Consider the following 72,089-nt stretch of genomic DNA (forward strand, 5'->3'; position numbering starts at 1 on the left):
GCTATTCCCTCAAATGGGGGATTGCCATTCTGCCCAAAAGGGGAACAAGATTCCAATTCTGCACAACCAGATGTCTGAAATCATTTTGATTCCGATTCCGGACGCCTATTCCTGCAAATCAAACGGGGCCTTAATCTATTACACTTCGTACGAATTTCCATTTTGCGTTTTATTCCGAATAAAAAATATATATGTTTCGAAAAAAAAAATCAAAACAACAATATCATCAGGGTATGTCCTTGTATAATTGGGCATGGTGAGTATACATGTAGAGATTTTGGGTTCTGATTGCATCCATGGCTTCAAATTTCTTTTTTCCCCCTGTCAAGAAAGTGGAGATTGAAGGAGTTCCAAGGTCTCAGATGGATTCTAAAGCCGGCCAATTCTCATGGGATGGAATTTGAATATCTTCATCTTCACGTGTAGTAGTTTGAAGCTTTTTATTTATTTATTTATTTATTTATTTTGAGTTGATTTTGGTGAATGCATTTGTACGGCAGTGCACAACTGTATAGAATTAATACCGTTTAATAAGAAGGCAAAAAGTGATTGTACATTTGTACTGATATGAATGCAATTTTGTTCAAATAAGAGTACACGAATATCAAGGCAGGAACCTACTTAATTTCACATTAACCAACTTTGAGGATAAAGCTTGCTTTTTATTTTGAATGCAAAAACGGTCGAACAGGGAAATTTACTTGCATTTTCAATAGAAAAACATATTCTTACCAAATGCATGTAAAACTAAACAAGAATGCAAACACAGTACAACTTAAAATTCATTGGAGCTTAAATACATAGAATTCAGTGCGGCAAAAAGAAAGGAAAGGAAAGGTAGAGAAACCAGGTAAATGATTGTTAAAAGCCATGTCATAATGATCATAATGCGGGCGCCATCTTATTGGCAATTGTGAATGATGATCCTCTTAGGCTGTGTTTGGTTTGAAGGAAAAAAAGTAGAAAAAAGAAAGGTAAGGAAACCCACACAAGGTTTGTAAAGGTTTTCTTACTTTTCCCTTCCTTTCCCTACTTTTTCCTTTAAACCAAATATAGCCTTAAGGATACATTTCAATAAATCCCCTCCCCTAGGGGAGGGAGAGGGTTAAACAGATTTTGTTCTACCAAGTCGGCATTGAAAGATATGTCTACATTTCTTTACTCAACATTACAGTCAGCACTAAAAACTAAATTCAATTGGCGAGCCTTGTCCCAACCATATGGGATCGGCTAAAAAATAATCTTGCCATCTAACGCACTAAATAAAGCAATGATAAATAAAAATGTGAACCCTAATGGACTGAAATTATATAACTTGTAAGTAGAAACTGGACTTTTATGTAAGCGTAGATATACAGATGCAATTACAGTTACAAAAAAATTTATCATAATAATCAGTGCATTTCAACTTCTAAGTTTGTTATCTCCAAAATCAAGTAAAAAATAAGGCAATAAAGCCTTCAGTCTACAGTGAAATGGCAACAGGGATGTGTGATGGCAATAAAGCCTTTAGTCTACAGTGAAGAAATTGACCGTCAAAAATTCATTTACCCCGGAATAGGAAGCATCATGGGTAGGGTGAATGGCAACCTTTGGTAATGGAATGAACCATACTTGGGTTCATGTCTGCCAACTTACCACCAAAACTCTCCTGCTTGAAATGCACTGCAATACAGGAGTTCAGGGCTAGACATTGGATATTTTAAGCACCATAGAGTTATTATCAGTGTCACTATCAAGAGGTTGTGATGGGCCTAGTCTGGTTTGAACACATGCAAGAGCAGTCTAGCTCAGACAAGGCTCTATGCACAAGGCGTTTGTCACGATTGATCATCAATCTGATCATAGGAAGCTTCAAAGAGACTTGGTGCCAGATCTCGTTCACTGTTCCATTTGGATCCTCATATTCAAAATACCGTTTCACCTGAATCATGTAATACAACCTCAGCACAATGACTTTAGCCAACTGTTCAGGGAATAACATCCTAAATCAAGAAATAAAATGTAGACTTCAATTTTAAGAAACTTCACTCATCTGAAATCAATTTTCTTCATTGTCTAATTTACAACCGAACCCTATTCAGCACCCAATTGCTGAATATTATAGGAGCTTCTCCTTTCCCTCTTACAGAAGTTTGGTATCAGAACGTGGGGAAAGATGCCTAATGGCAACATTTCTTAGGTAAACAATAAACTTAAGAACCTAACTTAACCAATGAATACCGAGAGATCAACTTGAGGCCCAAGTTCATTCAGTATAACCAAGGGTATTTTTCTTTAGGGATAAAAATTGACAATTTTTAAACCTTTTATAAGTAATATACAAGCTACTCAACAATATAATAGTAAAAATACCCATTAAAGCCTGCAATTTTGGGGTCAAAATTCATTATTAAAGCCCTTTAAAACCAGTGAAAGTTGGACTATCTCAATGCTATATTGATAACAATGAACATGCAATGCAGTCACTTCCTCTTTATAGTAGATCTAATAAAATTCAAATAAGCCGCAACACCATCCTGCTAAAATTTAAAATCCTAATGCATCAGTTTAAGGAATTAAAAAATCCAAGGGCTTTAACAAAGCTCCATTCCAGTTCAAGCATATTCCCCATTGGAGTTGCCACTGGCAGGGTTTAGAGTCCCATCCATCCTTTTTGGGAATTTGAGGCGATGGGGCCACCAGGAATCATAATCCTGAACTCATTTTAATTTTGGTGTTTCCTAATATGTCCAATGGAGGTCTGAACCAGTACTGGGTAAGCTTTGAATTGAGAAAGGGGAAGGGATTAGGCATCATCCCCTTTATCAAACCCAATTAGGGCCTGAAATGGGCATGTTTATAGAAGGCACTGGAGTTGGTTGATTGTCTCATCCTTTTAAGTTATTTATTCTAATGTTTGTGGTCCACATCTGAGGGAGAGCCTTGGCGCTATGGTTGGGTTGCTCCATTGCTACCTGAAACAACCTCTCTGTCTGTGCAGGGGTAAGACAGCGTACATGTCCCTCCCCAGACCTCCCATTGGCGGGAGCCTCATGCACTGGGCTGCCCTTTGTGGTCCATATCTAGTTGTGCCTTTATTTAGTATTTAGATACTTTGTTGATGATTATTCTGGAATGACTTGATTATATTTAATGCAAAAAATACTGAATTATTTCCTTTCTTTAGATCCTTTTTGTTGTTGAAATCAAAACTTAGTTTGCTTTAATATATTTGGATTTCAATCTGCTAATGCAAAAGATCTTTATTTTCATTTATTGCGTTCTTTGATGAGCATGGTTTAAGACATCAAACTTCTTTATAAAAACCATCACCTTTTTCAAGTGGCTAGGGCCCTTCATATTTAGATGCAGTCCCTAAATCCTATTGGAATGATGCTGCCCTTACTGCATGCTATCTCAGACAAAATTTTGCCTCGTATTCTGGGTGATGAGACTCTTCATTATATTGTTTTTCCTTATATCTCATTATTCCCTCTTCTACCACATGTTTTGGATGCAACTGCTTTGCTCACATATTTAATCAAATTTGGATAAACTTAATCTGAGGGTTGTAAAGTGTTTCTTTCTGGGATACTCAAAGAATCTAAAAAGGTCAGTGTTATATCCTACTCTGTCATCATTTTACTAGTCCAGATGTCTCCTTTACTATTCCACCCCTACTTTTCTAGTACAACTCCATCTTTTCTACTTGATCTACACCCACCGGCTCTCCCAATCCTTTTTTTTTATCAGAAACGATAACTTTCATTAGAGATAAATTAACCTGAAATACAGAATTCAACCCTTATTAGAAAAGGTTGATCCAATAAACATCAAACATTACAGCACTGCCCAAAAAAGACTCTCCCTTGCAGTCCCTTGTTTTGCTAGGGCGTCAGCAAAACCATTTGCTGATCTCCTTACCCACTTGAACCAAACACCCACCTCCCTTGTTATGCTAAGAATTTCCCTTATCAGCTGTCTATATTGCCAAATTCCCAGCTGCCCTGATTGCATCCACCCAATTACCAACTTGGAGTCTCCCTCTATCTCAATCTGCTGTAGCCCCAACTGTTTGGCCATTTTTACACCTTGATGTAGTGCCAAGATTTCCGCTCTTAAGGAATCTCCAACTCCTATTGGCCCTGAAAACAAAGCCATTATCTTGCCTTCATTATCTCTGAAAACACCTCCTATACCAGATGGGCCTGGATTACCTATAGAGCTTCCATCAAAGTTCAGTTTCACCCTTTGTTGTGCCGGTGCGGACCAAACTTCCTGTATCATAGCTTTGGAAGTAGTAGTAGATGCCACAATACCCCAACTTTTATAAATATCTTCAACTGAGAAATCCTTGAAAAGATCACAGGATTTCAACCAATGGATAACCTTAGTAGTTATTCCTTCCACAACCTCTTCCTTGGATCTACATCTGCCTTTAAAGATCCTATTGTTTCTTTCCTCCCACACTGACCACAATACAACAGCTCTAGTGGCTCTCCACATAATCCTTCCACGAACCGTTGGTTGCCTTTAAAAAGTTGGATCAAAGAGGTTCACCACGCTTGAGGAGGGAGTCCACCTGTAGTCAAAGAGAGAAGAGAACCAAAACCAAATAAAGAACACAAAGGGACATGAGATTAGTAAATGTGAAATTGTCTCACCAGAACCCAAACAAAGGCAACAAACATGGGGGGAGAGGCACATATTTGGCCTCTTTTCTGCAATAAATCCAAGGTGTTGATTTTTTGGAGTACCACTTCCCAACAGAAGGCCTGAATTTTAGGGGGTGCAGGGCTACCCCACACCTCCTTTGAAGGAAAGTTCCCTACAAGGTTAGAGGTCTGAAGCAAAATGTTATAGAAAGAAGAGCAATTGAAAAAACCAGAAGGGGAAGGTTTCCAAATTCTGCTATCTCTACAGGACTGATCAAGAAAGACTTCCCCTAACTGAGTGATCAAATCATCAACCATCCCCATTTCAGAATCCCTTAGACCTCTTCTCAAGCCCAAATTCCAGGAGTTATCAACAAACACTGAAGAGATCACTTTTCTTTTGTTTTCAGACAAGGAGTAAATAGAAGGAAATCTATCTCTAAGGGAGTTTTCACCAACCCAAACATCTTCCCAAAACAAGACTTTATTTCCAGCGCAGACATCATATTTGAAATAAGGAAGCATAAGAGGCAAAATACCTTGAATAGCTTTCCAAGGAGAACACTAAGAAGCCCCAGGGTTGAGTCATGCATCCCAACCGTTATCTGCCAATCCATGAATACTAACAATCACTCTAGACCAAAGTCTGTCTTGTTCCATCGGTAGTCTCCAAATCCATTTCCCCAGCAAAGCCATGTTTCTTAATCTTATATTTCCTAACCCAAGGCCTCCATTATCCCTACTCCTAGAAACCACCTCCCACTTCACTAAGTGATCCTTCTTAGTATCCCCTGGTTCCCACAAGATATCCCTCATTATCTTCTCTAACTGGTTAGCTACTTTCATTGGTACTCTAAAGGTAGATAGGAAATAAACTGGCAGGTTGGCTAAGGTTGACTTGATTAAGGTTATCCTACCCCCTAAAGAGATGTAATTCCTCTTCAAATTTGCTAACCTCTTGGAGAATCTTTCAATTACAGGGTACCAAAAACTCTCAACCATTGGGTTCCCTCCCAGTGGTAGCCCCAAATATTATAAAGGCCAGCCCCCCACTTCACACCCCAAAATCCTAGCTAGGGAATCCACCTCCTCTCCGCCTAGATTGAGCCCTGCCACACAACTTTTTCCCCAATTCACTTTAAGATTGGACTTCCTTTCAAATTGAAGCACTAGACTCTTTAAGTTTCGTAATTCCCCTTCCTCCCCGTCACAAAAAGATGATTTCATCTGCAAATTGTAAGTGTGTGACCACCACCTCCTCCCTACCAATCCTCCAACCTCTTATCAAATTATTAGCATCGGCCCTCAAAATCATGGCACTCAACACATCAGCTACTAGGGTAAAGAGGAATGGGGACAATGGATCTCCTTGCCTAATACCCCTCTTTGCAGGAAAGAAACCCCTAGCTACACCATTCACCAATATTGAGAAATGACATGAAGAAATGCATCCCTTTACCCAACTACACCATCTCTCCCCAAACCCTCTCCGCTTGAGAACCTCTAGTAAAAAATCCCAGTCCACCATGTCATATGCCTTTTCAAGATCCAATTTGCAGACCAACCCCTTTTCCTTTCTCCTCCTCTTCACCCAACACATTCATTGGCAATAAGTATTTGATCTACAATTTGTCTTCCTTCTACAAAGGCCCCTTGATACGGTGAGATTAGAGATGGGAGGATCTTTTTTAATCTTAGCGCTAGGACCTTAGAGATGATCTTATACATGCTTCCCACCAGGCTTATAGGTCTGAAATCCTTTGGTTGGAGAGTGTCCTTCTTCTCAGGAACCAAGGCAATAAAAGTTGCATTTGCTCCCGAGTTAAATTTGCCTCTCATAGAACTCTTCAAAAACCTCCAACAAATCCTCTCTAATTATCTCCCAACAATCTTGATAAAAGGCCATCAAAAAACCATCAGGCTCAGGAGCTTTAGCTCGATCCATGGAGAAGATTGCATTTCTCACTTCTTGGGCCTCAAATCTTTTTTCCAAAGATTCCAATAAGACACTATCTTCCACCATCCCAATCCTTGATGGTCCATTTTTGACTTATGCTCTCCAAATCATTTGAAGACTCCCTATGCCCAAGTTGCTGACTATTGCAGTTACAAATGACATTCCAGAGGATGTTTTAGATGAGAAGATAATATCTACTTCTATAGGAGGATATCAAAAATTCCTTGTCAAGTGGAACGGCAAGCCTATAACAGAAATAGGGGTTCAGCCCTTATGTTTTTTAAAATTTCTTTTCTTTCTTCTTTTTTTTTTTTTCTCATGAATATGTTGGAATATGTTGATTTTCTATACTTTAACATGAAGTTTATACTTTTCTCATGAAAATTATGGATAATTGTTAAAGAAATATGACTATAGAACCTAGGGAACTACCCTAGGTGCCCGCCTAGTCGACTAGGCAATAGGGCGCCCCCTTGTCGCCTAGCCTCACCTTGGCGCCTTGAAAACTATGTGCCAAACTGGCGGTTCGATTTGAGTGCTATTAGGATTCTTATGAGTCTAGAGTCTATAAATATGTATGAACGTTTTACACAAAGATCAATGAAATTTATTGACTTTTCTTGATCTTATGCTAATTATGGTGAGTGATTTCCATACCCTAGAGTGATTTTAGGTACCCTATGAGTGATTCTAGGTATTCTATTTCTTCTTTCTCTCTCTATTTTTTTCCCATTCCTTCAAGAAGCCTTTACAGTCACTGACAGCCACAAACTTTTAATCAAGGGAAGATCATTCAACGTTCTCAAAGGATTGGTAAGTTGAGCTCACCCTACATCACAAGATCAAGCACTAAAGCTGAGTTCTGAGTTATGGCTTGTGAAGGTTAGGGATTGGGAATGTGGACAAGAAGAATATGGTGTTTGGAAAATGGCTGTGGAGGCTGCCATTGGAAAAGGATAAATGGTGGCATAAGGTGGTGGTGAGCATTCATAGGTCCATTGGCTGAATGAAAAATGGATAGAACTTTGGCCTCTCAACTAGAGCTACTCTTGCCTCTTCGTGGAAATCTATTCTTGGCATACCCCTCCCTGTGTTCTCTAACTTTTTAAGTTATGATGATTATTCTGATAATAAAGTTAAATTCTGCAAAGATTTGCGGGTAGGGGAGTCATCTTTGAAGGATCTTTTCCCTTCTTTGTTCTCTTTGTCATCTCTAAAAGGTAAGCTTATTGTTGATTTTAATTGTGCCTTCAAATTCACCAAATGTTGGATTGGAATCTGGGCTTGAGAAGGAACCTTTTTTTTTTAACTGTAATCTATTTCATTAATAGAGGCTCACCATCCTCGACATTAACCTTATGATTTTGCTCAATGGGAGTATTAACAGGCTTAGCTCCTAGTTTTCCTGTCTCTTCCAAGAGATCAAGAACATACTTCCTCTGGGAAATAAAAATGCCATACTTGGACCTTGCCACTTCTATCCCAAGGAAATACTTCAACTCGCCCAGGTCCTTTACTTCAAATTCTTGATTTAGTAGTTGCTTAAGAGAGTTAATCTCATCAATATCACTTCCTGTCACCACAGTGTCATCCACATACACAGCTAGGAGAGTCAAAGAATATTATTTCTTCTTAAAGAATAGAGTGTGGTCAGATTTGGATCGAACATAGCCAAATCTTTCCAAAGCAAGTCTGAATCTATCAAACCATGCCCTTGAAGATTGTTTTAGACCATACAAAGCTTTCTTCAACTTGCAAACTTTCTTACCAGCCTCTGCACCATAGAAACCAGGAGATAACTCCATATACACCTCCTCCTGCAAGTCACCATTTAGAAATGCATTCTTGACATCCATCTGAAACAGAGACCAAGAGAAGTTAGTAGCAAAAGATAGTAAAACCCTGATGGTATTCATTTTTGCAACTGGTGCAAAGGTCTCCAAGTAGTCAATACCATAAGTTTGAGTATATCCCTTAGCTACCAATCTAGCTTTATACCTTTCAACTGTACCATCAACATTATACTTTACTATGAATATCCACCTACACCCAACAGGCTTCTTCTCTCTTGTTTGATCAACCAGTTCCCAAGTATCATTCTTTATAAGGGCATCCATCTCAGCCTTCATTGCATCCTTCCACTCAAGGACAATAAGGGCCTCTTTGAACTGTTCTAGGAATGGGAATGACATCAATGGAGGCTAAAAATGACTTGTATGCTAATGAAATGTGATCATAAGAAAGGAAATGAGAGATACAATGGGCAGAAGATGAGGTACACTGACGTTTCCCCTTACGTACTGCAATCAGAAGATCAAGGTCATTTGATGATGGCAGAGGTACAGTAGTGGAAGAGGGGATGTCATCAGTAGTAGGAATGGGTATGGCATCAGTAGGAGAAGGAGGTAAGGAGGAAGCAATACCTGAATCTGGTGCTGCAGAAGAGATAGGAACTGGCTTGGACTGATCATTACTAGAATCAACTTGCCGCCACCATCTTCTGTGAAACACCCTCAATTCTTTACACTTTTGACAACTCCCTTCAATACATTCCTCACCACTTGTAGGAATGGGCAAAGGAACATCTCGAGAAAACACACCCTTCTCACCACTCTCTCCCTGAGGTAAAACCCTAGGGTAATAAGGAACATCTTCAAAGAAGGTGACATCCATGGATACAAATCTGGTTCTCAAAACTAAGTCATAGCAACAATAGCCCTTTTGATTTTGAGCATACCCCTAGGAAAATACATTTGGCAGCCTTAGGATCAAATTTTGAATGAATAGGCCCAAGGATTTGGACAAAACAAGTGCAACCAAAGGTTTTTGGAAGAACAGAGAACTGCTCCTTATCAGGATACAACAAGTTAAAAGGAGCTTTCATGTCCAAGACCCGTGAAGGAATCCTGTTAATTAGATAAACAACAATAAGAATGGCATCCCCCCAGAAACGAATAGGAACAATAGTATTCAGCATGATACTTCTTGCAACTTTAAGGATGTGTCTGTTTTTTCTCTTAGCTACACCATTCTACTGTGGTGTATGAGGACAAGTGCTCTGATGAATCACTCCATGTTCAAGGAGATAAGAGGATAGGGGTTTTGCAAAATATTCTTTGGCATTATCAGATCTGAGATTTTTTATTTTAACCCCAAAATGAGTTAGGATCATTTGATGAAAAATGCGGGTCAAAGTAGGAACCTCATCCCGAGAGCGCATGAGGTACACCCATGAAAACCGAGAGTCGTCATCAACAAACAATAGAAAGTATTTGTACCCACCCATAGCAGGAATATGATAAGGCCCCCAAACATCGGTATGCACAATTTCAAAAAGAGCAGAACTTCTTTTACTACTTTGTGAATAAGTTGATCTACAATGCTTTGCCAACTCACAACACTCACACTTTTAGACTGGACACTTGGATTGACTCAAACAAATTAGGAAAAAGACTCCTTAAAGACCCAAAAGAAAGATGACCCAATCGATTATGCCAAAGCATAATCTGACTCACAGATTGTGACACAAAAGACTTCCCACCTTCTTTCCTCTTCCCAGGTGGATGTTCAAGCAAGTAGATCCCATTCGTCTCACGGCCAGTCCCAATCACCTTCCTTGTAGCCAGATCCTGGAAAACACAATGATCCGGGAAAAAGGTTACTAAACAGTTCAGGTGTTTAGTGATACTACTGACAGAAAGCATATTAGTGCTTAGTTTAGGAACATGCAGAACTGAGGATAAGGAAATAGCATCAAAGACATTGATGTCTCCCTTGCCTGAAAGAGGGATAAGAGAGCTATCTGCAATAGACACTTTGTCTCTGCCAGAGGACAAGCAATAGGTGTGAAATAATGAAGATAAACTAGTCATATGATCAGATGCACCTGAATCAATAATCCAAAAATGGCTAGTGTTACCTGGGGTTAGACCTGTTCATGGGTCAGGCCGGGTCGGGCTTGGGCCAGGCTTTCACTCTGTATTAACAGATTTTTCTAAGGCTCGAGCTCGAGCCCGACCCTCATAAAAAGTTTGAAGCCCAGGCTTGGGCCCGAGCCCGAAATTTAGCCCATGCTGTTAGCCTATTACTACTACTGAAGCGGCTGAGTAGAGAGAGAGAGAGAGTGAGAGAAATTATAAAGAAAAAAATAAAAAATGTATATATTAAATTATAAATATATATATATATATATATCAATAAATATTATATTATTTATATAATATATAAAATGCATATTATGTATTTTATAAAATATATAATGCTGAGTCAGGCCGGGCCGGGCTCAGGCCGAGCTTTTTTGACAAATCCCGAGCCCGGCCCGAAGCACAGTCGGGCTTACTGTATTAGGCCCGAGGTTAGGCCCTCGGGCCTAATTACATGACCAAGCCCGACCGAGGTGCGGGCCGGTCCAGGCCGGGCCATCGGGCTACCCGGCCCATGAACAAGTCTACCTGGGGTAGAGGGATGATAAGTAGAGGCCCTAGTACCTGATTGGGCAAAAGTAGAGGTGGAAGTAGTATGAGACTATCCAGAGCCACCAACTTCACTCTCCAACTAAGATAATGCAGCCCTAACAACAGCCAATACATCAAGAGAACTGGATCTAGTGTTGGGAGCGGAAGGAGCTCCTGTTGTCACAACTGTGGATGAAGCTCCAATGGTTATAGCTACATTAGCATTTCCCTTCTTGTTCCTAAGTCTTTCTGGGATTAGCTGAGGATGAAACTTCCAACAAGTGTCCTTAGTATGTTTTGGCTTCTTACAGCAATCACAAAACACATCTCTCTTTCCATCCTTCTTTACCTCCCTCTCCTTATCACCTCTAGTCTTTGGTTTTATAGCTGCTAAAGCCGATTCCACAGATGGGATCTGCAACATAACTTTCCTTCTACTCTCCTCACTGTGTACCAGAGAGTAGGCTTGAGATAAAGAGTCACAGTCTCTAGTGAGAAGATGTTGTCTTACAATGTCATAGTCAGAGTTCAGCCCTGCTAGGAATTCAACACTATTTTTCTCATCCAATTTTCTGTATGTAGCAGCATCCTTTTGGCTCTCCCATTCAATAGTCTCAAGATGATCAATCTCATACCACAATGATTTCAAGGTGGAGAAATAGACTGACACAGGTTTCTCCCCCTGTTTAAGGTTCTTCACCTCCATTTTCAGTTCATAGGTTCTAGCACTATTAAGGGGCTGAGAATAGGTTTCCTTCATATTGTCTCAAATCTCCTTAGCTGTCTTTTTTTTTTTTTATGGATATCTCCTTAGCTGTCTTTGCCCAAAGATAGTTTCTACTGATATGAGACTGCATGGAATTGCATAACCAACTCATAACCATATAGTTTTCTTGAACCCATTTAGCAAGAGAAGGGTCCTCCTGTGCTGGTTTCTATCACATATCCTAGTTTTCCCCTCCCTCCAATGGCCATCATAGCTGATTGGGCCCACTCCAAATAGTTTGATCCATCAAACTTGATTGTAGTAATCTGAAATGAACTGTTACCAGTAGAGTTTACAACTCCAACAAGTCCATCTCCATTTGGTTTGTTCTCATTTCCAGCCATTTCCATGCTGAAGTGGTCCAAAAATGAACACTGAATGAGGGATACAACACTGCCCAAACTCCTCTTCTAAGCAGAAATTCCAGGTACTAACCAAACAGTACCCAAAAAAAGCAAAGAACAGTCCGTACTGGTGAAGAGACCTTTTTACAAACACAAAGTGGGCAGTAGAAGAGACCACACTGTCAAAAATAAAAACAGCCCAAAGAACAGTCCGTACAGGTGCCCAAAAACAGTTCAAGGGAAACAATAACCAGCAGTACTGATTCCAGAGGTATTTCAGCCACTTGACAGTCCAGAAAAATATTAAACCAACCCAGAAATTTCTAGTCTAAACCAGACTAAAAGAACAGCCGAAGAGCTGTACTATTTTCAAAGAAACTTTGGACACTTCAACAGTCCAGAACAGTAAAAGCAACCCAGAAACTACTGGGCACAACTTTCAATCTCTGATTTAAGCTCTAAATCAGAAACCAACCTGTTTTCTCCAATTCTTCCTGGTCACTGGACCACTCTCCAAGAGATTTGAATCTTGGGCACCTTCTACGATCTCCAATGACCTCCAAGAACCAGGCGACTCAATCTGAAACTTCCAGCCCTAGCACAGCTCTCATGTAGTCGGCTGGTCAACACCTACATGAGAGCTCAAGGCAGGTTCAGGCCTGCTTTGATACCAAGTTGTCTGAAACAAGAAGATTCAGACCTGTCTAGTAAAGAAAAATAAATCAGAAAATGAAGACAAGAAAGGGAAGAGAAGAGAAGAGGATGAGAAAAGAGGAGAAGAGAAGAAGAGGAAGAGAGAATAGAAGAGAAAGTGAAGGTTCGGCTAGCTTGTTCTGCCACCCCAAATGATGTTTAAAATATAAGGTTTTCACATTAAGTGTACAATGACAGGCCCCTGTCACTAGAAACAACAGAAAAAAAGATTCTAACAGTCTTCTAACAGCACTATAGACAAGAAAACATATGAGCAGGTGGGGACCACAAGCTGGCCAACCATTTTCGATACACTTTGTTTCCTCTTATCTCTTATCTCTTAAAGTGCAATCATACAACTTTTTGTTTTCCAATGATACCACCAAAAAAACAAACAAAAACTCTCACATATGGGGTCAAAATGGATATTTGATAATTTACAGAATTCAGAATTCAGAACAACATTCTCTGCATTCAGAAAGAAAAGTTCACCAATATCAATATACCTCTTAATGTAATTATTGTACTTTCAGATGTCAGACTTCAGAGCAAACGAACAGGCCCTATGTAAGTTTAACATTTCAAGAGTACCTATTACATAAATGCCCTCATTCAATACTTCTATCCACTTTTTCAAATCTTTCAAGGAAAGAGGAGACCAAAAACTCAGAATCCCCAAATTTACTAGATAGATGGGGGTTTCACACTAAGAACTAGCTAATGGGACCCACCATCCATATGGTAACTCCTAAAGCATTCAAGATGAGTTTTTTTTCTTTAATCTAGGACCCACACCAATGGAATGTCTTGAAAGAGTTTGTGCTTGATTTTTTTCTTGTTTTAGGAAACTAAATCAGATATATTTGTAGTTCTTTTTATGAATAAATATAAAGAAATATATTTGTAGTTAAACATATAACTTTCTAATTTGAATCAAAAAATAACAAAACTTTGGAGATAGAGTTCATGTCTAAAGGAGAAGCCCTATACATGTATTTTTAATTTTAAGAAAATTAAAATGTTTAGCCCTTTTTCCAACTGGAAGACCTACTCACGTGTTTAAAGGAGAAGCCCTCCTGTTTTAGTAGTCTGCATCAGAGTTCATGTCCACTCTATATAGAACTAGTGTATGAGAATATGGTCCAAAAAGTTTTACAGGGAGAAAGAGGAGAAGATCCAGTAGTACATACCTCTTTAAGCTCCCGTTGATATTCCACGATCTTTTCTGTACTAATTGCCCTCAGCATTTTAGTTAAATATCCAGGCTTAACAGCTGAAATCGAGTCTACAAATATAGCAATTTTTCTGTAGTCTATAACATCCTCAAAAGGTAACTCAATATAGTCACTGACTATTACTGGAACACACAAGCTCACTATAGCATCAAAGAGTCTACAAGCCGATGGTGTATCACCAGCAGGGTGCAAACAGAATTTGGACGAATGCATCCCTTGTGTTGCCATGCGTCGACTCTCTCTAGATTGTGTGCCATGTTTTATTATGACATCTTCTTGACTTTCGAGTACTTGGAAAAGCTGGTCACGAATTTTTCCTCCCTAAAATAAAGTACTGGTCTGTAAGTACATTGTGTGTGACAAGTTCACAGATAATATATCTTTTATAGTAAAAATCAAAATTCTTTAGAGATAAAAGAGTATACAAGGCATAGGTGAGCAATGCAACCCAAGCAGAGAAACCAAAAGGGCAATGAGTGGAAGCAAAAACAAACCACACCCTGCCAACTCCTAATTCTTGACAAGGCCCATGCTATATACATATATATAAACAAGTCCACAAATATCATAAGCATAGAGACAGAAATCACTTCCTTGTCACCAGCAACACCAAGAAAAAACAAGAGTCTGGATGTGCTACCCATAAGACACGACAGCTGCACATCAGTAACATCTCAGTTGTCATTGATGGGGAGATGTTCCTGAAGTGGAGCTGTAGTGTATTGAGGGTGTGTGGGTAGCAACCTTGTGGGTGGCAGATCTGACCTCAAGGGAGTACAAGAATGATTATGGATTAAAGAAGCATTCAAAAACTTTAAGTATCACAAGAAAACTTTACCCTATTTTCAAGCATATGCAGTGCTGCAACATATCAATAAAATTTTCAACAGATCTAATAGCATCTATAAAAGGGATCCTCCATTTGTTTGTCATCGCACCACAACCATGACTTCTAAAATAAGAATAGATAGACCAAGTGAATAACACACTCTGTCACTCTAGTTTGATTCATAATATCTGCATCCTAGAGAGAACACAAACTTCTAGGGTTCTGTTCTACTGCAGGAGAGAAGAAAAAGAGCAATGACATTTGTATATGGGTGTTCTAGAGGATCATAGACCTCAAACCTGTTGTAATACCATGCAATAATTCCTGGTTCTTTATGCAACAAATAGAAAAGAGAGAAGGAAGAGTGGAAAGATGAGAAAATAAGAGAGAAACAAATGATGAAAGAGCAAATGAACTCTCACCAATCAGCTGATACTTGTAGACTTCTAATTATCAACTACAGTGATTGTTCTGCTCCCCATAGTCAAAAGCAAGGGGACAGAACTTAAAATACAGCCTTAATTACCAAAAAATAAAAAACATAATGTTGCGCAAAACCCAGAAATACATATTCGAATGGCACCAAAAATGAAAGAAAAACAGAGGTAAAGAAAAGCAAGCAAAGAGGACACACAACAAATTTACGTGGTTCGGCTTATAGCCTACGTCCACAGGCAAAAGAGGAGTAGAAATCCACTATGTAATCTGTAATGGAGATGAATACAGAGCTGTACACTGCACTCACAACCTCACTCACAAAAAACCCTAAACCCCCAATACACCTCTCACAAGACAAAAGACTAAGTATACAATAGAGAAAACCCCTGAAATACATAACTCTTCATACTCAGTTCAGACCCATAAGCTGAATATGAATCGGGTCCATACCGCCACACTTCCACCACAAACCACTATGAATTTGTTTATTGATCAATAACAACAATTTCATTAATCAATCAATCTGAGCAAAAAGATACAAGGAAGGGGAGCTAAACTTTCTTAACTCCCCCTACTGAGGCTAAAGCCCCCATAAAAACTAAATCTGCAACTGACCCAGAAAATATATTCCCTAACCACCCCTTGCTTAGCTAACCCATCGGCAAAGGAGTTAGCGGATCTCTTTACCCAGTTGAGTTTGATGTCCATGTTCTTAACCATCCACCTGTACTTTTTCCTTTTAGTGCTGAGAGTTCTATTCATACGTTCTGCAACTTCATTCTACTTTGGTGTTTTGACAATAGTATGACGTTATAATGCCTTCATTTTTGTAGAACTCATTAAATTCATTTTCACAAAACTCTAAACCATTATCTGTTCTCAACCACTTGACTTGCTTTCTTGTTTGCTTTTCAAGCAATGTTTTTCACTGTTTAAAAGTCACAAATACATCATTCTTATGCTTCAGAAAATAAACCCATACCTTCCTGGAATAGTCATTAATGATGGTAAGGAGATATTGAGCACCACCCTTTAATGGAACTTGTGAAGGTGCCCATAGGTCCGAGTGAACATAATCCAAAGTGCCCTTCGTCCTATGAATGGTTGTACTGAAGCTGGTTATTTTCTGCTTTCTGAAAATACAATGTTCACAAAAGTCAAGCTTTCCTGTACTTTGGCCACAAAGAAGACCTCTCCTACTTAATACAGCCAATCCCCTTTCACTCATATATCCTAGCCTCATGTGCCATAACTTGGTGGTATCAAACTCAAATAAGGATGATGTAGAAATTGCAACTGAACTTGTGATGGTAGTACCCTATAGCACATACAAACTTTCTATCCTCATGCTTTCATCACAACAAGAGCACCCTTATTACTTGTAGAACTCCACCTTCAGTTGAATACTTACTACACCCATTAGCATCTAAAGTGCCAAGAGAGAGGAGATTTTTCTGGTACATGTCGTACATTTGTCAATGTTCTCGCAACGCCATTATGCATTATGATTCGAATTGTTCTCTTTCCTATAGTTTTACAAAAGACACTATTACCCATTAATACAACACCATTAACAGATTCGTAGGTGGAGAACTAGTTCCAATTGGGACACACGTAGGAACAACCCAAATCCAGAATCCATTCATCCTTGGATCTGGTCTCGTCATTTATCACTAAGAGAACATTAGCATTCCATCCTTAACCAAACCAGCCTCTGTAGAGTTATTCTTTTTCTCTTCATTCTGGTTTTGTTTTTCAACTTAAAACATTCTAACTTAATGTGCCCTTTCTTGTGACAATAGTTGTAGGTCAAGTTCTTATGTCTAGACCTCCCTCTTGCAAGCAACCCAGAATCCTAACTATCACCCCTATTTGTAGTCAAGTCTTTATCACTCACCTCTTTAGAAAGAAATGATGTTTTAACATCCTCTATAGTAATAGTGTTTCTTCCATAGAGAAGAAACTCTCTGAAAGACTTATATGAGGGTGAGGGTGGTAAGAAACAAAGTAACAAAAGGGCTTGGTCTTCATTTTCAACCTTAACATCAATATTTTGCAAATCCATGATAATAAAATTAAATTCATCAATATGATATTTGATAGGTGTACCTTCAACCATACAAACAGGAATAGTCATTGCTTCAAGTAGAGCTCACTGGCAAGGGATTTTGACATGTATAGAGACTCCAACTTCTGCCACAAACCCATAGCAGTCTTCTCATGAACAACTTCGCACAGAACTTCATTTGATAGCAGTAGTTGAATCGTGATTAGGGCTTTAAAGTCCAACTCCTTCCATTCTTCAAAACTCATAGTTATAGGTTTCTTCTACTTCTCGTACAAAACTTTGTGTAGTCTGCCTTGTCCCAAAATGACATGCATCTTGACTTGCCAAATACTAAAACTGATGCTGTCATCGAACTTCTCAATATCGAACTTCATTTGATGACATTGTAGTGCCAAACAAAAAATAGGGCTCTAATACCAGTTTGTTGCACAAAACCCATAAATATAGATAACAAGTTCGAATGGCACCCAAAATCGAAAGAAAAACGGAGATAAAGAAAGCAAGCAAAGAGGACACACAAATTTACGTGGTTCGGCTTATAGCCTACATCCACAAGTGAAGGAGGAGCAGAAATCCACTATGTAATTTATAATGGAGAGGAATACAGAGTTGTGTACTGCACTTGCAACCTCACTCACAGAAAACTTAAACTCCAAATACACCCAAAGTCTCACACTTCTTTCACAAGACAAAAGACCAAGTATACAAGAGAGAAAACCCCCAAAATACATAACTCTTCGTATTCAGTTCGAACCCATAAGCTGAATATGGATTAGGTCTATACAGCCACGCTTCCACCACAAACCACTATGAAAATTTTCCTTCGGATTTTCTCAACTTAATTTGAAGTGGGTTCATAAAGCGGGTCGCAACAAAAAATTCAAGGAACAACCATAACACATAGCTTAGACATAACTTAAAGAGAAATGACACAATTACCCCTATGAGAGACATCTACACCCTTAGCAAGGACAATTCTCAGCATATCATCAGCAGAGATCTAATCATTTCACTAGAAACTTGTCTTCTGCTGAAAAAAACAAAAAAACAAAAGAAAAAAGCATTTCACTAGACATGTGAGTTTATTAGCATCCAGCTATATTGACACCTCAAAACTAATGAATCAAAATATGGGGACACAACGTTTTGCACAAAACATATTTTAACATATCAGCGATGTCGTAAACCTATAAAAAACAATGGCACTTGGTCCTCGAGATGTAATACTGTAATGAGAAAAAAAAAAAACAAAATGACACTAAAATCTTCAATTTTCCAAGTTGTTGTTAGAATCTTATTCCTACTCCATTTTAAAAATATAAGTACTTGCATATCTAGAGGCAAATCTTTTGATTCAAAATTCCGCAACTCCCTCACTAATAACCAGTAGCCTTTTACCCATAAATGGAAACATTAATGAAGAGAAAAACAAAAAAAAAATACAAAACAAGGATGGAGGCAGCAAGCACAAAGCAAAAGTGATTGAATGACTGATCAATTTTTGGGTTTTTCGTTCTAAGTTGAATAGTGCATTCCACTAGATCAATGACCTGGTATTCTCTTCATCTTCTAGAGCCTTCAACTTGAACAAAATGCAATGAAATGATTGATCTAAGGTGCATATAACCAAGCCATCTCATGCAACTTTCCTTGTCATATCAACTACTTCTCTCCTTGTAAAAGAATGTATCAATTTCTAACTTAAAACATTCCAAACATGCAACTTTCCCATGACAAATCTCTTGTTGTGTGAACTCCAGCTAATGGGAAAAGTTTTCTTGGTAAAAGTAAATGCATACTCACATGCAGGCTCATCATATGGCTACACAAGTGCAATAAGTGCATTTTATTTAGGACTTGTTCAACAAGCATATATCTTGGGCTTATAAATGGAGTACTGAAGCGCATGCAAAAACTTAATATGATTCATACTAAGAAATCCAAAAACTCAATCAGAGATGAAATAGAAACAAAAGACTAAAAAAACATAGGAGGAAAGGCAAGGCATAGAAGAGGGAAAGAGAAACTACAAAAAAGAATGACTATATGTTGTATCAGAGTTTGAAGAGCAACAAAGGAATATTAGTGTCTCAGATTCAGATTGAACGTAAAATCAGGAAGCTGAGTAAATAACTGGTTTACCAGTTTAACCACCAATTTAATTGTGCGGCCCATAAAAATAAGCAAAGAACTGGGGCCAAAAAAAGCTTAATGGGTCACTGATTCACCAAGTAAAAGTTTACCATTTTAATCAGTGGCTTAATTGTTCAGCCCATAAAAGTTGTCAAAGAGCCAGGATTCAGAAAGCCCATTAGGTTATTGAAATAAACTTCCAAATGTTATCTAGAAGTTCCATTAGTGATATAGGCCTCTTAAAACTGAGCATTGACCTAAATGTGTTAATTGAGTGCTAATTGCTAATTCAAAGGTGTCATGCTCTTTTCTAGTTTAATCTCTAAACATTAACAATGCATACACAAATCTCCTGAGACATGATTTCTATTTCTGATTACAATCTATATATATAATAGAAAGAGGAAAGAGGGAAGATGAGGGGTCCTCTCACCACAGAGCTCATGCATACCTTCCTCCTCTCCTTTCTCACACATGTGCATATTTATTTTTAAATTAAATCATTAAAAATATAACAAGTCTAAATTAAAGCCAGCATGGGTCTTCATTGTCTCTCATAAAATCCATATTTACTCTCTAATTGTCACCCCATTGTCTCTCATTGTCTCCCTCTCTCCCCTTTTGGCTCTATCTTAAGTAGGGGTGTAAATTAGATAAACTGGTTGGGTTAGGTTAATGGCCAACCTAAATATGAACCCTAGCTTGGACCCAAACTAATGTCAAAACCCAAATTTGTCCACCAACGCATGGGGTAAAGCAATTTTCTTCTTATACAAAAGTCTAATGAAACCATTGCTCCTTTCCATGGGCTATCGGGTTTTTCTCTTTTCTTTTTATTAATTTAATGTAGATTTGTTTCATAGACCGTTTTGGTTCAACAATAAAATGTAGTAAGAAAGCACTTAATGTGAGCCTTTGGTTATCTTTGTCAATTCAATTTTGTGATTTTTTTCTGACATGGTTATTGATCTCTTGCTAAGCATATTTTTTGGCTTTATAGGGCTATACCAGTGGTGGGGGGGGGAGCCCATCCCCCAACCTTAGCCACCATCAGTTGGTTCTCATCCTAAGCGGTTGGTTTATGTACTCATAATATATAAGCTATATATAAAAGGAATAAGTTTGAAGCTCAATAATTTAAAAAGGAAAGAAAATTATTTTTTCTACTATTTTATATGTAAAGAACTAGAAATATATAAAAACTTTCATGAATCACTGTTACTTGATTTTTCCCTTGCCCATGCATCGCACGGGTCACCGCTAGTTATACTTTAAAGGGCAATTGCCTTCAGATCTCCAAAGAAGCATGTAGGTGTACAGTTATGGGAACTTAGCAGATACTGAGTATAAATACCACAGGTTTTAGTAGCTGAAAACAAATATAAATAATTCAATACAACTTGGACGCCGATGTCATGCATATAATGAAACACCTTGTCATTTCTTCATAAAAGAATGAAGTTTAAGGAATCAAATAGGAAAAAATTCAACATATTATCATGACATAATTTAAGGTTGGTCTCTAGAGAAAGGATTTCAAAGAATAAAAACATTGGTTGCCCTCGATGTTTAGACACAACCCCACCCGCAATTGAAATGTTTAGATGGTTATATTGGATGATTAATTTGTAAATAGACAGTTCATATGCATTTGGTTTCTTTCAATTTTTCTTCCTTCGATTTCTTGACATAATTAACCAGATCAAAATTTTCAGTAATTGAAAGTTATTAACGTCAATAATTCTACAATAAAAATGTAAACAAGCTTTGGCCCACAAATAAAAAAAAAAAAAGCCCAAGAAGAAAATAAAAAACAAAAAGACAGAAAAGATAAGGCAGAAACGATTACCTCTTTCCGGTACCGATTTCCCATGAAGAATAGTAACCATTTCCTGCCTTCAATTCCAACATCTCCATTAAATGAATTAATCCTATGTGAATACGGCAATATTACATCCTTCACCAAAGACGCTTGGTCTGCCCTCAACCTTCCAAAATCCGAAACAAGCAGAACTCCATTTTTCACCTGATCAATCACCTTATAAAGTGCATTCGGATCCTGACATATAAAGACATGATCCCGTCCGGAATTCCTCTTCCAAAATACCTGCTCTTCTAACCACTCGATCAAACTCTCCTGCATCTCTTCATCGTTGTAAATCGCCGCAGTCCCAACTACAACACCGGGTCGAATTGGATTCGCTACCAAGCTCAACGACGAGAAAAAAGGAACATAAAACAAATCCGCCTCTTCAGGATCAGAAACCCTGACGACTGGCGACCCGAACCTATCCTCCCTAATCAAATCCGAGAACAACCACCATTCTGCAGAATGCTGATGCCCGGGGTACTTCAACGTGGACACATCCTCAACCGGTGATTTCAGCGACTCACGAGCCATCAAGTAGCTCTCGATCACACCATACGTGAATTTCCTGGGCAAATCGTACATATAAACCTTCACCGGCGACGAATTCTCCATAGACTTCCGAGAATTATAGAATTCTGATTTCGACAGAGAGACTGATTTGGTTGAATCGAAAGGAAAGCTCGAATCGAGCTTGGCAGGGGTGGGGTTTATTGGGGAGAGGAAGGTGTTGAAGAAAGCATAGAAGGCCATGATGGCCAGGATGGTAGCGAGGGTGGGCTTGAGGAGAGATTTTCGGGCCATCATTGCAGCTTCTGATTGCAGAATTGAGGTCGGGATTAAGGTTTCGCCATTGAAGCGGAGAAGTGAAGGATGAGAAGTGGAGTGTGGTTTGGGTTTCCTAGTTTTGGTTAGATCTGTCATGCTTAGTTTAGTGCCGGAAAGCGCACTTGAATAACATGCGCAGAGAAGACATGGTTGCCGACTTGCTATCGCCGGACTCGGGAGGTCTACAGGAGCAGTAATTATGGTTGAAATTGATACGAATCGTGTCAACCACCAATTGGAATAAAAAGCAATGTTGATTCGGACCAAATGCTATCCGTTTGTCCGGTTTCGAATTTGAACCAGATCCGATCTGTATCCACCCCTAATCCCGACCTCAATTCGACGATCTTGTGATAATAATAAGTTGGATCAAATCTGCATCCACCCCCAATCCGATATGGGATAATATTTAAATAAGTGGTAAAATGTTTCTTAAACCTCCCCGCGAAGTTTAGGCTATGTGTGGTTCATTCTTCTGGGCTTCATTCTCTAAATTCTTGTTCATTCTAGGTAAAAATGGGTAAGAATGAATAACATTAGTGTTTGGATACAAAATTCTTGCCAAGGGCCACATTCTTTTTAGAATGAAAAATAATCATGTCCCATCTTATTCATTTAATTCTTTGAGAAAATTCTACTTATAAAACTGTTGCCATAGATGTTTACTTTTACGAAAGCACTTTTACAAAAGTACTTTTACATGAAAACACTTTTACGAAAGTACTTTTATGAAAGCACTTTTATGACCTGGTTGGTTGGTAATGGATTTATAGTGGACTGAATTGGATTGGACCAATATCTGGTCCATTGATAGAAGAAAAGAATATAGGTGTCAATGGACCAAGTTAGTGTTGGAACTGATCTAAATTAAAATCAATTTGAACAGATTGGACAGTTCAAGCATAGAATTGGACCAATCCAAAATGGTCCAAAATGACTCATATTGGACCAGATTGGGTTGGACCAAATCTGATCCAATTAACACTACTAACAAATAATAGAAAATACAAAAAAAAAAAAAAAAAAAACGAGAGAGATCTTAAAAAAAGGAAAGTGGATAAAAACAAGAACATTCAAATTGGACCGAATTTGTTTCGATCTAATCCAATCTAACATAGGTCCCATTCACAAATGAATTGGATCCAATCCAATCCAAATCTATACAGACCAAGTTGAAAGTGGTCCAATTGAAGTGCAAATGGACCGAATTGGGTCCAATCCAGTCCAAATTGAATGAAATTTAAAAAATTACATGAAAACCCCAAAAATTATAAAAACCTACAAAAATATATAACTAATTCACAAAATATAAAAATGCAGAAATATGGCTGCAAAAGATACAAATAGTTTATCCAAACAAAAATACAAATATTAAAAAATTATTGAAAAATGCAAGTATTAATAAAAACAGAAAAATTGTAAAAAAAAATGAAAGCATTGTTTTAAAAAGTAGAAATTTAAAGAAATACCTAAATTGAAAAAATAAAATGATTACATTTCAACACAAAACTTTTGGAAGAATAAAAAATAACAAAATTCAAGAAAAGTAATTTTCAAGTAAGAAAATAAAAATTTATAAAAACATAGAAAAACAGAAATTATAAAAAATGGAAAACAGAAATTAAAAATTGCAAAAAAATTATAGAAGTTGCAAAAAATTACAAAAAAGAAAAAAAATAATATAAATTATAAGAAATTTCACAAAAATAATGGAAATTATAAAAAACAACAAAAAGTATAGAAAAAACAAAAATTACAAATAAAAATATAGGAAATTGTATAAATTGGAAAAAAAATGCAAATGGTGTTAGACAGTTGTATGCCCTTAGCTCCAATCAGAATGATGTACATTATGAATTTATTGTAAATGAATAAAGTACATATTTGATTCATGTTCCTTTGGTGTGTTTCTGTGTAATACCCTTAAACTGGACACTTATGAGACTCGTGTTAGTTTAGAATGTTCACAGCTGTTGGATAAGTCTTGGGAGATTTATCCTGCCAAGGCTGACACTGGTGTGCTATCAAATATTTGGGTGGCCTATCTCAACCGCCACTCCGCCAAGGTGAGACCCAAGGCACATGCAGTGTAGGATTAATTGAATCTTTGAACCGGACCAGATTTCCAGTATTGCCTTGGACCTTGGTGATTGATGGGCAAAATTGGAAATTTACACCTGACCCCTAGACTCGATTATGATACTGCAGCAGGTGTCGGATTGAGCTATCTTTGATATGCCAATCAGTGAGATCCTTAGCGGGGGTCAAAACCTGGGTATGTTGGGACAGTCTGAGAATTCATTTGAGTGGGTGATCATAATGACAGGATCAACCCCTTTGTCGGACAAAGGTAATGATCGGGGATGCACTCTCTCTAATGGAAACCAAGACTGTCGACAACCGATTTCAATTGTTGAGATTTGTTTTGCAAAATATATTTTATATGAGATATAAAAGTATATATATTACGATTTCTAAACGTTTGCAAAATGTTTTAATTCATGGGATCCATGTGAGTAGAGAGTGCAACACTATTCCTTGCAGCCGAGGGAGAGGTCCTCTCTTGTCGGGCAGTGTTTGATCATTATGGGCTGAGAGGTTAAGTGTAAGGCCATTGAGTGTAATACCTGATGGGCTAATCTTGCATCTGCCCACAGTCATTGGGTGTTACAAGGTGGCTTGGCCCAGGGACCACTTAGGGTAAGTGTTGGGCCCATAGAGCCCATGTGATGGGTTTCAGGGGGTGCACTGTCCATAACAGTGTATTTGGCCAGGCCTTGTAACAAAGGCTGGGCTGAACCCATGTGGCTGATGTGTAGATTAATGTTTGGGTCCCAACTGGGCAGCAGTTTAGAAGGCTAAGTGAGCACATAACTTTATTGGGCCTAAAGCCCATTTCGAACTGGGCTGATTTGATTAGTTAACCCTATCCACTCAGAGAGTCCATATCTGAATTTCAGATCTGGAAACCTCCTAATAGGATTAGGAGGGGGTTGATCTAATATGCAAATAAGATAAGGGTTTACCCTTATCACTTAAAGGGAATTCTGATCCAAATATGATTTGGATCAACAACTCCTAATGGGGTTAGGAGTTGATCCCTTTAAGCTTATAAAAGGAGGAAGGGGCAGCAGCCTTTAGAAGACATTATATTCACATCCTCTTCAGAGCTGAAATTACATAAGAGAGAATTCAGCATCACTACATTAAACCTCTCTCTTGCCGCCTTCTCCCTGCCGCCGCCATATCTACCAGTTCGATCTCCTCTTGTTAATAGGAGTGATCAAGATTGAATCTTGATAACAGTCCTTTGTGAAAGGGCTGATTAAAAGAAGTGCTCATGTGCCATCCAGCTGATACTGGCGAAGGATTTGGTTCTTTTAATGCTGCTGATTCTGCTCCATCCTGCACTGCGCCATGTTCAGTGGGAGAAGTTTTTGGTTTCTTCCTTGGGCGTGAACACCTCCATTGGGAGATACTATTTCTCTGTATCAGATATATCCCTCTCCTACTGCTTTTGTTCAGATTTGGTTCAGTTCTTGGTTCAAGATTAAACCTTGAAAATATGACTTTTCTAAAGGGAATACGATTGCAAGTTGGATGGAGAGAAATTTTTGAAATTCGCCCATTCTATTCCGCAAGATTCGGGCGTCCATACGATGGATATCTCATCCCTTCAAATGGTGCTCTACAATGGTGGAAACGCCAAAGAACGGATTGAGAAATGGTGCCTAGTAAGAAGGTTTGGGAGAACATAGATTTGGGTTCACACTGGATCTTGAACCTCCGTTGCCGGCTATCGCTACAACTACGAAAAAACAAACAAAATATCATTTGTGTTCTGTAATGGCCGAAAGACTAGAGAGGCAACATGAACCCATTATTAGTCATTGGTTGTCGTTGCAGTGGTAAAAAAATAATCTCTGGCCTTGTTTTGCAATGATGGAAAGACAGATCTACTCAGTTTCCATTAGAGGTGAAGAAAAAAAATAATGCAAGCAACACTTGCAGCTATTGGAACCAATGTTTGTCAATCGCCAGCTGTCGTTGTGTCTCATCTCTTTCCATTGGTGATGAAGAAAAGCTTTTCCCCAGCTGAAAAAAATAGTGAGGAACAACTATAGGATGTGGGAAAAAGTGATTCCGCAGTAGAGCTTGTAGAGGGAGTGGTTGGACGCTCCAGGGAGATAGAAATTCAAAGTGTCGTCGGTCGCCAGAGAAATACCCCTTAATGCGCTATTTGCTAGAGAGAGAGATGAGAGAAAACAACTGGAGAGATACTACCACCATAGAGAAACCACCGCCGGAACTTCTGACGGAGTTCGAGGAATACCACCGCCGGAGAGAAACCTTCTTCTTCGTTCAATTGCCATAGGGAGCAGTGGAGGTGTAGAGTGCCGCTAGCCAGGTCTTTGAAGAAAATTTTGGAGAAAACTTCAAATGAATTAACGGAACCATTCATTCAGCGGTTTTGTCCAAATTCGGTCCGCATTATATATGGACCACTTAAATTTGGACTGGTATGAGTCCATACAATTGTTTAGACCATCCGGTTCGTCCATAATACCTTCGGATTGGACGGGGTCCAACCCGAAATCAGTCCATTGACACCCCTAGATCCATGGACGACACCTTTCCATCTCAGGCCCATTATGCTATTAAATATCCAATTCCCTCTATAATGCTTACACAATTTCATGATAATGGGTTTGAACCCACCAACTATTTGGTTGCCTCAAAAGATGCCCATTGGCAAGATGCCATGATAACAAAATTTTGTGCATTGGTTCAGAATCAAACCTGGTCCTTAGTTCCATATCGACCTAGCATGAATGTCATTGGGAAAAATGGGTTTATAAGATTAAACAAAGGGCTGATGGATCCATTGAGCAATATAAGGCCCATCTTGTGGCTCAAGGATTTAGTTAAATCCTAGGAATTGATTTTGGAGAGACATTCAGCCCTGTTATTAAACCGGTTACAATCCAAACCATTCTTGCATTGGCAACTATTGAGTTATTGGGCCAATGTTAAGTTATTAGGCCCAACTTTCTTTTATTTTTATTTACTTTATTTAGTTAGGAAGTTATTGGGTCTTAGGCCCATCACTTTATGTTAAGTTGTGTCTTTGAAACTACTTACTAGTAGCCGACCTACTAAGGGTATTTTTGTATTTGTACATTCTTTTTATAAAGTATATAAATCAAAGGAAAGGAGCGTCCAAAACTAATTTCTTTCTGGCTACCTCTCATTCTCTTCTACTTCTTCTTCTATTTCTTTCTAGCTGAAACCTTTCAGAATCTTCTTCTTTTCTTCACAAAGTTTATATTAAAAAATAACTATCAGCTTTTCTACTTGGTATTAGAGCAAACCAAAGGTTACTTGAGCTGCTCCATCATGCAGCCCTAGATCGGTCAACTGCATGGTGAGGTGAGAGGCTGATTGAAGACCTCAAGTAAGCCCAGTTTTTGGATTTTTTGGTGGATCTGCATTTCCTTGTACTTTGGTCTAGGATTTTTCACTAAAACTAAGAAGATCTGGAGAAAGGGAGAGAGTCTTGTTTTTGTAGGACTCTTTATTTTTGACCTAGGAAGTGGCACCCTAGTTTTTATAGGGTTCCTTGAAGTTTTCTGAAGGAGGCGGTTCAAGTCTCACTTGTTTTGGAGGCCTCTGGAGGGCGTATCTGTTCCTTTTCTCTCTTGTCCTATTCCCGTGAAAAAGGAATCTTTGGAGAGAGGAACTTCAAGGGTACCAAAATGGTATTTGTGGTGCCTGAAAGAGATAAATACCTAAATTTTCATGTCAAAGTGATTTTCTAACCCCTTTTTAGGAATAATGGAGGGTCATGGAGTTGAAAACAAACCCGAGAGTGAGATGGAACAAGGGGAGGAGGTGTTGGAGACCTTTTTGGGGTTGAAACCATCACTACATTTAAGTTAGATGGTACAAACTATTTAGATTGGTCACAATCTGCAAAGGTGGCCATTGGTGCTTGTGGGAAGTTGGGGTATATCACTGGTGAGGAAGTAAAACTTGAGACTAACTACTCCCGATGGGTATAGGAGAACTATAAATGTCTTGGTTATGCAATTCTATGTTGCCCCATATAAAAACTTTTTATGGGCTAACACAACTAAGGAGATATGGGATGGGGTTGTATAAACCTATTCATAGAGTGAGAATGTTGCTAGAGCCAACTAGTTGAGAAACCAGGTAATTGCTACCAGACAGGGAGATAAGTCTATTGTTGTTTATTTTTCGGCCCTTAAAACCCTATGACAGAAGGGAGATAGACTGTTTGGAGATTGTGGTTTGGGAAAGTAGCAAGGATGTAGCAACCTACTAGAAACTTTTAGAGAAGAATATGGTTTTTGAGTTTTTTGTTAGACTTAACCTCGTGTATGACTTTGCAAGGCAACATATTCTTTCCAGAGATAGTGTTACTCTCTCTCAGGCATATGCCTTTGTATCAGGAGAGGAGAGTAGGAGGAATGTGATGATGAGGAATCTAGGTCTTAAGGAATCTGCTATGGTTAGCACAGTGAAACCTAAGCAGAGCACGAACAAGGGTGGAAAATGAACTCAGGAAGGAAGATAAGAAGGATCTAATCTGTGACTATTGTATGAAGGTTAAGCCTACCAAAGATACTTGCTGGAAGCTTCACCCTCACCTTGTGTTGAACAGACTAAGAAAGAAGAAGGGAAATGTAAACATGGTAGTAACCGGTGACTTGTTTGGACCTCCTACTACAACTTCTTTGGAGTCTGTTGCAACAGCTGCAGTGAGGGCCAAACTGAAGAGGTATGGGCAATTACTTAATCAACGAGGTACAATCAGCCCTAATCCATTGTCAGGTGGACAACTAGGTATAGGTGGACTAGGAGGTGGACATTCTACTTCTTTTGCACATACAAGTAATACACATGCCACTACAAACTATGTTTCTACTACAGGTAAGGAGGGACCTCCTTGGATTATAGATTATAGAGACTTAGAGCGTATGACCAACATTTCCACCATTTTCTCCTCTTACCACCTCTACTCTGGCAGAGATAGAGTTTCCACAACTAAGGGATCTCATGTTTCCATTGCTGGGAAGGGGTCTGTCAAGATAACCGATACCATTTCCCTACCCTCTGTCCTCCATGTTCCTAGACTAAGTACTAACCTATTATCTATTAGTAGTTTGACAAAGAATTTGAATTGCTCAGTGACTTTCTCTCTTAGTCATTGTGTTTTGCAGGATTTGGATTCAAAGAGGATGATTGGGAGTGGTCATGAGGTGAATGGAATCTACCTTCTGGATGTGCTTCCTAATCATCAGAGTCATCATGTCAGCATGGATTTTGAGTCAAACTCTGTGAGTCAGATTATGCTTTGGCATAATCGATTGGGGCATTTTTCTTTTTCTTCTTTGTGTTTCTTATTTCAAAAGCTATTTGAGTCTGTTAATTTGTCCAGTTTAGAGTGTGAAGGTTGTCAACTTGGAAAGCATTGTAGACATTTCTTTAAAGCTAGTAATAAAAGTCAATGTTCTACTTTTGATGTTATTCATACTGATGTGTAGGGACAATACCATGTTTCTTCTACGGGTGGCTATCGGTATTCGGCACTTTCTTTTATTTGTGGATGATTTTTCTTGGTACTCTTAGATATAATTGATGAGATCCCATGATGAGGTGCCGTCCTTGGTTCGATAATTTCATCAGATGGTGATAACGCAGTTTGGAGTACGAGTGAAAGTGTTCAGGTTAGACAATGCCAAGGAATATTTTGAAAAGAACCTAGCATCATATCTATTAGAGTATGAAGTAATCCATTAGAGCATTTGTTCTTACACTCCACAGCAAAATGGTGTAGCAGAAAGAAAGAACAAACACATTGTAGAGATCGCAAGGAGCATGATGATAACTTCTAATATCCCAGTTCGGTTTTGGGGTGATGTAGTTCTCACAGTGGTTTTTCTAATTAATCAGATGCCTTCTTGTATTCTTGGATATAGCACCCCATTCAACCTTCTTTTTCTTGAGGGGGAGGTCTTCCACATTGCTCTCAGGGTATTTGGTTGTGTTTGTTTTGTCTATGTTCTTGGTCCTCACCGCTTGAAGCTTGATTCGAAGGCAAAGAAGTGTGTCTTTTCTTGGGTATGCAGAAAACTAGAAGGGATATTGTTGATATGACCTAGCATTTGGGAATTGGTATGTTACTATTGATGTCAACTTTTTTGAGTCCACACCTTTCTTTTAGGGGGTTCTTCTCAGGGGGAGTGTTTTGGGGAAGGAATTGAGTAATCTATTCCACTTCCGGTTCCAATCCCCTTGTCCACTCTAGTGTCCATCCCTCTTATGTCACCTACTTTACCACCTCCCTTGCATCCTGTTTCTTAGTTCTTTACACGATAGTGCCTACAAATTCACAGGGAGATTGATTCTATAGTAGAAGAACCCACATCACTTCCTATCGATTCCTCGGAGACTCCAGATTCGGCTGACACTGGCACAGGTATGTTTCTTGCTTCCTCTGATGTTTTAGTTCCTATTGATTCCACTAACCCCATTGCAGATGACCTTGACCTTCCTATTCCACTCAGAAAAGGGAAGAGAAAGCGTTATGCTCATTGTATCTCACACTATCTCTCATACAATGGACTTTCTCCTTTTTACTGGGCCTTCCTTTCTTCCCTCAACTCCGTGTTTATATGCAAGGGTTTTAGTGAGACTCTTTCAAAACCTAAGTGGAAGACAGCTATGCAAGAAGAAATGGAAGCTTTGATTAAGAATTAGATGTGGGAGATTGTGGACCTACCAGAGGGCAAGGAGACAGTTGGATGTAGATGGATTTATATAGTGAAATACAAGGCAGATGGAAGTATAGAAAGGTTTAAGGCAATGCTAGTTGCAAAAGGGTACATTCAAACCTATGGCATAGATTACCTAGAAACCTTTGCACCAGTTGCAAAACTGAAATTAGTCTAGATCCTTCTCTCACTTGCTGCTACATACTCTTTGCTCTTCTTCCAACTTGATGTAAAAAATGCTTTTCTCAGTAGGAACTTGCAAGAAGAGGTATATATGGATCTTCCTTCCAGTTTCTACAGTGATGTAGAAAAGGGAAAGGTATGTAGATTAAAGAAGTCCCTATATGGTTTGAAACAATCACCTAGAGTGTGGTTTGACAGGTTTAGAAAAGCCTTGGTTGCATTTGGCTATATTTAGACTAAATTTGGTCATACTTTGTTTGTGAAGCGGAGAGGTCCTTGGCGTCAGCTCTGATAGTATATGTGGATGATATTGTAGTTACAGGAGATGATCTGAGTAAGATTGATAGCTTGAAGAAGAATCTGCATAGAGAGTTTGAAATTAAGGATCTTAGGGAGCTTAGGTACTTCTTGGGCATTAAGGTGGCAAGATCAAAGCATGGAATCTTCATCTCACAGAATAAGTATGTTTTGGATTTTTAAAAGAGATAGGGAAACTTGGGACGAAGGCAGCTAATACACCTATTGATCAAAATCATAGGATAAATGCTTCAAAAGGTGAAATGCTAAAGAATGTTTGGAGATATCAGAGGCTAGTGGCATGATCGTTATATTTATGTATGATAAGACCAGACATCTCTTATGCAGTAAGTGTGGTGAGTCAATACATGCATGCCCCATGAGTTCAGCATTGGGAGACCATTGACAGAATACTTGCTTATTAGAAGGGACACCTAGGTAGATGCATACTATTTGCTGACCATGGATAGCTGAAGCTAGATGCTTACACAGATGTTGATTGGGTAGGATGCCTAGATGAGAGGAGATCTACATCAAGAGTTTGCACTCTTGTTGGAGGTAATATAGTTTCATGAAAAGTAAGCAACAGACAGTTGTAGCAAGGTCAAGTGTAGAAGCTGAATATAGAGCCGTGGCACATGGAGTTTTAGAACTCCTTTGGATTCGTTCCTTGTTAGGAGAAATTGGGATTGAAGAAGAACAACATATGATGCTATATTGTAATCATCAAGCAACAATTAACATTGCACACAACCCGGTTCAGCATGATAGGACAAAGCACATTGAAGTGGACAGACATTTTATAAGAGAAAAGGTGACTTCAGGGGAAATTTGCTTACCATATGTTGCATTTGATTTGTAACTTGCTGATGTTCTTACAAAAGATGTTGCAAGAAACAAGCTAGAGCATGATCTACGCAAGTTGGGAATGTGTGACATTTATTCCCAACTTGAGGGGGAATGTTGAGTTATTGGGCTGATGTTAAGTTATTAGGCCCAACTTTGATTTATTTTTATTTACTTTATTTAGTTAGGAAGTTATTGAGTCTTAGGCCCATCACTTTATGTTATGTCTTTTCAACTACTTACTAGTAGCTGACCTACTAAGGGTATTCTTATACTTGTACATTCTTTTTATAAAGTATATAAATCGAAGGAAGGGCGGCCAGAACTAATTTCTTTTTGGCTACCTCTCATTCTCTTCTACTTCTTCTTCTCTTTCTTTCTAGCTGAAATCTTTCAGCATCTTCTTATTTTCTTCACAAAGTTTATATTAAAAAACAACTATCAGCTTTTCTACTGCAACTTCACAAAAATGGGTGCTTCAACAACTTGATTTTGATAATGCATTCCTCAATGGCTATGTTGATGAGGACATCTTCGTTCGACAACCCAAAGGGTTTGAAAATCCAAATTTTCCTTCCTCATGTTTGTAAGCTCCACAAGGCACTTTGTGGGCTTTGATAGGCACCCCGAGCTTGGTATTCTCGTCTCACAACTCACTTACAATCCTTGGGGTTTAGGTGCTCGATAGTTGAATCATCTCTTTTTGTATACTCTCATGGCAACAATTCAGTCTACATGCTAATATATGTAGATGATATTCTCATTATAGGCACTTCATCCTCTCTTGTGAGTAATATCGTTGATAATTTGGGCAAGCATTTATTTCTAAAGGATCTAGGCCTAGCCCACTTCTTTTATGGCATGAAGTTTACACAAAAGTCATCAGGACTGTTCATCTCTCAGAAATGCTATATTTTGGGCCTGCTACATTGGGCTCGCATGGAAAATGCAAAGCCCCTCACTTCTCTTATGGTTGTGAACTCAAAACTCCCTAAGCTTAATGGTGACCTTTTGCCAGATCCAACTGAATATCGGAGTCTGATTGGTGCTTTGTGGTATGTGACTTGGTACTTGTCCTGACCTTTCCTTTTCAATTAACAATGTTTGTCAATTCTTACATGCTCCCACCATGGAACATTGGAAGCTTGTTAAAAGGATTCTTCGGTACTTAAAACACACTCTTGATCATGGTTTGTTGTCCTCATCTTCCCTTGGTTCACTTATCCTTCAAGCGTTTTCAGATGCTGGTTGGGCAAGTTGCCCAGATCACAAATGCTCCATGGGGGGATATGCTATCAACTTGGGACGACACCTCACTGCTTGGAGCTCTAAGAAGCAAGCAATGGTTGCTCGCCTAAGTATAGAATCTGAGTTTCGTGCCTATGCTACAACAACCACTAAATTACTATGGATTAAATTCTTTTTGAAAGATCTTGGAATACATCTTCAACAACCTCCTCTTATTTGGAGAGACAACATTGGAGCTGTTAGGTTTTAATCTCTGTTAAGTGGGTTTACATATTCAATGAAACAATTGCATTGATGGGCTATCTTGTAAGTGGGCTAAATCAGGTGATTCATTTATGCAAAACCCGTAGACTTCAACAAAAGGGTATGGGGCTTAATGAGTGGATACCACATTTTGGCCCATATAGGCTTAATGGGATCCTATTAGGTCAAAATATAAAGGCTCCTAGGTTATGGTTCCCAATATGTTAAATCATCTAGCCGCCCTCCTTGCTCTACCCCATTAGAGTCAAAGAGTTGAGAAAACCTAAGGAAGAAGGAAGATTTAATTGAGGAAAACCACACTAGTCGACTAAGCATTGATTCATCACTCATTCCGCAAGGGTTTCAACTACTGCGATGGATACGGGTATCTACGTTTAAACCTCCTTGATAACTACAGCATGATATTCTTTGGGGTGCAACATGGCTTCTTGTTCTTCGTATATTGAATGGTATTGGTATGATTCTGCAAGATAAAGGATTGCTTACTCCCCCTTTATTTATTCTTACAAGTGGTATCAGAGCCTTATATCATGTTGGGTTATTAGGATTACCGTTCTTTTTTTTTCTCTCTGAATCGATTTCTTTGTGGTTGCATCTCGATCGATGGATACAGTCGTTCGGCTATGTGTGCTTGCTGAACATCCATGAAGCAAGGCTGTGTCGACAAAAAAAAAAAAACAACGACGCATTGTGATGATTCAATGTGGTTTCAGTCGACCAAAATAAAAAGGAAGACGCAATCGGTGTTGCGTCTCTGGAACCAAAAAAGGAAGATGCAATCGGTGTTGCGTCTTTGGAACCAAAAAAGGAAGACACAATCGGTGTTGCGTCTCTGGAACCAAAAAAAAAAAAGGGAAGACGCAATCGGTGTTGCGTCTCTGGAACCCAAAAAAAAAAGAGGAAGACGCATTAGTGTTGCGATGCGTCTCAGGAACCCAAGAATTCGCATTAGTGATTCGATGCGTCTATAGAACCGACTCAAAAAAAAAATTTTGGGAATGTGCACGTAAGTAATTTGCATGCGTCCATTTTTCTCTCCTTTTGCATGGAAGTAACATTGAACCTTTTTGACTTTGTCACACATGCGATGAATACAATTTTGGATGAATACTTTTTTCTTTTCAAATTAAATTGATTGAAGCAGCATGTTACCAAAGTAGCCTCTGCAGTGTAAAATTAATTTGTTTGAAATATGAAGATTTTGTGTGTTCATTGTCCATGCGGACATTGATTGGCCCAAAGGAAGGTTGATGTTTGGCCAGGCAGTGAATACACACGCGATGATGAATATTGATATTGTAAAGCTATTATCCATGTGAATAGTAGTCGGTCCAAAGAAAGGCTATTGTTTGACATGATTTTTTATCAATGTTTGGTTGTTGCGTTGAGAGTACCATTTACAATTGATGTTTTCTGTGCAAACACTAAATGTCAAGTTGTGCTGGGTATCTTGCCTTTGTAATTTATATTATTATTGATTATATGTTGTTTTTGTTCTCTGTTCAGTTTCAACAACTACAAATAATGTTTCTACTCAAATCAGTGCCATTCCTATGCTGAATGGTACAAACTTTAAGATCTGGAAAGAGAATGTGGAAATCGTTCTTGGCTGCATGGATTTAGACCTTGCGTTAAGGGCGGAGCAACCCATCCCAGCTGAGGACAATTCCAATGAGGCCAAAGTTGAGAAATGGGATCGCTCTAATCGCATGAGTCTGATGATTATGAAATGTTCCATACCGGAAGCGTTTTGGGGCTCTATTTCTGAGAGCAATAATGCTAAGGAATCCCTTGTGGCGATACAACAGTATTTCGCCAAGAATGAGAAATCGGAGACTAGCAACCTTTTAGCCACTCCAATTTCTATGAGGTACAAGGGAAAAGGAAACATAAGGGAGTACATATTGGAAATGTCGAATCTTGTGGGTAAACTAAAGGCACTAAAGTTAGAGATAAATGATGATTTGCTCGTGCATTTAGTTCTTATTTCTCTTCATGCACAATTCAGTCAATTTAAGGTGAGTTATAATACTCAAAAGGAGAAATTGACTCTTAATGAGCTCATTTCTCAATGTGTGCAAGAAGAAGAAAGAATCCAGAGAGAAAAGACGAAAAGTGCTCACTTAGCATCAACCTCTCAGAATAATAAAAAGAAGAGGACTAAGGATACTACAAATGGAATACCCACGTAGAAAAAAGGCGAAGAAGCAAGGTGATGGATTTACCTGTTTTTTCTGCAAGAAAGGAGGACACATGAAGAAAGAGTGTCCCAAATACGCCGCCTGGCGCATAAAGAAGGGTATGTCTCTCACTTTAGTTTGTTCTGAGGCTAATTTAGCTTCTGTACCTATAGACACTTGGTGGATAGATTCTGGCGCTACTACTCACATAAGTGTGTCTATGCAGGGTTGCATCTGGAGCCGACCGCCAACTGATGCTGAAAGATTCATCTATGTAGGTGATGGAAATAAAGTTCCTGTGGAAGTTGTAGGACATTTTAGATTTATTTTAAAAACTGGTTGTTATTTGAATTTAGTTGAGACGTTTGTAGCTCCGTCATTTAAACGGAACTTAATTTCTATTTCCTATTTAGGCAAATCTGGTTACTTTTGTGGTTTTGGAAATAATAAAGTTAGTATTTCTCTAAATTCAAATATTATTGGTACCGGTATTTTAATTGATCGTCTTTATATGTTAGAAACTATTGCTTCCCACAATGCAATCCTGCATGCAAGTACTAAAGGTGCAAAGCATAAATTAACCGAGAATTCTGCTTCCTTATGGCATAAGCGCTTAGGCCACATCTCTAAACAGAGAATTCAGAGGCTTTTGTCGGACGAAATTCTTGATTCCCTTGATTTAACGGACTTCGAAGTCTATATTGAGTGTATTAAGGGAAAATTGACGAACACAAAGAAAATAGGTGCCAATAGATGTACGGAAGTCTTAGAACTGATACATACGGACATTTGTGGGCCATTCCCTATGCCTGCATGGAATGGCCAGCAGTACTTCATTACGTTCATAGACGACTATTCACGGTATGGGTACCTATACTTAATAAGTGAGAAGTCTCAATCCCTGGACGTTTTCAAGTCTTATAAAGTTGAAGTTCTTGGTAAGAAAATTAAAGACGTTAAATCTGATCGTGGCGGGGAATACTATGGCAGATATGATGGATCAGGAGAGCAACATCCATGACCCTTTGTTAATTTCCTAAAGGAATGTGGTATCGTCCCACAGTACACCATGCCGGGTACACCCAACATGAATGGTGTCGCTGAAAGACGAAACATGACACTTAAGGACATGGTAAGGAGCATGATTAGTCATTCTTCTTTACCTGAATCATTTTGGGGAGAAGCATTAAAAACTGCAGTGTATATCCTTAACAGAGTACCCATTGGGATCTTCTCGAGTGCAAGAAGAGATGGATATTTAAAAACTGCAGTGCAAGAAGAGATGAAATCCATGAAAGACACTGACATTTGGGATCTTCTCGAGTTACCTGAAGGCTCGAAACCCATTGGTTGCAAATGGATATTTAAAACCAAAAGGGATTCAAAAGGCAATGTCAAAAGATATAAGGCTCGTCTAGTCGCCAAAGGTTTCACTCAAAGGGAAGGCATTGATTATAAAGAGACATTTTCTCTGGTTTTTTCGAAGGACTCCTTTAGGACAATAATGGCACTTGTAGCTCATTTTGATTTAGAGCTACATCAGATGGATGTAAAGATAGCGTTTCTCAATGAAGACATTGATGAAATGATTTATATGGTTTAGCCAGAAAACTTTGAATCCAAAGATTCAAAGTCTATGGTCTGCAAATTAAAGAAATCCATCTATGGTCTCAAATAGGCTTCTCGTCGATGGTATCACAAATTTCATCAAGTGATTACCTCATATGGTTTTGAGGTAAATGTGGTAGATGACTGTGTATACCACAAGTTCAGTGGGAGTAGGTTTATCTTCCTGGTACTATATGTCGATGACATACTGCTGGTGAGTAACGATATAGGCTTGCTGCATGAAACCAAGAAATTTCTCACTAAGAATTCTGAGATGAAGGATCTTGGGGACGCCTCTTTTGTGCTAGGCGTACAAATACTACGAGATCGCTCTCGAGGCGTTCTTGGATTGTCACAAAAGGGCTATATCGAAAAGGTGCTAAGCAGATTCGGCATGAAAAGTTGTTCGCCGAGTGATACGCCTGTGGCTAAAGGAGACAAGTTCAGTCTCAGTCAGTGCCTCAAAACGGACCTTGAAATAAAGGAGATGCAAAAGGTTCCCTATGCCTCGGTTATAGGAAGTCTGATGTATGCTCAAGTTTGTACCCGTCCCGATATAGCATTTATAGTGGGACTGTTGGGTAGATATTTGAGTAACCCAGGACTGGATCATTGGAAAGCAGCCAAACGGATTATGCGGTATTTACAGAGAACAAACGACTTCATGTTAATCTACAGGAAATCAGACAGTTTGGAGATCATTGGGTATTCTGATTCTGATTTTGCGGGATGCCAAGACAGTAAACGATCCACTTCGAACTATGTTTTCATGTTAGCTGGAGGAGCTATATCTTGGAAAAGTGCCAAACAGACGCTCATAGCCCCTTCAACTATGGCAGCAGAGTTCATAGCTTGTTTTGAGGCATCCAATCATGGGATATGGCTGCGTAACTTTGTCACGGGGCTGCGAGTGGTTAATGGCATTGAAAGGCCATTAAAGTTATTGTGTGACAATAAATCTGCAGTTCTGTATTCCAACAACAACAGAAGTTCTGTGAAGTCGAAACATATTGATATCAATTTTTTATCTGTTAAGGAAAGAGTTCAGAGTGGTCAGATTTGCATAGAGCATATAGGGGAAAACTCTATGATAGCAGATCCGTTGACCAAGGGATTGCCACCCAAGGTCTTTCATAAGCACACTGCTCGTATGGGTATAGGCATATTTTATGATACATTGGTTTAGTGGGAGTTTTCTTTTCTTTTGCTCTTAGATGTACTATGGATTAAGGCATGTTTGCATGTCTACATTTACACATAATAAAGTTTATGACTCTTTCCATCATCTACATCTCTGAATATGTTTGTGATTTTTGATTGATCTCTCTAAAGAATAAAGTTGAACCAGTTGGAAATAGGCATGTTTTGAGATCACATTGCATGTAATTTCCATGCCACTCATCTATACTTGATCTATGTCATTGAATGCATTGATATGGTGAGCATGAAAAGCTTAGTCATGCATATATGTGGCGAAAGCCGTCATAGTCTCATATTAGTACAGGAGATGGACCAGATTGAAATTAAGGAGAAGTCTAAAGAAATTAGCATAAGAAGTGTACACATAAGGAATTCTTTCAATATAATTGTTTCAGCTCTCATATGTAACCCAAGCGGGAGATTGTTAGGTTTTAATCTCTGTTAAGTGGGCTTACATATTCAGTGAAACAATTGCATTGATGGGCTATCTTGTAAGTGGGCTAAATCAAGTGATTCATTTATGCAAAGCCCGTAGACTTCAACAAAAAGGTATGGGGCTTAATGAGTGGATACCACATTTTGGCCCATATAGGCTTAATGGAATCCTATTAGGTCAAAATAGGATGATTTTTCACCAAATTAGCATCTAATTGGACTCATATTTCTGTTCAGGGCATGAAAGAAGGCATCAGGAGCAAAGAAAGACAAATCGGATGATTTTTCACAGTTTCGACATCGTTCAGTAATCAGGGCCTAACTCGCGTATCCGAACTCCGAATGGGCTGATTCAAGATCCACTAGAAAGACAAGAGAAAAATACAAAATTTTCATGTTTTAGGCTTTCGCAGATTCGGCCTGCATCGAAGTCAAATCCGGGCCCAAAGTCGTGGCAAATTCATAGGAAAGCCCAATCCGCAGCTGAAGCCCAACTTGTAGAAAAGCCTGGCTGAAGCCCAATTTGCAGAGGAGGTCTAATACGAATCCAAGAACAAGAAACTAAGAAGAGTCCTTCCAGATCTAAATTCTTGATGTAATCTTAGAGAGATAAGAGGATTGAGTTCATTAGATAAAAAGATAAGATTAAAATTAGGATATGACTTTCTATTCTTGTAAAGATCAACTTCAAGAGGAAGTAGGAGACCACCCCCTCCCCTTTAAGCTATATAAAGGAGGGGGTGGACCAGCTTTGGGCATCACTGAATCACTCAATTTTTGATTTGAATCAAGAAGCAAAGAGCAATCAGTCAAGAAGGGTTAAGAAAGGTTCAAAAATTCAAGAAACTTCAAGAAGAAGGTGGTGGCAAGAAGAAAAGATCTCAGCACCATGGGCGAATTCAAGAGTTCTTTCTTCCCCATATTGAATGGTATTGGTATGATTATGCAAGATAAAGGATTGCTTGCTCCCCCTTTATTTCTTCTTACAGGAGCAACATATCTTGCTGCTCACCCAATATTCCATGCTCGAACCTGTCATGTAGAAGTAGACTTCCACTTTCTCCGAGACCAATGCAGAAGTCACTTCAAGTGCAGTTCATTTCCTCTAGCGATCAAGTGGTGGATATTTTCACTAAACCTCTTAGTGGAACACAATTCCAGTTGCTTTGCTCCAAGCTGCATGTTGTCCTAAACATTTTGCTCGAGGGGGCGTATTAGAAGAAAGCTAACGTATAGGACACAACTTACTTAATACTTATCCCATGTATTTGTGTTGATCTCAAACTCTGTATTGTCCGATAAGTTCTGCACATTGCCTACTGATTTTGATGTTTGTTGTATAACTAAAGCACTCTTTCTACTATAAATACTTGCTGGTTGTATGGTTGATACCAATCAAACCAGGTTTCAAATACCTCTGTGTTTACTTTCTTTAATTGTCCCCATCGCTTCCTCTTTCCCGATTGCCGCCAGCACTGCCCCCTCCCTCTCCCTTCTGAACTGATTTGGATGAACTTCCCCTCTCAAAACAATTCTCCCGCAGTGTCTTCCCAAAGAACGAAGGTGATTCTTCATGTAGCCATGCACCAAATATCAACTTTGCACCACCCTCCTTCCCACTTGTTTCCTTCTCCACCCTGGTTAGGCAGTGATTTTCATCATGTCCAATACATCCACACAATAGTAGCAGAAAAGTGGCAACCTTTCGTACTTCATATTGGCCCATAGCAATCCAACATTTTCGAAGATCCAAAGAACTGCTTTCCAACCTGAGCAGCAATATTATCTACTACACTCTTAATAAATTCCATAGGCAAACCATGGATTTGGATTGTAAATTTTATAGTTGAGAAATCCATTTCTTCCAACAAGCCTCCTGAAACCCATCGTTTAAGCACGAGGATCTGCCCAGCCACCGCCCATGGAACCCAATCAAGAACTGATCGGACATCCACTTCATGACTAAAGAAAAACAAATAGAATCCTTCTGGCGTATTTTCAACATCCACTGGCAGTTTAAGATTCCAGGACTTCGGGAAAACACCTTTCACTGCCGCCTGTTTGACCACCTTTTCACCAAAAGCTTTCCCAACCAAACATCTCTTCCACTTATGCCCATCCTCCCTACGTATAAGTTCCTCCTAAACATCAACTGCAGCTGCAGAACAGCCCACTTTAGTCATCGCACTAGTGAGATCCTCCATGTACAAACCACGCATATTGTCGACGTAAAAGTCACAGGTGCAACGGACAGCAACCATAAAAATATCAACAAGCTCTACAATGAGAGCGAAATTAATCCTAGCTTAGCTCTAAACCTAGAGCAAAAAGAAAGGGTTTCTCTGACTCGTCGGAGTAGAGACCTGGATCAAATCCCGCTGCCACCAGGGGGTGGCCCCATCAAGCGAATAAAAAAAAGGGAAAATGACCAATCAGCCCAGATCAGAATTTTATGACCCCATAGTCCAGGTGGAAGGGGGGCTGGAATTCAGAATTCTGCATCCGATGTATCCGTTCTTCTCTGAAAAAAAAAAGACTAAAGGATCGTATAGATGCAGTTCGGATTTCCTACTAACTTCCCTGTTGACAACGGCGCCAACTGTCACCGTAGCTACGGTTTTTTGACCGTAACTAAAGTGTCGTAGTTATTACGACATCGAAGATTACCACCAACAACGGCACGACGATTATTTCAGAGACTGATTTTATCACTCTCTTCTTCCAAGGGTTTGCTCTTATCATCCCTCCGCGATCCATCGGATACAGAACTGTAATGTAAGGAGAGAATACAGAGAGAGAGTAGCAGAGAATAGCGGAGTAGGGAGGGAGGTCATACTTAATTATTTATAACGTAAAAGCATAAATGCTAGACTGGTTCATTGAAGAAATCTAAGTGTGGCTAGAGCTATAGAGAATTTTTTTCTTGATCATTGAAGAAATCTGAAAGGGGATTTTTGTATATTAACGTCAGCACACAGAACAAAAAGGAGTATTTAATGGGGATGAAGAATCTGGGCTTAAATGAAATAGTTATTTTTTAAGAAAAGGTTAATTAATGTTTGAAGAATTGATATATTTTAAAAAGAATATTTAACAGAGGGGTTAAACTCTTGGTTAGTTGTTACAGTAAAGTGGACTCCTCTAACATGATTAAGGATAGCTGGAATCATTTTATTGGGTTAGTAGAGAAGGGAGTAGAGGGAAGTTAGTAGGAAATCCGGACTGGTATAGATGGGTTTCAAACAATTGGATTTTGTTAAGCGAAAATAAAACAATAGAAATACTTATATTTTAGTTTTTTAAGTAATTAATAATTATTTATATTTTATATACTATTTTTAATATCTTTTGACATACAAAATTAATAATAATTAATTTTAGTTAGGATTGTTTATGAAATTGATAAAATGATCAAATCAATCAATTCGACTTGAGTTGGTCACTTTCTACTATTTCTGTTCCACTCTGCTTCAGCAATTTCCCCAATTCAACTAAGTCGGGTAAGTTTCAGTTTGCCCGTTTATAAACTGACCAAAATCGAATCGACCCAACTATTAACAAATATCGGCCCGTTCAACTGTTTTGGGGAAAAACGGAAACGATTAGGTGACCAGTTCCCGGTTTTTCCAGTCCGACCATCTGGTCCGGTCCGTTTTTGAAAACTATGTTTGGTAGGACTCACGAAACTGTAATAAAAGAATTTTAATTCACGTGTTGTACAACAAACTGACCTTTGCTCAGTTGACAGAGCGAAGGGATGATCGTGGCTGCAACACTTGTCCGACCCGAACAAGAGGTCACTCATCAGTGGGGCTCGTAGTTAAGCCACTGTTACTGAAAACAGTCGGATCGAACCGACCCGGGCAGAGACTTCCTTAGGTCGCTGGTTCGATTCCAGCAGGTCGGATTTAGAAATGTCGCCGGGTACCACTCAATGGGGTCCGCAACCACCGCAACGTCTGCCACCCTCATCTTCTCCGGATCGCAAGGACAATGTGTCTCCTGCATCAGCATCTCCATCTCCTTCACCTTCTCCAAACTTACCATCTTACTCATGAACGCTGTGGCACGTAGAGGATAATAAATTAATAAGATCTCCAACTCTAGGAGGGGTTTAAGTAATCCAAAAAAGAAAAGTGAAAAGCCTATCCATGTTTCCTTTTAAAATGAAGATGTGATTAAGCTGGAGTTCTGACTTCTGATGGAGAAAGGGTGGAGGAGCTGACCTTAGTTCGCTCTCAAACCATAATGAGAATCTTGGGGGGTTTTCCGTCGACTTCCTGACTTCCTGTTAGACGGAATGGAATATGGGGCCTGCAGATATTTGGTTTGGTTTCGTTGTCGATGCTCCTCCTTTCCACCTTTTTCTGCCTGGAGCCAGGCAAGAGAAAGGAGAAATATTATAAAGAGGAACAATTTGGTCTTCAAACTTTAAAATATAATAATTCAATATTTAAATTTTTGAAATGCAATAATACTCATTAAATGGCATGTGAAAAGACACAAATACTCTTCAAATGTCATCTAATTTTCTTTATCAATCATCTACTAAAATCAGAACCAATAATCCCTTTTAATTTTTCCCTCTAAAAGATAATCAACCAAATAGCAAACTGAACAAGAATGTCTGTTAAGAGAAAAAGAGGGGAATAAGTAGGGAGGAGATACAAGGGATGAGCAGAAGTCAAAATAAAACAGACAAATTACCCTCGACCTCTCTTCTCTTCCTTTGTTCTCCAGTCCAAAAAAGAAAAACACGGTCATGACGATAGGCGTGTCAATCTCAGCCACTCTTGTCATGATTGCAGCAATCTCCAATGTAGTGTATCTCATATGGAATATCAGGAACGCAGACGTAATTGAGGAATGGGAATTCTCTGTAGGCCCACATCGGTTCTCCTACAAGGAACTAGGCTGTTCATAAACCAAATTATCAATTCGGTTTTAGTTTTCTTGTATGAAAACCAAAACCGAACCGAACCAAACCGAATTAACTAGTTAATAGTTACTATGTAATCCCTAACTAGGTTATCTCTATCTAGTTTCTTCTTTCTAGTTACTTATTTTTAATATTAACTTTCTAGTTTCTTTTTTCTAGTCTTTAGAATTATTTTCCTTTTTTGAGTAGTAAATTTTACATCAAATAGGAAAGTTTGAATATGGCTATGGGGAAAATACAAAATTTTAGTCAATTTTAAAAACCATTTTGGGATTGACAAGCATTGCAAGCAAACTTGGAAAATTTCTCATTTGATACTATGATAGGAGTCTTGGAGAAATAGAGAGTGGACACGTTGGAGACTTGGCTAATTGCCTTCATGCACTTTTGGAAAGAGTAAATGAGAGGTTCTCTACTTTCTAAGGTATCATTTACATGAAATAGGCAAATAGGATTATAAGAGTCCTAATCCTTCCTAGACTAGATGTGTAGGGTGGTGCATTGCTAGATTTAAGCTTAATTGTGTGTGGTGCATTGGTAGGTTAAGTTTTGTAGACTATAGTTAAATCATTCAGCCAAATCGAGAGAGATTTTTTTAGCAGCCAAACCGACCCAAACCGACCAAGTCGGTTTTGCTTAATAACAAGTTGGTTTTGGTTTACTCTTTAAGTACGGCCATGTTGGGTCAATTGAAAAAAAAAAAAAAACTATCAAACTGACCCAACCCAACCCGTGAATAGCCTTACAAGGAACTTAAGCTCGCAACCAAGCGTTTTATGGACAAGGAGTTGCTTAGGTTTGGTGGTTTCGGTAAAGTTGACAAGGGAACACTACTAAATTTGAAAACCCAAGTCACAGTTAAGGGAATCTCAAATGAATTAAGGAATACGGGAATTTGTCTAATCATCTTTGAGATTGCGAGTATTGATCATCTTTGACACAAAAACCTAACAAGGATGGTGTCGCAGACGAGGGGATCTCCCCATCTACGACTTCATGCCCAATGAGAGATTGGATAAGTTCCTCCTCGACAGACCCAAATCAATTCTCAGCTGGAAGCAAAGATTCAAGATCCTTAAAAGATCTCTAGGCTGCACGAATTGTTGGATGGCGGGTTAAATGGTCAACTTGGAGATTTCAGACTCTCTAGGTTGCATGAGCATAGATTGAACCCAACCACGACAAGAGTCGTGGGCACACTAGGATACCTAGCATCGGAGCTAACTCGTACAAGGAAGGCCATGACACATGGTGACGTGTTTGCTTTCAATGATGTGTTGTTGGAAGTTACGTGCAGGTGGAGACCCATTGAGTCAAAAGTATTGCCAGAAGAGTTGATATTGGTGGATTGAGTGTGGAAAAAATTGAGGGATAGATCCATCTTTGATGTGGTGGACCCCAGGTTGAAAGGGGAGTATGATGAGGCAGAGGTGGTGATGGTGTTCAAGTTGGGTTTGATGTGTTCAAAGTGTGCCTCTACTGCACGTTTGATCATGAGTTGAGCATGGTGTTTGTTTCAAAGAGCTTGGGCTCTGTTTCATCTTCTTGAGGAGAAGATGGTAAACAATGTGTTTTATTTTCAAGGGTAATTTTGAAATTTTCAAAAGTCTTAATGTTGGAAGGGTTAGAATCCATCATATGGATGGTCGAACCATGCTAGCTGGTTGGGCAAAATTTCAAACATTTCCTAATCCTTTTGGGAATCGAATTCCCTATGTTTTGAAAAATTACATTTTTCAGGATCAGTCTTGCACTGAATCGGACTAGATTTGAAATCAATAAAAGAGGGAGATTTATACATAATATGAATACCACAAATTCGGATCCCAAGGTTGAAGTTCACACCCAAATCAGTCCTAAAACCAACATCCACTGAAGATGGCACAATGTATAAGTGAAATTGATTCAGCAACACAGTTTTCAGCAAAACTCCAACCCAACTACTTGGATCAATCTAGAGAAGGTGAGCCTGAAGTTCCTCTGAATTTCTCTTGCAAAAATCAGAAGAAAACTTATCTCTATCCGTCCTTGAAAGCCTATGTCATGATAGGGTTTCTTAGAAGACAAAAGAGCAGAAGAGAGAACAAGAAAGTGTGGTGTTCTAGTCTGGTTTGCCCTCTTCTTCTTTTATTTCTTTATGGAGCACTTCTTCTAATCAAATTAGGAGATTATCCAAATCTAATTTGGATATGGACTCAATTAAGAGATAAACCTTATCCTCTTAAGAGGATGGGTGCTCTATACGTAGATTCAACCTAGAGCAACATCTTACTTAATCTTATTAATTATGGGCCCTAGGCCCATTTGCTTCAAAGGCTCACGACCCAAGATGTTGCATGGCCAATTTAGGCTTGATTTGTATAGCGTGGGACCCCACATTGACCTCTCCACATTGGTTCGGCCTAACCTCTGTGAAGAGGCTTGGCCGAATTCACTGCTAAACGCAGTGAACCCCTAAGCACATCAATATGGACACAACATTTACAGTTAAATGGTTATTGAATTCAACTATCTTATTAAAACCCAAGGATAATGAACTTAAGTAAGATAAATAACCCTTAATTGTTTTTTACACTTAATCTCTCGACCCATAATGATCAAACACTACCCTACAGGGAAGGACCTCTCCCCTGGCTGCAAGGTACAGTGTCACACTCTCTGTTCAGATGGATCCCGGGAATTAAAACCTTTTGCAAACATTTTTCATAAAACATAACACACACACACACACACACACACACACACACACACACACACACACACACACACACACATATATATATATATATATATATATATATATATTTTGCAAAACCAAATCTCAAAAACAGTTGAACTCCATTATTAGTAGTTTAGGTTTCTATCAGAGAGACTGTAAGCCCTATCATTCACTTTGTCTAACAAATGGGCTGATCCTATCACTATGATTACCCACTCAAGTGAATTCTTAGATTGTCCCAACATACCTAGGTTTTGACCCTTGATAGATCTCATTGATTGGGATATCAAAGGCAACCCAATGCAACACCTAGTGTAGTACCATAATCAAAATTAGGGGTTATGTGTAAATTTTTAGTTTTGCCCATCAATCCCCAAGGTCTAGGGCATAACTGAAAAATGGTCCAGGTTCAGTGTTTCATCTAAACACACACTGCATTTGCTTTGGGTTTAACCCTAGTTGCTAAAACAAGCTTCCCTAACTTTTTTGGCAGCACATCAGTGTCAGCCTTGGTAGGATAAACTCCCAAAGTCTATTCAACGGCTGAGAATATTCTAAACTAACACTAGTCTTATAAGTATTCAGTTTATGGGATAATTACATAAAAACATACCAATATCATCATGAAACAATAATTTACTTTTGTTCATTTACAATAAATGTATATGTACATCAATCTGATTGGAGCTAAGGCAATACATTGTCTAACACTTCAATCACACATGAGGCCACATGATATACATAACTGATAGTCCATTAACGATAGGTACTAGATTCTTGCGCTTCAAAAATTCGGGTATTGGATTGCCGCATTTTAAAGTTTGGGGACCAAATTGTCACTTGAGCCAAAGTATAGGGTACTAATTAGGAATTTTCCCAAATTTTTATGAACGGTTGGTACAGTAATGGAGTTGGGCCTTGAAGATTTAGGCCAGAACATCGTGGAGATAATCTTCAAATCGAGCTGGGTCAAGAAAGATAATCCACTCTATAAGATAAAACTTGGTGGGGTAGTTTCAAATCAATCGACCGTGAAGATTCGAGTGGGAACGTTTTTCTCTTAAAGGTTAGTTTGATCAAATGTTTTTAATATCTTGAACTTGTAGGGCGGTTTCTTTTTGTAATGTATGGCCATCACCGGTGAGTAGTTTAAGAATTATAGGATTGGATTGATAATTTAAGAGAAAATGGTATTTTTTAAGAGAAAAGGTCAATAAAAATAAAGTACAAAAAGTTTCGATGGGTATTTTGGTAATTTAATGCATTTCGTTATCTGACTTAATGGCTAAGGGGTCTTTGTCTAACGGCCAAAGTTCAGAGGGGCCTTTGTCACAAAAAAAGTGTAGGGGGTCTTTATCACTGACCCCATATTACAAGGGAGTCCTTGTAATTTACCCTAAATACATTAGTATTTGGAGCAAAACAAGTAAATACAATGATATATTTTTAACTATGACCAAATTGTCTGTGGCTAATGGTTGTTCATAGCCATAGATTTTATTTGTTCGTAGCTATAAATCAGATGCAATGCACACTATTATTTTGTAGAATGATATTGCCACGACCAATTTTTAAGTGGTAGTAGCAATAGACCATGTATGTTCAAGTTGTATTGATTTGCGCTTGGTATATTTTCCATTTCTAATCTCTTGTGCATGGAACCCTTCTTTTTTATGAATTCAGGAGGTGCTACACAAGATGAGGGTAGCACATCCCCTTAAATCATTAAAGAAAATAGACAAAAGAGGACCTAGAAGGTTGTTTGGATTAATGTTAATAGGTCCTTAGGAATAAATAGCTCATTAGCCAACAAGTCTGTAACATGGTTTTCCTCGCAATAAACGTGTCCGTAATGAATCTCCTGGTTCAAACTATCATGTAGTTGAAGACAATCCTGCACAATACTCCTTAGCCTTCATGGGAGATCAGTGGTGTGCTTCAAACAAGAAAATACATGATTTGAATCTCCCTTAATGATGATGGGGTTCTTGATGAAGTTCATGCTAGATAGTGTATGCCCTTAGCTCCAATCAGCTTGATGAACATAAACATTTATTTGTAAAGGAATAAAGTACATTGTTGTTTCATATTAATATTGGTATGTTTCTATGTATTACTCCTTAAATTGGACACTTAAAAGACTTGTGTTAGTTTAGAATGTTCTTAGCCATTTGATAGACTTGGGGAGTTTATCTTGACAAGGTTAACATAGGTGTGCTGCCAAGGAGTTGGAATAGCTTGCTTTAGCTGCTAGGGTTAGATCCCAAGCACAACCAGTGAGTGTTTATTAGAAACATTGAAATCGGACCAATTTCTAGTTATGCCCTGGACTTTGGAGATAGATGGGAAATACTGTTAAGTTACACATAACCCTAGACTTGATTATGACACTACATTAGGTGTTGGACTAGGTTGTCTTTGATATGCCAATAAATGAAATCTGTTAAGGATCAAATACCTAAGTATGTTGAGGCAGTCTAAGAATTCACCTGAGTGGGTGATCGTAGTGATAGGATCAATCATTTTTTCAAACAAAGTGAATATTAGGGTTTACACTTTCTCTAATGAAAAACTAAACTGTTGGTAGTGGATTTAACCTGTGTTTGAAATCTGATTATGTAAAAGTATTTATATGTTATATATATTACTATTTTATGAAAATGTTTGTAAAAGGTTTTAATCCTAGGATCCATTCGAGCAAAGAATGTGGCATTGCACCTTGCACCCAGGGGAGAGGTCCTTCCCTATCGGGTGGTGTTTAATCATTATGGGCCGAGAGGTTAAGTGTAAGAGACCATTATAGGGCTGATTACCTGATGGGCTTTGTCTTACATGAGTCCATTATCCTTGGGTTTTCATATGGTAGCTAAATCCAATGATCATTAAGGTGTAAACATTGGGCCCAAACTGGACCAATGTTGATTGGGTCAGGGTTCACTGTCCTGAGCTGTGAATTCGGCCTACCCTTTTTGAAAGGTTGGGTCGAAACCATGCGAGCTTGTGTAAGATCATTGTGGGGCTCACATCATACAATATAAGACCTAAAATGGCCATGCAACACCTTGGGTCGTGAGCCTTTGGAGTAAATGGATCTAAGGCCCAAAATTAATAAGATTAATTAAGTTGTCATGTGCTTTGGGTTGAATCTGGGTTTGGTATTGGGTATGAAGCACCTATCCTCTTAAGGGGATAAGGCTTATCTCTTAATAGAGTCTAATTCTAAATAAGATTTGAATAATCTCCTAATTAGATAAGGAGAGTACTCCTCCATATGGAGATAAAAGAAGAAGATGGCGAATTAGACTAGAACACTTCTCTCTCTTGTTTTCTTTGTCTCCCAAGAAACCCTAGTTCAAAATAGGCTTTCAAGATCTTCTAATTTTTGTAAGAAAATCTTTAAGAAAGATCATGCTCACTCAACCATCCGATCCAAGCAAGTTATATAGTAGTTTTGGAGAAAATAATGTTGTTGAACCGACTTCACCTATACACTATGCCATCCTTAGTAGAAGCTGGTTTTAGAACTGATTTGAGCATGAACTTCCACTTTAGAATATGTGTTTGTGGTATCTGTATCAGGTATAATTTTCCCTTTTGATTTGGTTTCAAATCTAGTCCAGTTCAGTGCAAGATCGATAAAAAAGAATGTAATTTTTCAAAACACTAGGAAATCAATTCCCATAAGGGTTAGAAAATTTTTGAAAATTTTCCCAACCACCTAGCTTGGTTTAGTCATCCATAGGATAGATTCTAACCCTTCCAATAGTTCATAGATTGGTTGTGAGCCTCCCATGTTGCCCATGCTATAGCTAAATTTATTGAAGTGTTACCTAATTTGTAAGCTTTGAAATCCACTACACCATCCATGTGGTTTCTCGCAATGGCAACAACAAAGCACATCCCATTTGAAGATCAAGATGCGTCAAAATTTATTTTGATAGTTTTCTCTTTTGGGAGGTGCCCCATAAAGAGATAGATTCATTGCTTAAAAGTTTTTTAAAGCTCTTTCGAGAGTTATTTGAGGAGGGATAGATTCATTGCTGAAATGTTTTTAAATTTCTGCTCTTCCAGATATTCCATAAAAATAAAAGTGCACTTTTCTTTAATGTTTGGATCCCCATCTATCTCTCTCTTCGTTATTTTATCCCACCACTCAATGCGGGGAGCATCAGAATTATTTGGACCAACTATAGTGGGAGATAACAAACTCCATACCTGATTTGAAAACACACATTTCTTAAAAATGTGGTCCAAAGCCTTCTTCCTCCCCGCAGCACTGCACCCTCCATCTATCTTAAAACCTCCATTTTGAAAATGAGATTTAGTAAGAAGTTTCTCATTTTGAAAGGGATAAATGAACACTTTCAACTTTGGAGGACAGTTTAGGTTCCATATAGCTGAATTCTAATTTTGGTTATTTCCTTCCGAATACATTGAGTTGCATTTATCTTTGTAGGTTGATTTAGTAGAGAATCTACCATTTGGGTTAAATCTCCAGATCAATTTATCTTCCTTAATTAGGTTCTGTGAGAATAAATATAGTTTTGATTCTTTCCCAAAAGGTCAGAGGATCAAGATTATGAACTTTATCATTTAACCGAATTTTTCTGTCATGATCAATAACTTCATCAACACGTAGGCCAGGGTTTTCAATAGCATCCTAGGGTATGATCAACAGATAGAGCTTCATCCATAGCCCAGCTATCTTTCCAAAATTTAATAGACTTACTGTTGCCAACCTCCCATGCTTGCCCCTTACTTAGGAGCTCCTTGGCTTTTAGTATTCCCATCCATGCCCAAGATATAGCTCTTTTCTCATTTGCATTCCAGAAATCCTCTCTTTGCAAATATTTACCAGTAATGACTTTGACCTAAAGGTTCTCTTTATGTTTGATGTTTTCCAACCTAGATTTGCAAGATTGGCTTCATTGACCCTTTGGAGGTTTTTCAATCCTAACCCACCCTAGCATTTTGGAGAGCAGGCCTTCCTCCAGTTTATGGGGTGAAGAGGTTTTTTATCACCTGAGTTTGTCCAAACGAAATTTCTTTGACATCTCTCAAGATCCTCAATTAAATTATGAGGAAGTTTAGAGGATCTTATGAGGAATTGAGGCATCATGTTGGTAGTTGCATTCAACAAGGTAATTATTCCTACCAAAGATAAGGTGTTTCTCTTCCAATCAGTCAATTTATTACAAACTTTTTCTTTCACACTCATGAATATTCTCTTCGTGACTCGTCCATTAATAATGGGAGCAACTAGATATGTGCTCGAATTTGATTGAATTGGAATCCTCAAAATCCTAGATAAAATTTTCTGAAATCTATTGGGAGTTCTTTGAAAACTGAACAGTGGACTTTGAAAATTTTGGAATTTGTCTAAAAGCTACAACAAATTTGGTGAGGATGTCTGACACAATCATCAACAAATTGGAGAATTGGAATTTTGGGGCTCATTTTTTATGCTTTGCACCCAATGTGGTTATTTTCCTATGAGGATTCTTTCTCTAATCTTTTAGTAAGAGCTGCACAAAGGATGAAAATGCAAGGGGAGAGTGGGTCCCCTTGTCTGATTCCCTTAGAAGGGTTAAATTCCTCGGTGGGGGTTCCATTTATCAGAATTTGAAATGGAGTTGATGCATTCCATAACCCATCCCACCCATTTTTCATGAAATCCAAACTTTTTGAGGACTTTTTCAATGAAATTCCAATCCAATCTATCATAAGATTTTTTCCATGTTAATCTTACAGGCCAACATACCAGTTTTAACTTTTCTCTTTCTCATGGAGTGAAACACCTCATGAGCCACAAGAATGTTATCATTTATTTGTCTATTGGGGACAAAAATACTTTTATATAATTTTATCCAACTATGGATTTATCCTATTGACCAAAATTTTTGAAATGATCTTATAAATTACATTGCACAAACTTATTGATCTACAATTATTTATTAACTCTGGTTCCCATTCTTTAGGATGAGGGCTAGAAAAGTTTGAATTAAAATATGGCACAACTTTCTTGAGTCAAAGAAATCTTTCGCGCACTAGGTTAATGACTTCCCAAGCAGCCCAAGCCTCAGCCAAATTAATAGAGGTGAAACCAATAATATAAGCTTTGAAATCAAGAACTAAACCTAGATGGTTCCTAGCAGCAATACATCCAATTGAACACCGACCATCGGAATTACGGGACACATCAAAGTTAACCTTGATAGTCCTAGATCTTGGGTTACACCACCCAATCGCCTTCCAAACGTTTAAAGATTCCACTGGATCACTCACAGTACTCACCCTAACCTCCTCCCATAGGGATAAAGCCCTATCCACAATAATGCAAGGTTGAGAAGATTTATTTTTAAAAAACTTCTCATTTCTATTCTTCCAAATTCTAGACCACCATTGGTTAATCGACAAATCACTTACACTGGGGACAGGAAGAAATGAACTCACCAGCTACCATATATTCTTAGATAAGAAACATTTAAGAAGCAAGTGATTAGAATCCTCTTCCTCAACACAAAGGTCACAACTAGGACTTAATTTAAACACCTGGTCTCTTAGTTTACTTTCTGTAGGCAGTTTGCCATTACGAAGCAGGAAAAGGAACACCTTGAATTTCAGAGGTATTTTAAGCCTCCAAAAGTTTTTCCAAGTCAAAATTATAATTCAAATTTTTGTTAGTAAGACATTCCTCATTATACGCTGACCTAATAGAGAACTTGCCATTTGGCGTGAGCCTCCAAACCACACAGATTAAAATAGGCTTAATACAATACCAAATTTCCAAAAGTACCAAATCTTTGATAAGATCTTCCCTCCAAATGTTTCTTTCACGGTCAATTACACTATGCATAGTCAAATTCAAATTTGTGATATCTTCAGGCTTCACTCTAATCAATAGAGTGGAGTTACCAACCCATGAGTCTTTCCAAAAATTGATTTGATTGCCATTACCAACTCTCTAGCCAAGTCCCCTGTTAAGCAGATCTCTAGAAGTGAGAATGCCCCTCGAAGCCCAAGAGATCCCTTTTTTGGGAATATCCAAAAAATTGGAATTACTACGATGCTTGGAACTGACAACTCTTACCCAAAGATTATTCCTATTCGTAACAACTTTCCAACCAAGCTTAGCAAGAAGAGCCTTATTAACCCATTTGAGATTCTTGAGGCCCAAACCCCCTAGTTGTACACCCTCTCTTCCAATTAACTAGATGAAAAGGCTTTTGACCTCTGGATTTAGACCAAATAAAATCCCTTTGAGCTCTCTCTAAATCCTTAACCACATTATACGAGATTTTGAAAGACTACATCACAAATTGGAGAATCATAGATGCAACAGAATTAATAAGAGTCATCTTTGTTGATACAACTATATGTAGAATTGAACGGCTGAAGTCTCCGGCGGTTTTACCTGTACACAAAGAGAATGAGAGCAGCTTCACAGTATCGGATCCGAGACACCAACCTCTCAAACAATATGCAAGAGAGAGTAGCTTAATCTGATTGGAGCTAAAGGTGAGAGAATAATTTTCCTTTCTCAGTAAAGGGCTTTTCTCATTGTGTAGAAGCACTTGGGAGAAATCCCTTAAATAGTTGCTCCTCCAACGTTAAGTTCCTTGACATTAGGAACAATAGTTATCAGAATAACCAATTGAGATAAGCATTAGTATTTATGCTCCACCAGATTTGAGACAAGTGTCTCAACTTGACCAAGGATCTAACCACTTGGTCATCCAGTCTAGACTGGGTCAAATGGACATCCATTGACCCAATAAGAGCTAGAATATGGATCCAAATTATCCAATAACATTGGTATCTCCATGCATGAAAATGTTTTTAAATAAGCAATCAAATAACTTTGTTTTTATAGAAAATAAATAAATAGGTAATTATTTAAAAGTAAATGATTGTGTGTGAGAGTGTTGCATGGAGATGACCATCAACTATCAACCATCAACATGTGGCTTGTCATATGGCCATTGGATATTCCAACATGTTGAGGATTAAACGAGGGCCTATGGCCACTCCACCATCATCTTCCACTTGGCCAGTTAGGCCCGAGATGAATGGGTGCCGACCAATCCCATTGCTTCAACATGCCTTACATAATCTGTAATTGCAATGTGTTTCCCTTTAGGGTCGATCTCACCATTTTTAATTGTTTTAATGGCAGCTTGGTTGTCATTGAAGATCTTCATAGCTCCTTTTGGCACATCAGGAATTCGGAGTTCTTCCAAGAATCTCCTAATCCAAACTGCTTCAGATGTCGCGGAGCTACAAGAGATGAACTCAGTTTTCATGGTGAATTTGACTACACGGCTTTGTTTCTTGCTTGTCCATGAGACAGCACCCCCTCCCAGGAGGAATAAGTACCCGGTTGTGGATTTTCTATCATCCGGGTCACCTGCAAAATCAGCATCACAATAACCCAGTAACTCTAGATCATTTGCATGATAGGCTAATTTAAAGTGTTAACTTCAAATATCTAAATATTCTTTTAACAGTCTTCCAATGTGTTTTACTTGGGTTACTTTGGTATCTACTGACAAGACCTACTGCATATGAGATATCTGGTCTTGTGCAAAGCATGACATACATCAAACTACCAATAGCTTGAGCATAGGGTCTATACTTCATTTTCTCTATTTCTTCATCATTAGTGGGTGCCATATCTTTACTTAATTTGGTTCCTTTACAAATTGGAGTTTTAACTCCATTACAATCTTTCATATTAAATTTCTTTAGGATTTTCTCTAGGTAATACTCTTGTGAAAGAGTTAAGGTTTTACTGTTCCTATCTCTTTCTATTTTAATTCCAAGTACATAGCTTGCATCACCCATGTCTTTCATTTCAAAGTTGGTTTTCAACCAATCTTTGGTGTCATTAATCATTGATACATTATTTCCAGTAATAAGAATATCATCTACATATAAAGAAAGAACAACAAAACTGCTCCCACTATTCAAAGAGTAAACACAATGATCCAATGGATTAGGTATAAATCTAAGTTTAGAAATTGCTTCATGGAAGGTATGGTACCACATCCTAGAGGACTGTTTCAAACCATATAATGATTTCTTTAATTTATACACCTTATTTTCTTGTCCCTCTATTGTATAACCTTTGGGTTGAGTCATGTATATTTCTTCATTCAGCTTCCCATTGAGAAAAACTATTTTGATATCTAATTGACATAACTCTAAGTTCAAAAAGGCAACTAAGGACATTAGGATTCTAATAGAGGTAAACTTGGCAATTGGAGAGTAAGTCTCCTCATAATCAATCCCTTCTACTTGGGTGTACCCTTTTTCTATTAATCTTGCCTTATATTTTTCTATAGATCCATCAACATTGAGTTTATCTCTTTAATATCCATTTACACCCCATAGGTTTCCTATTCTTGGGTAAATCAACTAATTCCCAAACCTGATTTTTGTTTATTGAGTCTAACTCATCTTGTATAGCTTCACACCACTTTTCTTTATCAGGTGCATCCATAGCATCTTCAAAGTCAATTGGATCATCAAGAGACTTTTCATTCAAGTAGGTATAATAATATTTTAATCTTGATGAAGGAAATCTTTCTCTTTGAATTCTACCTAAGGTGTCATTATTAGGTGAAGCTTGTCTATCAGGTGCAGTCTCAGCTTCTATAATTTCTTTGTTTAATTCAAATAAACTGGGTAAATGTTTATTATCCTCAAGTTGATCTTCTAGAAAAACAGCATCCCTGCTCTCTATTAATTCAACTGTTCCATCAGATTTATGATTAACAAACCTATATCCTTTGCTATTATCACTATACCCTATAAAGGTACATCTTAGACTCTTGTAATCTAACTTGCTTCTTTGCTGATTTGGCACTCTTACATAGGCACTAGCCCCCCAAATTTTGATGTCAGTCAGGTCCAGTTTTCTACCAGTCCACATTTCATGGGGTGTTAAGCTATTAACTTTAGTTGGAACCTTATTTAGGATATACACAGCAGTACCTAAGGCCTCTCCTCAAAAGTGTGTTCCTAAACTTGAGTGAGATAACATTGATCTTACCATATCCAACAAAGTCCTATTTCTCCTTTCAGCCACTCCATTCTGTTGTGGCGTGAAGGACATGGTTAATTGGTGTATGATTCCATTTTGTATACAAAAGTCACTAAATAGGTTAGAGATATATTCTCCACCTCTATCACTCCTAAGAGTTTTTATTTTTCTACCCAATTGGTATTCTACAAGTGTTTTATACTCTTTAAATTTTTCTAAGACTTCTGATTTTCTTTTAATCAGATACACAAAACCAAATCTGGAGAAATCATCTATAAAAGTTACAAAACATTCCATACCCCTATGTGTTTTTACATTCAAAGGGCCACAGACATCAGAGTGTATTATAGCCAATAATTCCTCTGATTTCTTTCCCTTCCTAAAAGGGATCCTAGTCATTTTTCCACTAAGGCATGGTTCACAATAATTAAAATTTATTTCTATTTTGGGAATTAAGCCATTGGTGCTCATTCTCATCATTTTATCTTTGTTTATGTGACAAAGTCTCATGTGCCATATGTATGCATTTTCATTCACATGATAAGCACAATCATAACTAGAAAGAGCATCAACTTTATTAATAGTTAAATGATACAATCCATCAGACTTATTCCCAAGCATTAAAACTCTACCATGCTTTCCTATGGTCACCTTTCGTCCCCTGAAACGTACATCAAAACCCTTCTCATCTAACAGAGGAACAAACAATAAGTTTATCCTAAAATTGGGTGCATACAATACATCATTAAGGATTAAATTTGTGTTCTCATTTATGGGGATCTTCACTTTTCCAGTTCCAAGCACATCAGTGTAGGTGTTGTTTCCCATGAAAATTTTGTGTTCTCCTGTCTTCATTTCTTTCAATTCTAGGAACATCTCTTTAGTCTTGCAAATATGCTTAGAGGAGCTAGAATCTATGCACCAATAAGAAAGAACAGAATCAGTAAAGTAGGATTCAGAGACTACACACAATATGTCTTTCTTTTTAGTTTTTCATTTTTCATTATTTGATTTATTCTTCTTGCATTTTGGGCAGTTATATTTTGTATAGCCTTGTTTTCCACAATTAAAACAATGCTTACCCTTAGTCTTCTTGAATCCTTTTGAGAATTTAAATTTCTTGTTAAATTTCTTCCCATTAGCATTTTTGAAAAACTTGCCCTTAGGCTTTTCAGCCATTTGGGAAGTTTCAGTTGGTTTGGGAGTAACAATTAAGGATGAAGGTTGGGATTTCTTCCTCTTCCTTTCAGCCTCTAATCCTAACAAGGTAGGTAAGTTTTTTATGTTAACTTCTCTTCCAGATAGGTTCAAAGTTGTCACTACTGAATTCCAAGAAGATGGGAGGCTATTGAGAATGGTGAAGACCTGAATTTTATCAGGAATAGGGTTCCCAGTGGCTACCAATTCCTTGGCAATCACATTCATTTTACTAACATAATCTACTACAAAATCCTCTTCTCTCATTTCACAGCCATAATATTTTTCAATTAACAATTGAACATAGGTTTCAGTTATTTTTCCATATGTTTCTTTAATCGCTTCAAACATGTCTTTAGCATTATTGTGTTCTTCAAACACAACTTCTATGTCAGGCTCCATAAAGGTTAATAAACAATTTCTTGCCTTCCTATTATCCCTTTCCCATTTTTGATATTCACAGATTACAGTCAAAGAACCATCATCAGCAGGTTTAGGAGGAATAGGTTTATCTAAAACATAATCAACATTTTCTTCATCAAATATCCTTCTAATCCTACGTTTCTAGAGAGCAAAATTGGTGCCATTCAGTTTCTTAGTTTTACTGAGTTCTTGGGATAAGGCAGTAGTAGACATGCTTCAAGAAAAATAGCAACAATATTCCAGATATAAACAAAGCAAGTGCAATATCAGTTGGCTATAATTTACGGGGCAGTCATTCAATTTCAGAGGCCAAAAATAAGTAAATGCAAATGGAGTACTTAGCTGTTCACGCAAAATGTATTAGCTTCTCCAGCTCCCACTGTTCCTTTTTAAATCATCAGCAGCATTGGTATTCAACAATGATGCTTCAATCCAATTTGAAATATCCTTAAGAATGACCATGAACAGTAAGAATCAACGAATGCAAAATGAACAAAATAAATAAATAAATAAATGAAATTCTAATACCCGATTTAAAGAGAACTTGGTTTTTGGCTCACTGGTTGAATACAGTAAAAGCCCTAAATTTATTTGGGGTTTCTTGCCTCAAAAACATCAAATCTCGACGCTCAATCGGCGAACAATGATGGATGAGTGGAGATCTTACTCGTAACCCTTCTACCGACGAGAGAGAGGCCGTCGTTGCTCTGTGAAGGTCGCAAGTTTGATCAAGATCTTGCAGATGGATCAAAAAAAAGAAAAAAAAAGGAGGATGAAGTTTCAGTAGTTCTTCGAGCAACAGGTTCGCTTGAGAAAATTTAGAACAAGAGTCTGCTGCCACAAAAAAAAAAAAAACATTGGAGCGAACAGGTGCTTCGGAGGTTGCAGTAGCGCAGGGACGAAGCCGAGGGTTCTGGAGTTGCCGTAGCCGCTGGAGATGGGTAGGCAAACATGGGACTCACAGTCACCCAGTGACGCTTTCGAACAGGGTTTTCGAAGGCGAAACCCTTGTTGCCGAGAAGATTTCGCAGATGGGAGGAGACGAGTCGATGGCAGAGAGGCAGAGAGGCAGAGAGGATACTCTCGAAGTGGGATTTTCTTTCTCTCTCCTCTCCTTCGGATCTTAAAAGACGAGATACGATTCGGTGAGGCGCGCCTATGTTTTCAACACTATACCAGTCGAACCTCGCTCTGATACCAGTGTTGATCCAAATGTATGTAGAGTCGAACGGTTGAAGTCTCCGGCGGTTTTACCTGTACGCAAAGAGAATGAGAGCAGCTTCAAAGTATCGGACCTGAGACACCAACCTCTCAAACAATATGCAAGAGAGAGTAGCTTAATCTGATTAGAGCTAAAGGTGAGAGGATAATTTTCCTTTCTCAATAAAGGGCTTTTCTCATTGTGTAGAAGCACTTGGAAGAGATCCCTTAAATAGTTGCTCCTCCAACGTTAAGTTCCTTGACATTAGGAACAATAGTTATCAAAATAACCAATTGAGATAAGCATTAGTGATGAAGGAAGATTTGGCCCGACCTCGCAAATCATGCCACGTGGCAAAAAACAAGTAGCTCGGCACTTAAAACAGCGTACCGAGGGTACAAACACCAAAGGGAAGAGACCAGCGGTCCAAACTCCCTACAAAGTGCCCGAACTCCCTACTTAGAGCTCAAACTCCCTGCAAGGAGCCCAAACTCCCTGCAAGGTGCCCGAACTCCCTACTTAGTGCTCGAACTCCCTACGAGGAGCCCGAACTCTCCATTTGGCCCCGAGTCGCACAAAGTAGAGACCCGAACTGGCCCGTCCTATGACAGTTCGGGGCCCCCCTTATCCGAGCTCAAGACTTCGCCTCACGCACCGCTCCGGGCACTTCGCTTCCGGAGCATTGAACTGGACGAACCACACCGTACCTGACACCAAAGGAGTTCGTATCCAGGGGCGATGCACCTGACTGACTTGGGATCTGATGCCTGACAGCCGCATTTCAAACGGCCACCTGCCACCATCACCTGTCAACTGCTACCTCAAGTTATAGAGACGGCTTCGACAAAAAGAGCAGTGACGGTTCTGCCCCAGCAGAGGCGATGATGCCCGAACTGGCAGAAGCACGGAAATACTCATTCCCGACCTGACATGAGTCTAGGAGTGAGTGCGCGAGGTGGTTATAAAAGACTCTCCACCCCCAAAGAGGAGGTATGCAAACTTTGCGCTATCTGCTTTTACCTTGCCTTTGAAGGATTCTAACTTAAGCTTCAGAGCCTTTACACCGGGTTCCCCCCGGAGCTTCCTCATCTCCTCCGTTTCAGGTTCTCGGCTACTCAGTTCAGAGGCAAGGTTGTTGACAGCTAAGACCGGCCGGATTGCGCATCATCAATTGGCATCGTCTGTGGGAACGCTTCAAAAAAGCCTCCATCCAAACTCTCATACCCCCTTTTCTTCTTCAAAAAACCCAACACTCATGGCCTCTTCCAGCAACGCCGGACGTGGCACGGAGACAAACACCACCGGGGAACAACTTCAAGTTTCCGTGGTGTGCGTTGGACAGTTCACCATCCCCCTTTCGGTGGATGGAATCCCCAGCTTGAATGCGCCACAAGCAGTGGCGCCCGTAAACCTTCCTGCCACAAGCATCCCCTTTCCTCCCCCTATTGAGACAACCTTTACTGAACCGACTACCGTCCCCCTGGCAGCCAGCCAAAACCGATTGGATGACCAGATGCAGTGCATGCGAGCAATGCAAGCCCAAATGCAACAGTTCCAGCAACACCAGCTTCACCAGCACCAAGTGCTGCACAACATCTCCCAGTATCACTATCAACAGCAGTTCCCCCAACTGCCACTGAACCAACCACTACTTCCACCTTGCCACCCGGCTCCGAGGCCGGTCAAGGCCTCCCCATAGGATGGACGCCCCCACCAAGGAAAGGCCTCCAGGGCCCAGAACCCCCATAACAGCCAGGCCTCGTCCCCAGGCCGAAGAGAGAAAAAAATCATCCCCGCCTCGCAGCTCGCAGGCGGGTCGGGAACCTTGCCCGCAAGATCGACACCTTGGCGCTCCAAGCCTGAGTTCCCACTCACGGAAAACCGATTCGGCGCCCTGGCAGCAGTAGACTACCAGCATTCCGGGCCCATCGAGCTCAGCAACACGGAGGCCAGCAGCGCCAATACAAGGCCCACTCAACAACGAAGGCGTCGGCGAAGTCGCCGAACCGCCACCCGTGTCTTGTTAGAGCTCAGAGGCAAAGAAGAGACGAGCTCGGACGAGGTAGGAGTTGCCCTGATTCTCTCAGTTCCTTCCCCCCTTGCATCAGAACTCCTGGTGGTCCCCTTGCCCAGAGATTTCAAGCTCCCACCTCTGGACAAGTACGACGGGTCCTTCGACCCCAACGACCACGTTGACGCTTTCCAGTCCCAAATGCACCTCGCCAGGGCCAGTGAATCGTGCATGTGCGTGGCCTTCACCACCACCCTCAGGGGGGTAGCCCGCACTTGGTACAGGAACCTGGCCCCCGGGTTGATAAAGTGCTGGGCTCAGTTCGTGCAGGTCTTCACCGCACACTTTGTCACCAACAAACGGTGCCCCAGAACAGAGGAAAGCATCTTCAGAGTAGTCCAAAGGGAAGGAGAATCCATACGAGGCTACATTAAGCGATTCAATGAAGCATGCTTGCAGATACCGCGGTTGGACCCCGCAGTGCAGCTCGCGGCGGCAAAAAGAGGGGTAACGCACAAAGAATTCAAATGGCACATGGTAGCTAACCAATCCGCAACCGCGGCCGAATTTCTCGCGGACAAGTTCATGAGGACAGAGGAAGAAATCAACCAACGAACCGAGGGCGGGAACAAGAAAAGAAAGAGGGAAGGCGAGCCCTCCAACCCAGTCGACAGAAAAAACCCGGCCCGAGAGCCGAAGCCGAACCAATCATTCCGAGCTCCCCTAGCAGTTCAGACGGATTACACGCCGTTGAACACAAGGCAGACCGAGATCTTAATGACAATCAAGGATGCCCCATACGTGAAGTGGCCACCTCGCCTAAAGGGAAATCCGAATGAAAGAAATAAGAATTTGTATTGTAGTTTCCATAGAGACCATGGTCATAGTACCGAGCAGTGTAATAATCTCCGGGATGAGATAGAGGGGCTCATCCGTCGCAGATACTTGAGAAACTTTGTACAACACAACAATAATAACAATAAGGCAGGTCAGCAAGGGGAGCACGAAAAGGATGCCCCCGAATCTAGCAGCAAATCTGCCAAACCGTTGCAGCGACAGCCTCCGGAAGAGAGGCCAGTTCGGGGAACCATCCATGTAATTGTGGGAGGTTCAGTGGTAGAAGGGTGTACCTCGACAGCAGCCCGGACTTCAGTTCACGAAGCGGCCCTTGAGGAACGGAATCCCCCAAAGAGACCAAAGACCGAAGAACCAATCTTCTTCACGGAGGACGACGCATGAGGGGTCCACTACCCCCACGATGACGTGCTTGTCATTAAACTAAGGATCAGCGACTTCGAGGTTAGACGTGTAGTAGATTCGGGCAGCTCGGCAGACATCCTCTTTAAATTAGCATTTGACCAGCTACAGTTACAGAGGAGCGAACTAAAGCCCACAAACACTCCCCTGGTGGGTTTCAGCGGAGAGGAAGTCAGGCCCCTCGGAAAAATAACAGTACCTGTGGAAGTCGACACATGGCCTTGTGTGGTCAGACTCAACCATGATTTCCTGGTGGTCGTGACCCCCTCCCCATACAATGCCATAATAGGGCGGCTGATCACAGATATCCTACGGGCAGTGGTCTCCACCTACTATTTGGCCATGAAGTTCCCTACGGACTTCGGTGTGGGGGTAGCGTAGGGCGACCAGCTCGAGTCCCGCAAGTGTTATGTTGCCGCCCTGAAGGGAAAAACCAAGGTAGCTGACGACCTCGAACTGGAGCGGCCTACGGAGTAAGGCGAGGAACGAGCTTCGCCCACAGAGGAAATAGTCGCAATCCCAACTTCGGCTACGGACCCAGCTCGCACACTCCAGATCGGTGCTTCCGTCGAGGAGCCCCTACGAACCGAACTGGTGAGTTTTTTACTTCAAAATTTAGATATTTTTGCATGGTCCACGGCCGATATGCCTGGTATTAACCCTGGCCTTATAACTCACAAACTTAACACTGACCCTGTAGTCAGACCCGTTAGACAGAAGAAACGCAACTTAGCCCTAGAACGTTGGAGGGCGATCGATGAGGAGGTCGAGAAGCTCCTCGCAGCAGACTTCATAAGGGAAGTCCATTACCCGAGCTGGGTGGCCAACCCTGTGCTGGTAAAAAAGGCAAACGACAAGTGGCGCATGTGTGTCGACTACACCGACCTGAACCGAGCTTGCCCGAAAGATTGCTTCCCCCTCCCCAGAATTGACTGAGTGTTATGTAGATGGCATGGTCATCAAGACACAATTTTCACAAAAATTAATACAAGACTTAGATTCTGTCTTCCAAATCCTGCGTCAGTTTAGCATGAAATTGAACCCCAACAAATGTGTCTTTGGCGTCACCTCGGGCAAATTCCTAGGCTACATTGTCAATCGGTGCGGTATTGAGGTCAACCCGGACAAGATAAAAGCCATCCTAGATATGAGACCACATCGGAAAGTAAAAGAAGTTCAGAGGCTAAACGGCCGCATAGCTGCTCTGAGCTGCTTCATGTCCAAATCATCAGACCGCTGCCTACCTTTCTTCAAAGCAATCAAAGGCAAAGGGTTCGAGTGGACCCAAGACTGCCAGCTCGCGTTTGACGAGCTAAAAGGTTACCTCGCTAGTGTGCCAACCTTAGCCCAGCCTGAGGAGGGCGAGGTCTTAGAACTGTACCTCTCGGCAAGCGACGAGGTGGTTAGTTTGGTACTAATAAAAGAAACAGACCGGGTCCAGTGACCCATATACTATGTTAGTAAAATTTTGCAGGGAGCAAAGATAAGGTACCCGCAGATAGAAAAGCTAGCGTACGCACTGGTGATAGCAGCTCGTAAACTCCGTCCGTACTTCCAAGCTCACACCGTCATCATCCTGACCGACAAACCTCTGAGACAAGTTTTACTCAAACCCGAGGTTTCCGGTCGACTGACGAAATGGGCCATCGAACTCAGCGAGTACAACCTCCAGTGCAAGCCAAGAACTGCTATTAAGGCCCAAGCTTTGGCAGATTTTATCACCGAATGCACGTTTAGCCTCGAAGTCCCTGAGCCGGTCGAGCTCAAGATCCCCAGCTCGGGCGAGCTCGGAGCTCCCGAGCCGATAGAGTATGAACCCCGTGAAGTAGCAGCCAGTGTAGCATCTCTCCTGGTTAGACCAAACGTGAACTGGGATGAGGAGCCCTGGATCCTTCACGTAGATGGCTCCTCGAACCAGCAGGGCAACAGGGCTGGAATAGTGCTACGCGACCCGAGCGGAACAAAGTTGGAATACGCACTACACTTTGAGTTCGCGGCATCCAACAACGAGGCGGAGTACGAGGCGCTGATAGCCGGGCTGAACCTATCGCACAAGGTCGGAGCAAAGCACGAGTTATCTGCAGCGATTCCCAGCTCGTGGTCAACCAAGTTACAGGAGAGTACGAAGCACGCGAGCTCACTATGATTGCATACTTGGAAAAAGTAAAGGAGGCCCTGCTCAACTTCCAGTCACACTTCATCAAGCAAATCCCGAGGTCAGAGAACACTGAGGCTGACGCCTTGTCCCGACTAGCCAGCACGAGCCACAACGCCATGAGAACCGTGTACATAGAAGACTTACTTCGGCCCAGCATTCTCGGTGGGGCAGAAGAGGTCGCTCCCGTCTCTGAAGCAGAGCCGAGCTGGATCGACCCACTCGCGAGCTTCCTGCTAGACGGAACCCTCCCTGCGGACCGCAATGCAGCCAAGAGGGTGCAGCGCCGCAGCCAAGAGGGTGCAGCGCCAAGCAGCCAAATACGTCATAATAGACGAACGGTTGTACCGATGATCCTACACGCTCCCCTACCTGCGATGCTTGCGCCCTGCCGAAGCCGAGCTCGTACTCCACGACACTTGGGGGGCAGAACCCTCGCTCAAAAGGCACTGCGACGAGTGTCAGAAGCATGCCAATATCCACCATCAGCCTGCTGCCGACCTCAAGTACCTCACCAGTCCATGGCCCTTCGCCCAATGGGGCATCGACCTTCTGGGGCCATTTCCACCAGCGACAGGTGGGAGAAAATTCCTAGTGGTGGCAGTAGATTACTTCACAAAGTGGATAGAAGCTGAACCTCTGGCAACAGTTACAGCCCGAAACATACAAAACTTCTTTTGGAAGAACATAGTATGTCGCTTCGGACTACCTCGGGTACTGATCTCCGACAACGGCAAACAGTTCGAGGATATCAAGTTCCAAGAATGGTGTCAAAGTATGGGAATTAGTCAAAACTTCACGTCGGTCGCACACCCGCAGGCAAATGGCCAAATAGAAATAATGAACAGAGCCATCCTCCGCGGACTGAAAGCACGACTAGACTGAGCTAAAGGGTTGTGGGCGGACGAGCTACCAAGTGTTCTATGGGCTCACCGAACCACGGAAAAAACCGCCACAGGAGAGACCCCCTTTAACCTCACCTACGGCACCGAGGCAGTAATCCCGGCGGAAATCGAAGTACCAATGCTGCGACTAGAAGCATACGACGAGCAGACAAACAAAGACGAGTTACGCACCAACCTCAACCTACTGGACGAGGTGAGAGACCTCGCGCACATCCGAACTGCGGCCTACCAACAAAAGGTAGCTTGATACTATAACGCACGAGTAAAGAAGAGGAACTTCCGCGTCGGCGACCTGGTTCTCCGTAAGGTCATGGTACCCGAACCCGGCGTAGGAAAACTTAGACCAAATTGGGAAGGACCCTACAGAGTAAAGAAAGCACTCGGGGGGGCATACGAGCTTGAAACCCTAGAGGGAAAACAAGTACCCCGAGCATGGAACATTGTCAACCTAAGGCGATACTACCTATAGGCCACCAAGCAAAGTCGATAAAATCACCACCAAAGCCTACGGGCTAGAATGCCAAGCTAACGAAGGAACCTCGGCACAAGCAAGCAAAGAAAACAGGCCGCGCGAGTGCGGTAACCCGGGCAGAAAACAGACCGGACGTATAGTCAATTCGGCAAATACGTTTAGTTCGGCAAATATGCTTAGTTCGGGAGAGAATAACCAGCACTTAAACAAAAGTCATTCCATTCCAAAAGTAGGGTAGTACAAAAAAAAAAAAATTTACAAGCCCGGAGCTATTTCTTCATCATCAGAAGGCACTTCGACAAAACCCGAAGGCCCCGCCTCGCCCTCGGAGTCTGGCTCGGCGTCAGCAGCATTAGCCATCTCCTGAGTTATGCGTGAAGTGGATATGGCGCTAACATCGAGCTGATGAATCCACCATAGTTTAAAACCCCTCCTATATGCGTGAAGTGGATATGCGTGAAGTGGATTAGCCATCTCCTTAGTTTAAAACCCCTCCTATATGAATCCACCATCAGATCATCAAAACCCGGCGAAGCGATGTACTCATCGACGGCCTTCTTCTTGGCATCTTCGATACCTTGAGAAAAGATCTGTGTCCTCTCCCTGATGTCCTCCTGAAGATACTCGACCTGATGCTACAGATCCAGCCTCAAGTTCGCCATGTGCTTCACCACAACTCTCATGCCCTCGGCATCTCTCTGAGACCTCGCCTGCCTGATCCGGGAAAAATGAGCAGTCTCTTCAGCAGCACGAGCAGCCTCCTCGGCAGCACGACGAGCCTCTTCGGCAGCTCGTGCCTGCCTCGAGTTCCTCTCCACCTAAGCCGCCGAGGCGTGAATAGAAGAATTCACCTACCAAAAGAGACCGAATGATCAAAAGGACCAACAAAACAAAAGCCAAAGAGCTCTAAAAAAGGAGAACACTTACCACCATGGCATGGGTAACGACTCGGCAGGCCACTTGATGCAGAGGGAGATCAGTCCACGCCGCGACCTCCTCGGGGAAGATAGCCTCTTTACTTTTTTGAGGAGCATGGGTCGGCGTCAACACACTCCTGAAATCCCCCAGGGCCCCCGAGCCCGAGGGCCCAGCTCGCGTATGAGCAGACCCGGAGTAAGCATGAGCACCGGAGTATGTAGGAGCCCCTGTGTATGTAGTCTCAGCATAAGGGCCCCTTGCCGGCTCTTGCATCGGAGGGACCATCTCGGGCTCCCTGGGCGGATCTTCTGGCTGGTAGCCCGGCACCTCGGGCTCCGCATCCTGAGGCGTCTTGGCGCGAGTTCGCTTGGCAACCCGCTTTCTCCTCTTCATACCTTGAAACAAGTGCCCACCCCGGGTCCCTCGCGAATCCATCACACCTGCAAAAAGAAGTTCGCCATCAGTAAAAAGCAAGAAAGACAGCAAGATAAGAGTCTCTATGTGAAGAACCTACCCGAGCTCAGGCCGGCCGCAATGAGCTTGGCCTCCGTCAGATACTGTTGACACTTCAGCCCAAGCCGCGCCCATTGCCGGAGGCCCTTCGCCGTCTCCTTGTCAAGCGTGACCCCGGAGTCAGGAGCGGCCATTCCCCACCTGGTCTGAAAAGGCCACCCCAGCACACTTCGCACCCCGAAATAGTCCCGCTTCCATGCTTGGACCTTGTTGGGGAGCTCGTGTAGAAGCTTAAAGCCCGGGTGAGGAGACTGGTAGTAAGCCCGCCTGTGCCCGGGGAGGGGACCTGCTTGCTTCTTAAGCATCAAGATTGAAGAAAAAATCTCCAAGTCCAATGGAAAACTCTCGTCGCAGAATAAGGAGATTGTCCCCACCAAGTTTCGAATGGAATTCGGGTGAAGCTGGCCGACCGTCACGCCGAAGTGGTTCAAGACTTTGACAAAGAGGGGGTGGAAAGGCAATCGCAGCCCCGCGGTGAGCTACTCCCGGAATATCACGATCTCATCAGGACCGTGTTCCCTAGGAAAGCTACCCGAAGGTATGAAATAAGCGTACTCCCCGGGCAAGTTATAGTAAGTAATGAGGGATTGGAGCCCCTCAGGCGTCATGGTCGAAGGGCCGAACTTGTCTAACATCCGACCCCGGCGAGAGGTGGACGCCAAACTACCCGAAGCGCCACGGCCTACGAGCTCGAACTCTTCCTCGAGCTCTACCTCCGGCTCGCTAGGGCTATCGGGGGATGCAACTTGGTTCGAAGAACCTCCATCAGACCCACTGAAAGGACTATCTGAGCCATCCGGGCTAGACATCGGGAGTGATGAGATCCAGGAAAGTACTCACCCGGACAAAAGATGTAGATTACAGGAGCTCGGACGAACGGAAGACCTTGAGCGCAAACTGGAAAAACCTGGACGCGAACTGGATGCAAGCTGAAACTCAGACGCGAGCTCGAGAGAAGTACAAAAGTGACAACTAGGGTCCCCCCCGCTATTTATGCTCATAGTAACCGAAAGGCAACGGCTTAGATCAAAGCCAATCCGACGGCCTACGACCGCACTAACCACATGTCCCCCGAGACCGAGACGTGATTGGCGCACGTCTTTCTGAAACTGACGGAATGCCAGCGCACGTCTCCTCAGAAAAAATGACAGTGGCACGTCTTTTTCAAATTTGAAAAAATGCCCGCTATCGCACCCCCAAGTGGCGCGCTTTTTTTTGAAATTTCGAAGTAACGCGTGCGCTGCCACATCTATCAGCATTTAGACAGGCCGGTGCGCTTCCCGCCTAAATGGACGCTCGAGGAAGCCCAAGAAACCCTGACAACGCACCTCGCGCCAGCAGAACCAAGATTCAAAGTGCAGAACAAATCTACCTGACACCTCGCAAACTCCCCGCACCAGGGCAAGACCCTTAGCACGAGGAGTGGGGGGCAATTGATGAAGGAAGATTTGGCCCGACCTTGCAAATCATGCCACGTGGCAAAAAACAAGTAGCTCGACACTTAAAATAGCGTACCGAGGGTACAAACACCAAAGGGAAGAGACCAGCGGTCCGAACTCCCTACAAAGTGCCTGAACTCCCTACTTAGAGCTCACACTCCCTGCAAGGAGCCCGAACTCCCTGCAAGGTGCCCGAACTCCCTACTTAGTGCTCGAACTCCCTACGAGGAGCCCGAACTCTCCCTTTGGCCCCGAGTCGCACAAAGCAGAGACCCGAACTGGTCCGTCCTATGACAGTTCGGGGCCCCCCTTATCCGAACTCAAGACTTCGCCTCACGCACCGCTCCGGGCACTTCGCTTCTGGAGCATTGAACTGGACGAACCACACCGTACCTGACACCGAAGGAGTCCGTATCTAGGGGCAGCGCACCTGACTGACTTGGGATCTGATGCCTAACGGCCGCATTTCAAACGGCCACCTGCCACCGTCACCTGTCAACCGCTACCTCCAGTTACAGAGACGGCTCCGACAAAAAGAGCAGTGACGGTTCTGCCCCAACAGAGGCAATGATGCTCGAACTGGCAGAAGCACGGAAATACTCATTCCCGACCTGATAGGAGTCTAGGAGTGAGTGCGCGAGGTGGTTATAAAAGGCTCTCCACCCCCAAAGAGGAGGTATGCAAACTTTGCGCTATCTGGTTTTACCTTGCCTTTGAAGGATTCTAACTTAAGCTTCGGAGTCTTTACACCGGGTTCCCCTCGGAGCTTCCTCATCTCCTCCGTTTCAGGTTCTCGGCTACTCAGTTCAGAGGCAAGGTCGTTGATAGTTAAGACCGGCCGGATTGCGCGTCATCAATTAGTATTTATGCTCCACCAGATTTGAGACAAGTGTCTCAACTTGACCAAGGATCTAACCACTTGGTCATCCAGTCTAGACTGGGTAAAATGGACATCCATTGACCCAATAAGAGCTGGAATATGGATCCAAATTATCCAATAACATTGGTATCTCCATGCATGAAAATTTTTTTAAATAAGCAATCAAATAACTTTGTTTTTATAGAAAATAAATAAATAGGTAATTATTTAAAAATAAATGATTGTGTGTGAGAGTGTTGCATGGAGATGACCATTAACTATCAACCATCAACATGTGACTTGTCACATGGCCATTGGATATTCCAACATGTTGAGGATTAAACGGGGGCCTATGGCCACTCCACCATCAATCTTGCCATCTAAAGAAAGAGTATTTTGCTTCCAATTGGCAAGCTTCTTGGAAAAATTTTCACTCAGAGAGCTAAACACCTCTTTGAATACCCTACAATCAATAAACGGAGCACCAAGGTAAATTTGATATTTTCTTTGAAGAAGAATTTTGAGGATTCTAGACATGATTTTTTGAAACCTGATCGGAATGCTCTTAGAAAAAGAGATGGCTGACTTAGAAAAATTTGGCATTTGCCTAGAGGCCAATGCGAACCTGTCTAGAATATTTTTAATCTTAAGACATGAATCAATCGAGGTTTTGGCAAAAATAATATAGTCATCTGCAAATTGTAAAATATGAATGGTGGGCCTGCCTCTCGAAACCATGCAACCAATTAACTTTTCTTCACTCCTAGATTCCTCATCTAAGCAACTAGTAAGGGCCTCAGCACATAGAACAAATATATATGAGGAGAGAGGATCCCCCTGTCTAAGGCCTTTACTTGCGTTCACCACTATGGAGGGGGATTGATTAATTAGGGTTTGGAAGGATGCAGTTTTAATGCAATCCATTACCCAATTAATCCACTTATTGTGAAATCCGAATTTCTGAAAGACTTTTTCATTAAAATCCCATTCAAGTCTATCATAAGCCTTCTCCATATCTTATTTTGCAAGCCTTTATCCCATTTTTACCCTTTTTATTCCTTATAGTATGGAGCATCTCATGGGTAACGAGGATGTTATCAATAATTTGTCTATTAGGCATAAAAGCACTCTGGTAGGGTGAAATAAGATCATCCAAGTAAGATTTGATACGGTTCACCAAAATTTTGGAGATGAATTTTTTAAATCACATTACATAAGATGATGGGTCTATAATTATTTACTCCAATAGGGTTTTCAGTTTTAGGAATATGAGTGATAAAAGTTTTGTTTAAATTACGATTCAATCTCCCTGAGTGAAAGAAGGCCTTAATTGTCGAACAAACAGAATCTCCAATAATGTTCCAGAATTTCTTAAAGAAAAGAACATTTAGCTCGTCAGGCCTTGGAGCTTTCAAATCCTTTACGGATAGAAGGGTATAATAAATTTCCTCATTAGTAACCTCTTGGCTTAATTTCCTATCAATTTCCTCAGAGACTAAACTTAATACTAGAAATGAAGTAGCCAACATCAATAACTCCATTAATAGTGAAACGTTCCTCAAATTTCCTACAAAAATAGTCTTTAATTAAATCTTCATTCTCAATCCAGTCCCCATCATCATTTTTAATCCTTCGAATTTTGTTTCTATTCCTACAGATAGTAGCAACCATATTGAAAAAACTATTATTATTATCTCCAAGTTTTAACCAATCAATTCTAGATTTTTT

The 72,089-nt window shown here is 40.4% G+C and overlaps 1 protein-coding gene across 2 annotated transcripts; it reads right to left on the reverse strand.

Moving 5' to 3' along the window:
* Positions 1 to 1,313: 1,313 nt before the first annotated feature.
* ARAD1 (Exostosin family protein) lies at positions 1,314 to 22,520 on the reverse strand. Of its 2 annotated transcripts, XM_019196211.2 has the most exons (4): positions 21,404 to 22,520; positions 14,042 to 14,407; positions 13,907 to 13,963; positions 1,788 to 1,924 (listed from the first exon to the last, which is right to left on the reverse strand). In XM_019196211.2, the coding sequence occupies exons 1-3, from the start codon at positions 22,343 to 22,345 to the stop codon at positions 13,946 to 13,948; spliced, it is 1,326 nt and encodes a 441-aa protein (XP_019051756.1). In that variant the 5' UTR covers positions 22,346 to 22,520; the 3' UTR covers positions 1,788 to 1,924; positions 13,907 to 13,945. The 2 variants fall into 2 exon arrangements, with proteins under 2 accessions (XP_010245180.1, XP_019051756.1); XM_010246878.3 differs by lacking the exon at positions 13,907 to 13,963 and having other exon boundaries at positions 1,314 to 1,924; positions 21,404 to 22,507.
* Between the last annotated feature and the right edge of the window lie 49,569 nt (positions 22,521 to 72,089).

This window comes from Nelumbo nucifera, chromosome 3, assembly GCF_055504915.1.
Source record: "Nelumbo nucifera cultivar China Antique chromosome 3, China Antique-T2T, whole genome shotgun sequence".
Lineage (NCBI taxonomy): Eukaryota > Viridiplantae > Streptophyta > Magnoliopsida > Proteales > Nelumbonaceae > Nelumbo > Nelumbo nucifera.

What these genes read in the sequence shown, in the direction of transcription:
- ARAD1 (XM_010246878.3), bottom strand. Translation starts at nt 22,345, where the DNA reads ATGACAGATCTAACCAAAACTAGGAAACCCAAACCACACTCCACTTCT. An exon ending in GAAATCGGTACCGGAAAGAG is followed by an intron (nt 14,408 to 21,403) that starts GTAATCGTTTCT and finishes ACTTTATTTTAG; the next exon opens with GGAGGAAAAATTCGTGACCA. An exon ending in ATCAACGGGAGCTTAAAGAG is followed by an intron (nt 1,925 to 14,041) that starts GTATGTACTACT and finishes TACATGATTCAG; the next exon opens with GTGAAACGGTATTTTGAATA.